This window comes from Myotis lucifugus, unplaced genomic scaffold (genome assembly GCF_000147115.1).
Source record: "Myotis lucifugus unplaced genomic scaffold, Myoluc2.0 scaffold_2, whole genome shotgun sequence".
Classification (NCBI taxonomy): domain Eukaryota; kingdom Metazoa; phylum Chordata; class Mammalia; order Chiroptera; family Vespertilionidae; genus Myotis; species Myotis lucifugus.
In genome coordinates, this window is record NW_005871050.1 from 17,644,048 (window position 1) to 17,712,996 (window position 68,949).

The 68,949-nt window shown below is 42.5% G+C and overlaps 1 protein-coding gene and 1 pseudogene across 1 annotated transcript; both read left to right on the forward strand.

Moving 5' to 3' along the window:
* Positions 1 to 5,374: 5,374 nt before the first annotated feature.
* Positions 5,375 to 5,933, forward strand: LOC102425185 (annotated as a pseudogene).
* A 29,563-nt stretch (positions 5,934 to 35,496) lies between these two features.
* Positions 35,497 to 60,732, forward strand: KIAA1210 (KIAA1210 ortholog). Its single transcript, XM_023757316.1, has 12 exons — positions 35,497 to 35,557; positions 36,516 to 36,569; positions 38,732 to 38,903; positions 42,043 to 42,166; positions 42,482 to 42,613; positions 43,438 to 43,581; positions 47,766 to 47,963; positions 50,339 to 50,435; positions 52,875 to 56,624; positions 57,579 to 57,742; positions 58,678 to 58,783; positions 60,560 to 60,732. Exons 1-12 carry the CDS (start codon positions 35,497 to 35,499, stop codon positions 60,730 to 60,732), a joined length of 5,175 nt encoding a protein of 1,724 aa, XP_023613084.1.
* The last annotated feature ends 8,217 nt before the right edge of the window (positions 60,733 to 68,949 follow it).

Below are 68,949 nucleotides of genomic sequence, written 5' to 3' on the forward strand. Positions count from 1 at the left end.
TCTCAATTTTTCAAAAAAATATTTTTATCGATTTCAGAGGGAAAGGGGGAGAGAGAGAGAGAGAGAGAGAGAGAGAGAGAGAGAGAGATCAATGATAAGAGAGAATCATTGACTGGCTGCCTCCTGCATGCCCCCAGGGGACCAAGCCCGCAACCCTGGCATGTGCCCTTGACAAGAATTGAACCTGGGACCCTTCAGTCCGCAGGCCGACTGACTATCCACCGAGCCAAACCGGCTAGGGCAGTCCTCAAATTTTTATTCCCAAGGATCATTTGAGAGTCTGTTGATTTGCAGTTATCAAAAAATGAGAGACACCTTCCTGGCTTGGGAGACAGAGAGTGCCAAGATAAGCTTATTAGGTAGAACAAAAGCAAATGAAAAAGCTGTGTAGAGTATGATCTGTGTTTTTTTGTTTGGTTGGTTTGTTGTTGGTGGTGGTTTTTGTTGTTGTTGTTTTCGTAAGTAAAAAGAAGCAAAAAGTATTTTTATGCATACAACTTTCTGTTTCCTGGACGGAACCCAAGAAGTAGAGTATGGACTTATTGGGGATGAAGAGTAGAGAAGGGCTTTTATGTATAGTCATTTTATAAGTTTGTGTGAGGTTAGATTTTTTTCAACCCCTTTTTTCTTTCTTTCTTTTTTTGGGAGTTCTTGGAGGCCAGCTGCCCTGGCTACATGCCTTTACTTGTCCCACTGACCAGCCATTCAACTCAGGATGCCAGTGGCCTAAGAGGAAGAACTAGGAACTCCTTCTCCAGGATGTTAAGTAATGAAGGAAATAAAATGACAGCAGGAGGCTGTTTGGGTAGGCCAGTGTGAATCACTGATTCCAGGCCCAGGGGGTCACTTCCCTCTCAGCTGCCTGGACATGGAAGCCAGAACAGTTTTCTGCTTGTCATGGTGGTAAAAACCCCATTTACTGTATCAAGCAAATCTCCCTTCTTCATTGAAGGTGGCATCCCTGACTAGGCCTTTGCTCTCTGGGTTGATGGTTGTGTGAAGAGGGGCATGGAGTCTATGGACAGTGCTACCTGTAGGGGAAGTGCAGTTTGGCAGGGTTTCTCACCCCGGAGATGGCAGCTGTGGGGCCCCAGCTGCCTCACACCTCTAAGGTCTGGGCTAAGTGAAGTGTGAGTAATAAATGTGTGTGCTTTCTCTTTCCTGGTGGTTTTCAGGTTGGAGATAATTATTTTGGCCATGACTGGAGGTGAGGGAAAAGAAAATTGGATTTCTCCTCCTTCCTGAGAACTGTTCCATCCTGAGGACCTTGAGGGCCAGGAAGCTGGGGGAGGGAGGGAGCAAAGGGAATCAGTTTTGGAGTTTTCACGCCGTCAGGGGAAAGGAAATGAATGCATCAGCAAGAAACTGGCAAGGATCTTCCACATCCTTGCACCTTTGCTCTCAACATCATTGACCCCATCTGAGCTCCAGTTTCTACTCAGGAAAGGGAACACCTGAAACAAGGGCAAATTTAGCAGGAGGATGGATGGGTGTGCATTTAGAAGCATTTCAGAATGTCGATTTATAAACTCTTCTCATCTCTGTTCAGTCAGGCGGGTCCCCTAGGACCACACCTGGAGCCAAGTTTGTGTTATTGGATATATAGCCTGAGAGTAATAAAACTACATTCTAAACATTCTATATAAGACAGATTTCTTCCAAATCTGGTTGCTTTCCTCCACCACAAGCACAAGCACCAGCATGCAGTGTGGCAAGTGATGGTGAGTTTCCTGCTGTTTCTTCCCTCCCCTAATCCAAGGTGTCCATTCAGCAGGCGATTCTCAATGGCGCTGAAGACTGCCCGGTGGAGGAGGAGGAGTGGAAAGAGGATTTGAAGGAAAAAATCCTCAGGATGAGCACTACCATTAGCAAGTAAATGCCTTTGTAAGCATCATTATGTAAGCATTCCTCCTTTTCAACCTTCCAATCCCAGGGAGGCACCCTCTCCTCCCCCTCCCCAGCCCCCACTTTAGTATCTTATTGGCTTTCTCTTCCCCATTCCTACCTTAATGTTAATTTGCATCAGACCTGACCTGTTTACAAATGTTGGGGCTGGGAAAGGTCCCTGCGCCATTGTGTGTAGTTTTCAGGTCCAGCTCCCTTAGAGATGGTTCTGGCCCTGTTGGTCTTTAATTTCTGAATCTCACTTGCCCCCAGACTCCCTAGGGTGTTATGAGGGCAGATATTCTGAAGGCTCTCTGAGATGTCTGGATGAATGGCCCCATAGAAGCCATAACTCAGCTTTCTAGGTAATCTTCCTAGGATTTGTGAGATGTCGCTCCATTTGGGATGCTGTGATCAGCAGGGTCACACGGATTTAGACACTAAACTGCTTTGTCTCTCTCATTCCTAACCCCTAAACCCACCGTTTCTTTGCCGGACTTTAGTGGGAATTGGTTCAGTGAGCCTCAGGAGGTAGACAGAGGGGAGAGGGAAAAAGGAAGGAGGGAGACAGAAGCCAAAAGGAAAGGGAGGAGAGACAGGGATTGAGAGGAACCTTCTGGAATGGCTTGCATCTGCTCTAGAGTTTTACCATTCTCCATTTCAGGCTCTAGTGATTAGAGGAATTTTTTTCAAGAGCCATGTGTTTAAAAATCTTGGCAAGGTTTTTGAGTCAGTTCTGAAGGTTTATTCGAATTTACCTTCAATGTTTTATTTTTTAATTTAAATATTATTTATTTATTTATTTGAGAGAGAGGAAGGAAAGGAGAGAGAAACATTATTTTTTGTTATTCCACTTATGCATTTATTGGTTGATTCTTGTATGTGTCCTGACTGGGGAAGGGGAAATATTGAACTCTAAATCCTGGAGATTGCCAAGGCTCTAACTAACTGAGCTACTTGGCCTGGTTCTACCCTGCATGTTTTAGACTCACTGGAATCATAAATTAGAGTCAGGAAGATTGGACTCCCTTCTAAAGCAACAGAGGCATTTATTCAAGAAGTGGGGATCACTTGCAGTGTTTGCACTCTCCCTTTCATTGGGAGGGGCAGCTGTGCCCTGCAACCCTAAAAATCTGCCTTATTGTCCTGGCATCTAAGGAATGCCCAAATTGCTTAGTAGAAGTCATCCCTATCCTGGAAGCCAAGCAATGAAATGTATGCCCTCTTGGCATTTATAAAAGGTAGACACTTTCCCCCAAAAGTCTGGTTGTGCATGAAGGAATCTACCTTCAATTTTAAGAAGTAAAAAAATCTATTCCTTAAATAAATGTTTTATAGTTCTATCTTCTTACCCAGCTCCCACCAGGCTATGCTAACATTATCTTCGATTGGTCTTTAATAAATAATGAATGGCCTTTGGTCACATGATAATTTTCAAGTCTATGCTATAACCAAAGATCCCACAGAATAGTAACCTCAAAGTCAACTCGACAAGGTATTCTATTCACTATCTGTGAATTACAAGGTGTTGTGCCAGATATTATAGTAGGTAAAAGAAAAATGTAAGAAATGTGTCTTGTCCTCTAAAAGCTTAAAGTCCAAGTTAAGGAGACAGGATATTTGCATTTGAAACACCTTGAGAACAATATAAGACAGTAAGTAATCAAATATTAAATAACAATGGTATGATAATAGTAATTCTTATCAGTTAATGAGGCATTCCTAAGGGACAGGAAACATGCTTAAGAGCATTACGTTTATTATCTCATTTAAATCCTCATAACAACCCTGTGGGGATCGGATCTATTAATATCTCCATTTTAGAGACAAAGGAACTCAGATTTGCAAGGAGTAAATAATTTACTACTGCATAGTTGATAAGGCAGATGGAGCTAAGATTTTATTTCCAACTTTTAATTTTGAAAACACTACAAAACTACAGGAAGGTTAAAAGAATAGTATAGCCCTGATCAGTTAGCTCAATTGGTTAGAGCATCACCTAGATATGCCAAGGTTTTGGGTTCAATCCCAGGTCAGGGGACATACAAAAATCAACCAATGAATGCATAAATAAGTGGAACAACACATCAATGTTTTCCTCTCCCCTCTCTTCCTCTCTCTAAAATCAATCAATAAAAATTTTTCAAAAAAGAAAGAATTGCCCTATCAGTGAATAGAGCGCCTGTGGACTAAAGGGTCCCAGTTACAATTCCAGTGAAGGACAGGTACCTCAGTTGCAGGCTAGATCCCTGGCTCTGGTTGGGGCGTGCGTGGGAGGCAACTAATCAATGTGTATCCTTACATTGATGTTTCTCTCTCTGTCTCTCCCTCTACATTCCACTCTCTCTAAAAAAAATCAATGGAAAAATATCCTTGGGTTAGGATTAAAAAGAAAAAAAAAGAAATAATAGTACAATGAAGATCCATATAGGCTTCACCTAGAGTCACCAAATGTTAACATTCTACCACAAGTTTTATTGTTCTCTCTCTCATTTTTCTGACCTATTTGAGCAAAACTTGCAGACATCATTATACTTCACCTCTAAATACTTCAGCATGTATATTGCAAGAACAAAGACATTTTCCCACAAAATCCTAATGCAGTTATCACACCTCTTAAATTTAGGCAGAACCAGGATTTGAACTCAGCTCTGACTTCAGAGCCCTGACCACAAGTGCTATGAGAGTTCAGGAGAAGGAGCCATCAGTATAGTCTGGGAATTGAATGGTAGATTTTCTGTGGAACTTCTACTGCAGATTATTCAGAGCAATGAAATAAAGGAGTAGGCCAAATAAGCACAAAGCATGAATAATTAAAAAACAAAATTCCATGTGTGTTCTATTTGGGTGGAAGATTTGCCTTCCTAATTAATTTCTTCTCTGGCCAATATTAAAATTGGTCTTTCCTGTCCTGTTCTGTGTGGCTCAGTCGATTGGAGCATTGTTGTACATGGGAAGTCATAGGTTTGGTTCCCAGTCAGGGCACATACCCAGGTTGTGGATTCCATCCCTTGTAAGGTCATATGGAAGGCAACTGATCACTGTTTTCTCTCACATAGATTCTCTCTCTCTCTCTCTCTCTCTCTCTCTCTCTCCCTCCCTCCATTCCTCCCCTTCCCCCTTTCCCTCTCCTTTCCTCTCTCTTTAAAATCAATTAAGCTCCTTGTCAGGCCTGGGTTGGGTCAGGCCTGATGGCTGGGGCTGGGGCTGCTCAGAGTGGAGATGAAAAGAGCTGGAGAGATGGAGAGAGACATAGAAACATCAATGATGAGAGAGAATCATTGATCGTCTGTCTCCTACACACCCCTTACTGGGGATTGGGCCTGCAACCCAGGCATATACCCTGACTTGGAATTGAACCATGACCTCCTGGTTCATAGATTGACGCTCAACCACTGAGTCACACCAGGTACATGTGAAGATTTCTTGGCCATGTAGAGTGGAAACCATTGATTGCCATGCCCTCATTTCTACCCGTTCTATGTTGGCAAGAGAGAGTGCCCAAATGAGCAAGATATCGCAGCAGAATGGTACTCCAGGAGTGAACGGAATAAGTGTTATTCATACTTCAGCTCATGCCAGCAGCTAACAGCAGGTTCCTCAGCTGGTGCCCGCTGGCCCTATGGGAGGTGGTAAGGCTGTGCCTCCAAGCAAGCAAAGCAAAAAGAGTTCACCCATAAATGGAAACAGTGATGTGTATACTCAACGCAGAGAGAGGAACAACATGGCTGAGAAAAAGAGCCAGTTGAAAAGCAAGCAGAAAGCCCAGGATACCCTGCAGAGAGTGAATCAGCTTAAAGAAGAGAATGAATTGTTGGAAGCAAAAATTAAATTGTTGACTAAGGAATTAAGTGTACTGAAAGATTTGTTTCTTGAGCATGCGCATAACCTTGCAGACAACGTGCAATCTAGTAGCACTGAAAATATTACAAATTTTGATAATGCAGGACAGTAGACTGCACCCCTTCCCAACTTCACAACTTGTGGCTTGAACATGAAAGGTGTTGACGACTTACACCACTCATATCAATGGCTGAACATTGTCTTGTTCCATTATCCAAAGATTCATTGAAGGTTGTTTCCTAGGATCAGCACTGAAGAGTTGATTAGCTAAAATTGTTAGCCATGTAATTCAAATTTCTGGTTTTAAATGATATTGGGATAAAGAAACAAAATTTTAAGGTATATGGTGAAAAAAAAAAAAAGCCCCAGACCTGGATGTTCTTCATAAATCCCGACTTCCCAAGAAATGCTCTTTTTTTTTTTTTTTGGTTGACAAAAGGACTGAGGAATTGGCAGGTCCTGCAGAAGGTTCTGGATTTTAATGGAAATGGTTAATTTGATTAAGAAAAGTTGAATGCTGTTTGTGATAATCTATTTGTGATTTTATTCTAAATTCTGTATTAAAAATCTTTAGGGCTATAGAAACCAAATAATAATAATAATAATAATAATAATAATAATATAAAATCAATTAAAAATTGGTCTTTTCTAACCACCCTCTGGGGTAGGCACCCCAGAAATTATTCTTTGATTAAAATATAATTGCAAAAACACACTAAATGCGTAAGCCACATATGAATAGAGAAATAACCATACATTCTAGCTAGAAATTTTAGCCACAGGTCAGGATTCAGTATCTACAATATAAACCTAGTCCTTGGCCTACTCATCCAATGAAATTCCAGAAACAAGGTATTTGTTGCCTATTGCCCACTAAAGAAGGAAAGCAGGCCCTCTGCTACAGACCACCCCCTCCCCCTCCCGGAAGAGGCCCCAACCTGGCTTTTTTCCTTTTTATTCAAGGAAGCAAGACTTAGGCCCTCGGATCAAGTCCAGTCCTGAGGTATTTAATGACTGCCCCCTACCCCCTGCCTTCCCTGGAGAAATCTTGAGCTTTTTAAACCCTTGATTTCTCTCAGTAATTAAAAAGAGCCCCAAACCTGCATCTGCATTTGCCTTGCTGTTCACATTCTTACTAATCACTTAAAAAATCACAATGTTGCAAATCTCTGTGTCTCAGATGCTAGGGCAGGGACTGTGGCTGGGAAAGATGCCCTATTGGATCTTCCAGGCAGCCAACATCAGGTCACATTTTGTTCCCTCCTGTTCTTTCAATTTTCTGCAGGCACAATGTGATCAACTATCTTTGAATCCATGCAATGTAAGTGATGTTATAACTGATATACATGATCATTGATGGGGACTTCCATCTTAAGGGAATTCAAATTTTATTCACAGCTTTGACATTCTTGGTGGTTTTTATTTTATTTTTCCCTAAACTTGCTTAGGAAGTAAATTGTTTTCCTTGGATTAAACAAAACAATTTACACGGGTCAAAAATAGTGCTCAGATTGAGGTGGGAATGCCTGCAGCCTAGCTATTTAAATTCCCTTTCGGGCTTTCCCTCCCCCCCACCCCCTTTGTCCCTCCCCCCGCCCCCCCCCCCAAGCCTGCAGAATAAAAAATGCCTGAAAGCGACTAATTTACATTTGCTTCCCAAAGCTGTGGAGTGTCCCTCTTTGCTTGGATAACAGTCTCCACTAACTCTTTTGGGCTTGTCCCCTCCAAACTCCTCCTCACATTCGTTAGCCTGCAGGGATACAGAGATCCTAAGAAAGAGCATCTGGTATTTTGCACTGAGGATACTGTGGTCGCGGGAAGTTGGAGGCAGGGGGAAAAGGGGAGTTAACTGTTCTAACCATGTAAGGAACAAGCCCAGCCCTCTTTGGACCTAGTTCAGAAGACAGAGAGAGGCCTTGGAAAAGAAACTTCATCTGGCTTGTTGCTTCGGCCGGCTGGTTTGGAGCTGCGTGCGTGTGAGCGCTGGGCGTTCAGAGCTCCTCGAGTGTGGCATCCCCATCGGTTCTCCGACAGTGCCGTTTCCTATAAACCCCAGCAGGCCAGGCTCCTGGCGAGCCGCTGACTCCGTCGGAAGCACCATGGCTGGGTTCTATGGGTGTCTGAAGATTCCAGAGTAAGTGGTGGGTGCTGTGAGGGCTCCAACCGGACTCCGCGGAGTGGAGGGTGGCAGAGCGCGGTCGGTGGGTGCGTTGGCCTCTACCTGTCCAAGCGGGGCGCTAGCTGGCAAGAGGGGCAGCTGGGAGCCACCCAGGGCTGGGTGGCAGGCATGGAGGGGATCCTGTCTTCGCACCGCGGGTTGGAGCCGGGACGCTCCAGGAGGGCTGGTACAGGTGTGCATATGCGTGGGAAAGCAGCGGGGCGCGGGCTTCCAGAACTCAGTGGCCAAGGAAGCCTTGCGGGGCGGCTGGACGCCACGCGGTTCCTGACTTTCAGGCTTTCTCCTTCCCGCCGCCCCTGGCCCTACCTGGCTCACCTGTGTCCCAGCAAAAGAGGGACCTGGCTGGGCAGATGGGACAGGCGGGGCGTCTTCCCAAAGTTATTGCGGTTGTTGATTAATTTATTTGCCAAAGCAAGGAGAGAGGCACCAAAGGCAAAATTTAGCTGAGGCTCAGTGGCTGACAGGAAAATACCCAGTTATTCCAGGGGTTTCCTTTCCTGTGCATGGTGTTGTCCGACCTCTTGGTGGAAGGGTACTTTGTGATACCCCTTTGATCTTCCCTGAGTGTGTAAGGAATGACTCAAGGGTCTGAGAAGGGAGAGGTGCACAGAGGAGGAAGATGTTTATCTAACCAGATGGGTTAGGGAAAAGAGACTGGGGCAAAGATATAGGTTCCTAGTGCATGTCGTCTTAAAGTATCCCACAAATCTGGATTTCACAAAGCTAATTTCATTGACTAGTAACAGTATTAAAACAACGTTCTCAGCAATAATTCAGTTAAATGACGTGTTTCAGTTACACCGAAACACTTTGTTATTGCACCAGTCAGCATCCAGTGTGACTGAAAGTAAAGATATAAAGGGTTGGGGGCACTGAGGGCAAGAAATGGGAGAGAGGAGAGCAAGGGGGAGAGAGAGAGATGAAAAGAGGGAGTAGAATTTGAACGAGTGGAGAAAATCACCTTAAATTTTTTGAGTTGTCTTAATTTTATAAGTGTGTTCCGAGCTATACAATGTGCAGTCTCGTTATTTGATGTGGTGTTAGGTCCTCTTCTCTGAGCTTTCTCCAGGGCTCCAGGAGGTAGTGGGAGAGGAAGACCTGAAAGGAAATCTTACTGCTCAGATATTCATTGCTCCCCATACAAGCCCAAAGAGGGATTCCTAGGATCGCAGTGTAGCCAAATCAGGAGGGTTGTACCCTTTTAAGGAAACCCAGTAAGCCTTGAAATTGAATTTGGGTGGAAACACAGGCTAAGGTCACAGTTTCCTCTCCAGATCAGAATTATAATCTAAATGTTACATATAGGTATGTACATTATTATGAGTTGGAGATGTTTGACCAGTGGTGGAAATGGGTCTCCTCCCCTTAACCACAGGGGATATGTCCTAAGACCCCAGTGGATGCCTGAAACTTAGCATAGTACTGAATCCTATATACCCTAGGTTTTTCCCTTTGCATACATACCTATGATAAAGTTTAATTTATAATGGGCCCAGTAAGAAATTAATAACAAAAAATAAAATAGAACAACTGCAACAATATACTGTATTAAAAGTAATGTGGATTGTTTAGGGACCGTTATTAATTAAAATAAGGGTTATTTGAACACAACCATGACAGTCAATCTGATAACCAAGGTGGCTGAGTGACTAATGGGCAGATTGTGTATGCAGCATGGGTATACCAGACAAAGGGATGATTCCCAGGTAGGACAAAGCAGAACAGCACAAGGTTTTATCATGGTACTGAGAATGGCGAGCAATTTAAAACTTATAAATTGTTTATTTCTGGAATTTTCCATTTAATATTTTCAGACCACAGTTGATTGAGGACAAGTAAATCTACAAAAAGCAAAACCACAGGCCTTGGTTGGGTGGCTCAGTTGGTTGGAGCATTGTCCTGTACGCCAAAAGTTTGGAAGTTCAAATCCTGGTCTGGGCACATACCTAGGTTGCGGGTTCAATGCCCAGTCGGGGTGCTTATGGAAAACAACTGATCAATTTTTCTCTCACACATCAACGTTTCTCTCTCTCTCTCTCTCTCTCTCTCTCTCTCTCAGAGTAGGGTAGGGAAAAAGAAAAGCAAAACCATGGATAAGGGGGTACTAATAACATTTGTGGTATTCAGAGCCACACAAATCCTTGACTTTATTCTATTAGCCTCATTGGTACCTTGCTCTAATCAAGTGAGTTGTTAGGGTACCAGTTTTGGTGTTTAAATTCTAAACTGATTATTGTAGATACAGCTCTTGGTTAAGATAACTAGTGATTAAGTTATACTATTTTCATAGACATAGAATGACTGCAGGTGACAGGAGAATTATCATGGGTTCAGTGAATAGACATCAGTAGAAGGGAAAAAATAGTAGTAGTCCTGATTTATGTGATACTATTTTGTGCAAGTATATGAGGAGATGAAGGAAAAGCAAAATAACTTTCTTAACCAGACAAGATCCTGTAATGGTGGGATGGGTGAAAATGTCTTCATTTTAAGGGTGGTGAAACTGGACACCAAAGATGTTAAGTGATTTTCTGTAAGTCACACAGTCAATGATAATTCCAAGATTAGAATCTCAAGTACCCTGCCTTCCAGTGTAGAGCTGTACAATCTGAGATAGAGGAAAGATCATCCTCTGAGCAGAGGATCAAGAGCCTGCATCATAGAATACTGTGGCTGGGACTGCTGCAGACGTGGATTCAGCTCAAGACAAGATAGTGAGCTAGGGCAACTTTGCTTTTGGCCACCTCAAAATCTCCTGTTATAACCCCTTTCCCATTTCAGCACTCTTTCCACTCCAGGTGTTCTGGGCCTGAACCTGACCCTTCTCTCCAAGCCTGTCTTCTCAAGCCTTTGGCATCTTAAGCTATGGACTTCCCCTAGGCTAACACATTGCCATCCTGTGGTCCTATCACTGACCTGTGATGATAGGTTAGTGGGTGTGGATGGATTACTCCTGAAAATATGCATTTCAATAGGACCTGAATGCTTTTGTGTCACTCTGATGCTTAGTGGTCATCTGCGGGAACTTGCTATGTTGCTGGGCCCTTCACATCTGCAGTCAGTTTTTCCCACTCTAAGAATAGGATTCAGGAAGGTGAGGCTGAGCACTTCTGCAACAGGCACCTGACACCTTACCAGGAAAGAATTAATGATGTGTCAGCCTGATCCCCTTGGTTGCAAATCTTCCCTGATGCACCCCCCCAAAAAAATCATTGTGGCCTGCTATTTGAGATTAGAGGCCACAAATACTGACTTTTTATGAGTTACAGTTGCTGGTGCTCAAGGGGCCCATACATTCTTTCTTGGCCCTGGTAAACCCTAGTTCCCAGATGCCGGAGGATCTCCAACGCTGCAGGTCCTTCCAGTAGCTGACAGTCTTATCACCCTATCTGCAACCTGTTCTGAACCTGAGACCTACCTGTACCCAGGGATCAATGATGAACGTGAAGCCTGACCCTATGTGAGCTTGCAGTTATGGAAGGCACATATAGGCTAGCAGAAAGCACCAGAAATATGCAGCTGCATCTACTCAACCTACTAGCTCAGACCCAACTTCCACTCCTCACTGTAATTAAGAGCATTTAATGTGGTCATTAGAGATCCCTATTGCACTTTGCTTCCTTTTCTTCTTCTCATCTTCCATGTTTTTTCCCCTTTTAGTTTTAGAAGAAAGGCTGTTAACTCCAGTTCCCTGGCCAGGGGCCCAGACTAGTTATTGCATTTTGCTAACCTGCATTCACCCTGTGGCATCTGTTCGAAGTAGGTTCCCTTTCATTAGAACGCGCAGGGGAGCGGATGGAGTGGCAGGTGTCCACTAGGGGGCAGCACTACCCAGGTCCCCAGCCTCACCTTTTGCACTGGGTAGGGTAGAAATTTGGGAAGGCCCACCGTTGGGAAAGCTCTTGAATAAACTATTTGCTATGTTTACCAGTTTACCAAAAGTTTGTCTCTGTTGACTATAACATAGTTAAAATATTTAACTCTGTAAAGATCCATTTAGGGGGAGTGGTTTTAAGATCTTTTGGAGGTTTCTCTGAAGATGTAGTTGACAAGTTTCATTTGAAAAAAGTGTGCCTTATGTTTAGTTTCCTTGGGAATATATTAAAATGTGGAAAGGTATATGATTTCATCAGTAACCAAAATTTCAGCATTTTATATAGGAATGTTTCCACTAGTTTCTCCTGAATCCTTTAAAAGCTCTTTTTCTTTTGGATCAACTTTAGCAGTTTTGGGATTCTTTTCCCAATTTCTGAAGTAGCATAATTTTTGTTGTTTGTTATTTCTAGAAATTAGTAGCCAAAATGTAGTATGCAATTTGGTTGCTCTTGTCATTTATTAATTTATTTTCTATGTTAACATTCAATAAACCAATTCATTTGAATCCTTCACAATTTCATAGTTATAGTTAATGGATAGGAAATTTGGGCAGCTAATTGCACAGTATATTAGAGTAATCTTCATTAGCATCTTCACTCTCATTCTGCTGCTTTAAATTTCATTTAATTGATTTTTTTACAGAGAGGAAAGGAGAGAGAGCGAAACATCAATTTGTTGTTCTACTTATTTATACACTCATTGGTTGATTATTGTATGTACCTTGACCTGAGATCACACCTGTAAACTTGGCATATGGGGATAACACTAACCAACTGAGCTACCTAGCCAGGGCCTCATTCTGCTGCTTTATTTTATTTATTTACTTGTTTTTTTCATTTGCTTTTAAAAATGTTATCTTTATTGTTGAGAGTATTACAAATAATCCCCCACTTTTCCCTATTGCCCCTCTCCATCTGGTTCCACTTTCCTCCCCACCCCAGGGAAGAACTAATGATGGGAAAAAGACACACTATTGTCTGTGTCCATGGGCTATGCATATATGCATATACGTTCTTTGGTTAATCTTGCTTTATTTTTTAAATTATTTTTTGACTGCAGAAACTATCATTTTTTTACTTTAAAAATATATATTTTTATTGATTTCAGAGAGGAAGGGAGAGGGAAAGAGAGATAGAAACATCAATGATGAGAGAAAATCATTGATTGGCTGCCTCCTGCACACCCTCTACTGGGGATCGAGCCCACAACCTGGGCATGTGCCCTTGACTGGAATAAAAACTGGGACCATCTATCCACTGAGCCAAACCAACTAGGGTGAAACTATCATTTTTAAAAAAGTTGATTTTAGAGAGAGGAAGGGAGAGAGAGAAACATCAGTCGAACCTGCAACCTGAGTATGTGCCCGTTGCCTTTGGGTGTAGGGGATGACACTCCAGCCAACTGAGTCACACTGGCCAGGGTTCATTCTGCTGCTTTATTTTTTTAAAATATATTTTATTGATTTTTTACAGAGAAGAGGGGAGAGGGATAGAGAGTTAGAAACATGGATCAGCTGCCTCTTGCACGCCCCCTACTGGGGATGTGCCCGCAACCAAGGTACATGCCCTTGACCGGAATCCAACCTGGGACCCTTGAGTCCACAGGCCGACGCTCTATCCGCTGAGCCAAACCGGTTAGGGCATTCTGCTGCTTTAAATGGTTTTTGCTGTTTCATGAAATCTTCAGTAGGTATTAAAACCACCCATTTAATGTAAATTGCTGTAAACTATGATTCACTGGAAGAAATGAAGACCAAGTTTAGGCAGTGAAAAGATTTGCTGTTTGATTACTTCAAATACATAAGCTAAACTTAACCCAGAGGTTTTTAGCAGGGGTGTGGGACTTTTGGTAATGTTTGCAGACATTTTGACATATCACAAAACTAGATGGGAAGTGTGCTACTGACATCTAGTGGGTAGAGGCCAGGGATGCTGCTCAACATGTAGGCTCTTCTTGCAATACACAGGAAGAGCCCTCTGCAACAAAAAATTGTCCAGCCCAATCGTGTCAAGACTGAGAAACTCTGCCTTAAACTAATAACACTTTACCAAAGTAGAAGCCTGAGGAGGACCACCCTTAAGTGTTTAGATCAGCACTATTCAATAGAAGTTTGAGGTGATGGAAGTTTCTGTGGTGTTCTCTATCTGTGCTGTTCAATACAAGAGTCACTTAGCCATGTGTGGCTATTGAACACTTGCAATGTGGCTAGTGTGACTGAGGAGCTGGCTTAAAACATTTTATTTTATCCTCACTCAAGGGTATGTTTCTTGATTTTAGAGATGGAGGGAGGAAGAGAGAGAGAGAGAGAGAGAGAGAGAGAGAGAGAGAGAGAGAGACATTGATTGGTTGCCTCCCATACATGCCCCAACTGGGGATCTAACCTGCAATCTGGGTATGTGCCTTGACTGGGAATTGAACCCACAACCTTTTGGTGTATGGGACAAGGCTCCAACCAATTAAGTGACCCAGCCAGGGCAGGAGCTGGCTTTTCATTTAATTTTAATTAACTTAAAGTTAAATAGCCATATGTGCCTAGTGGCTTCCAATATTGAACTCAACTTTAGAGGCACTGCAGACTAGTAAAACATGGTTCTGGGATCAGACAGTCTTAGGTTTGTGTCTACGGTCTATCAATTCCTAACTTTATGGTCTTGAGTATGTCATATAAGCCTTCTAAGCCTCAGTTTTTTCATCTATAAAATGGGAGTAATAATGGGACCTATTCCTCAGAGGATTATGAATACCCAATTAAATGTTGCATTAGAAATAAAGCATGTAGCAAAGTGGCCAGCACAGTAAGCATTTAAAAGATGGTAGTAATAATTGTCGGAGATTTGTGATTAGCATAGTAATTGTCATCATGTAAATCAGTCTTCAGTAGGGCTCACAAAGGAGATCTCCCATGGGATATTTAAAGGCCATTTCAGAGGTAGAACACTAACTCTCAGCCCTCATGGGGTTACCATAGGCATGTCGCCATGCCTATTGGGGCCTTGGTTTTCTCATCTGTAAAATAGGAGTAATAATAAAAATGATAATCAGAATATTGCAACTTCCCTAAATGTCTATATCACAGACCTGTTGGGAAAATCAAATGGCTGCAGAGGAGCTTTAGAGAGGCCAAATTTCTCTGTAAGTGTAAGGTTTATTTTACAAGTTGGCACACAAGAGTGCATTTTGCATTTATTTAGATTCAGTGCAAAAGTTCTGTCTTAGTAGAATTGTCTTAAATTCTGAATAGGAGTGCCTGAATTGGGAGGTTGTATTAGAGAGCAGCAGGAAGCCAAGAGCTCTTCAATGTCAGGTCCACCTTTGTTCATCATTCAGCCAGTAGTGTGACAGGAGAATCAAGGCACCACTTTAAAGATGCATGGAAGCTTGGCATTTGGGGATGGGAAACCAGAGCCGTGTATGGACCAGCCTGACTCCCAGGCTGCTAATGAAGGAGCAAGGCATTTGGCCCACTGGGAGAGAAGAGGGCCCCTCCCAGGAGCTTATAGTGTGCTATCAAAGGTCATACTGCTCAAGGGCTCAGCCACCCAGCATAGTGTTTGGCCTGAGAGATACACATGTACACATGCTGAAAATATTTGGCACCATGTAATGGAAAGAGAATGGGGCTTTGGAGTCAGACATAGGTTTGAATCCTCCCAATGCTACTTACTAGCTGTGTGGCCCTGGGCAAATGCCTTCATCTTTCTGAGACTTTGTTGTCTCATCTGTTAAATGGAGATAATGATTCCTACCTCAGAAGGTTGTCACAAGGATTAAGTCAAGTAACTGACAGGGACATAGGCTGCTAAATATGAGTTCCTTGCCACCAAATGCTGATAAACAAAGAGCAACTTTTAACCAATTAACTAGTCATAATCCCATTTCTGTTTCTCTGGGATGGAAAAAGTAAATGAAAGTTTCTGATGATGGTATGGGAAAACCATATACTACTAATTCTTTCTTGAGAAGAGAAAAGGGGGAAAAGGATTCTCCTTGCTGTGCCACTATCATATCTAGAAGAGCTGTCTGAACTATTTATGGATAGACTAGGTTGGAAGATAAAGCACAGGGTTCTGAGTTAGTCACAAATACAGTGTTTTTAAAAAAATATATTTTCATTGATTTCAGAGAGGAAGGGAGAGAGAGAGAGAAACATCAGTGATGAGAGAGAATAATTGGTTGCCTCCTGCATGCCCCCCACTGGTGATCGAGCCCACAATCTGGGCATGTGCCCTTGACCAGAATCAAACCTAGGACCCTTCAGTCCACAGGCTGATGCTCCATCCACTGAGCCAAACCAACTAGGGCACAAATACAGTGTTAATGAGGAGCCTGAGCATCCTCACTTGGACTTGGGAGTTTCCCATAAATCACCAGACTCTGTGTGCCCAGAGAAAGGCTTTCTGGAGACAATGAGTTTCCCAGGCATCTGAAATTTAAATTCAAGCCATATGTGTGGCTGGTTGATCCCGTGGCAGCTAAGGAGCAAAGGCCACTGACTGGATCCAATTGACTTTGCCCTTACATAGCCATTGGCCCCAACCCTCATTGAAGATAACCATTTACAAAGCTGCTGGTCACCAGGGATGGCTGGGGAGAGAATGGATAACTGGAGGAAGTCTCATCCCCTACTTTTGAGAAACCTATGAAGAGCAGGGGACATAGTTCATTAACACCAGGGGAGAGTAGTAATGAAAATAGCTGTATGCCAATAGCTTTATATAACTTAGTTCACAAAATTGTGAGAGCAGGGCTCTTCTCTTTTTTGAGCACTATTCTGATCTCTGAGCACATAGCAGGTACTCCACAAATAGCTATTAAGTGAATGAATCTTCACAGTTAGCCTATGTTGGAGGTACTACCCTTAGCCCCACTTAACAGATAAGGAAATTTAGGATTTGAACAATTCAGTGACTTGCCCAAGATCACAGGCTAGTAATTGACAAAAGCCAGGAATTAAACCTAGATTTGTCCAACTCATAGCCTAATCACTTTGTAACTATGCTTCATCCTCAGAAGGTCAAACGGACATGATATTGTGACATTCATACCACCTTCATCCTTGGGAGAAGGGAGGAGGTTCATTTTTTTGTGGATAAGGAAACTAAAGCATAAAGAAATCATATGGCCCTAGTTGGTTTGGCTCAGTGGATAAAGTGTCAGCCTGTGGACTGAAGGGTCCTGGGTTCGATTTCAGTCAAGAGCACATGCCTGGGTTTCGGGCTCAATCCTCAGTGTGGGGCATGCAGAAGGCAGCCAATCAATGATTCTCTCTCATCATTGATGTTTCTACCTCTCCCTCCCTCTCCCTTCCTCTCTGAAATCAATAAAAATATATTTATACTAGAGGCCCGGTGCACAAAAATTTGTGCACTCAGGGGGGTCCCTCAGCCCAGCCTGTGCCTTCTCGCAGTCTGGGACCCCTTGGGGGATGACCACCTGCTGGCTTAGGCCCGCTTCCCGGGGGATTGGGCCTAAGCTGGCAGTCAGACATCCCTCTGGCAGCCCAGGAGCCCTGGGGGGATGTCCACTTGCCAGCAGGGAGCAGGCCTAAGCTGCAGTCGGACATCCTTAGTGCTGCTGAGGAGGCGGGAGAGGCTCCCACCACCACCGCTGTACTGGCAGTTGTCAGCCTGGCTTGTGGCTGAGCAGAGCTCCCCCTGTGGAGCCGCACTGACCACCAGGGGGCAGCTCCTGCATTGAGCATCTGCCCCTGGTGGTCAGTGTGTGTCATAGTGACCAGTCATTCACCAGTTGTTCTGCTGTTAGGGTCAATTTGCATATTCACCTTTTATTATATAGGAATGCCTGGCCAGCCTGGGTGAGGGGCTGAGGGCCGTTTTCAGGCTGGCCACAGCCCTTCAGGGTGGGGGTCCCCCCCTGGGGTGCCTGGCCAGCCTGGGTGAGGGGCTTTTGGCTGTTTGCAGGCTGGCCACAGCCCCTTCAGGGTGGGGGTGGTCCTGCTGGGGTGCTTGGCCAGTCTGGGTGAGTGGATGATGGCAGTTTGCAGGCTGGCCATAGCACCTTCAGTGTGGGGGTCCCCACTGGGGTGCCTGGCCAGCCTGGGTGAGGGGCTGAGGGCCATTTTCAGGCTGGCCACAGCCCCTTCAGGGTGGGGGGGGTCCTGCTGGGGTGCCTGGCCAGTCTGGGTGAGTGGCTGATGGCAGTTTTCAGGCTGGCCAAGCCCCCCAGAGGGGACCCTTACCCCATGAGGGTGTGGCCAGCCTGGGTGAGGGGCTTATGGCTGTTTGCAGGCTGGCCATAGCCCCTTCAGTGTGGGGGTCCCCACTGGGTTGCCTGGCCAGTCTGGATGAGGAGCTGATGGCTGTTTGCAGGCTGGCCACAGCCCCTTCAGTGTGGGGGTCCCCACTGGGGTGCCTGGCCATGCTGGGTGAGGGGCTGAGGGCCTTTTGCAGGCTTGCCACAGCCCCTTCAGGGTGGGGGGTCCTGCTGGAGTGCCTGGCCAGTCTGGGTGAGTGGCTGATGGCTGTTTGCAAGCTGGCCAAGCCCCCCAGCAGGGACCCTCACCCCATGAGGGTGTGGCCATCCTGGGTGAGGGGCTGATGGCTGTTTGAAGGCTGGCCATGGCCCCCAGCCAACCAAGCTCCCAGTGGAGGCTGGCTGGAAGCAGGTATCTGGGATTTATTTGTCTTCTATAATTGAAACTTTGTTGCCATGAACGGAGGCCACAGCTGGCTCAGGGTAGGCGGAAAGCTTGGCTTCCTCCATCGCCCTGGCAACCAAGCCTCCTGCTTACTCCAGCTCTGTGGCTGCCGGCCACCATCTTGGTTGGGTTAATTTGCATATAGTTGCTCGGATTGGCTGGTGGGTGTAGCTTGGGGTGTAGCGAAGGTACGGTCAATTAGCATCTTTGTCTTTTTATTAGTGTAGATATAAAAAAGAAATCATATGACTTGTCCAAGGTCGCACAGCTTGTGATGATCTTCATTAGTTAGATGTTCTAGTCTTCAGAAGACTCAGAGCCTGTTAGGGAGAGGAAGACTTTCATCTATTGGCTCCTATGCTAAATGATAAAAATTTAACAAAAGGCCCCATATTGTTAAAATGACTTCCTTGAATTTCTTTGATAGTAGAAACAAACTATTTTACTCATCTAACCTGAACATTTGGAACTGTATTCCTTGTTACAAACACAACAAATTATAACAACATAATTCAATTATTTACTATAGTACATAAGGGAGATATTCAAAATGAGGAATGGAAAAAAAAGAGAAGAAAAAGAAAAGATACAAATATGGAAAAGTCTAGATATAGATTTTTTAAAAAGTAACAAATGTAGATACTGCTATTTCAGAAAAGATTGCTACTAAAAACTGGTAAAGTCATTTTGTACTTTTGTATCAACAAGGTCATTACATCCTATTTCTCGTTCTGGGAACCTCATGGGCTAAAGACCAGCCCATCTGATAAGCTGTGGATTATGTTACTAACCTTTCCATATTGCATTTAGATCTCCCCTTTCCATAAGTCCAACTGTCCTGGAAAAATGAATAGGAATTTAAGCCAAAGGGAGACTTCTGAAACCCCTAGGGGTTGAAGAAAGGAAAAGGCCCTGGAAGCCCAGGCACATCTGCCTGCCCACATTCTGAGCAGAGCCCAGTAGATAAGGCAGGAAAAGTCGACTTTCCCAAATATGCAGAAAGCATGTGGATAGAGATGTCTACATTAGTTCACTATTCACTTGTGATAGTTGAACAGGGGTTTCAGAAGTCCTTTAAGGGAAGGAGTTGTGAAAAATATCCCCACTAAACCTCCATCACCTATTTTTGAAGGACATAATTTTACTTTTACATGTGAGGAATGTTTATTTCTTCTGTGCTTGTGGTTTCAGAGGCCAAATATCAGTGATCCAAAAGACTTACTTGATGAAGAAATGCTTGTTTGCTTACTCAGAGTTAGAGGAGGGAGGAAAATCTCTGGGATGAGGTAATTTAGTTTTCTGATAGAGATAAACTCCTGATTTGAAGAATTTTTTTAAAAATTGTTTTTGAAAGGGAAGAGAAAATGAGTGGGGAATTTTAAGTCAAATCTCCTGAAATCCTGTGCATTTCTTAAGTGGGAAAAAATAGCTTAGGTTTCTAAACCATCTGAAAATAGAAGAGTTTTCTAAAAATACTGGCAGGTTTCTGAAGGGCTGCTCTGAAAATTGGTCCCCTGTTGGCCAACTCAAGCAGGGCTTCTAGTAGGCCTCTGAAAAGTCTGCCTTTGCAAAGTCTGGCCTCTCTGGGAATGAACTGAGAACTTTCAAAGATTGCCTCAGTGACTCACAGAATCCTAGAATGTCTGCACTAAATGGAACCTTGGGCTCCGAGTATAGTTCAATCCCTTAGTTCTTAGGTTAGGAAACTGAGGCTTAAAGAAAGGACTTGGCGTGTCTGAGGCCTCACAACTAATTAATAGCACAACAGGGGTGTCAAGTCTCCAAAAGTTGAATTGGTCCCGTTGAAGGCTGAAGTCTGAGATGTTTATTAAAAAAACCCCAAAACATCTTCTTTTGTGATCACAATCCTCTCTAGATATCAGTTGTTCCTTTTTCTTCACCACCCTTGCCCTGTCATCCACTTTTTAATTTCCCCAACACTTTCTTATGAAAAATTTGAAATATATAGAAAAGTTTAAAGAATTGCATATTATACAATGTTGTTGTACAATTGTACATTAAACACTCCCAACCACTATTTATTTATTTAATTTTAATATATTTTTTATTGATTTCAGAGAGGAAGGGAGAGGGAGAGAGAGAGATAGAAACATCAACAATGAGAGAGAATCATTGATTGGCTGCCTCCTGCACACCTCCTACTGGGGATCTAGCCCAGGCATGTGCCCTTGACTTGAATCGAACCCAAGACCCTTCAGTCCACAGGCCAATGCTCTATCCACTGAGCCAAACCAGCTAGGGCATAACCCACCATTTAATTTCAACAATTCAAATATAGTTTCAGACACTTAAATGCTTCACATACATATAAACTGAAATTTAATATTTTTTCATTTTTCAATTACAGTTCACGTCTAATATTATTTTGTACTAGAGGCCCGGTGCAAGAAATTTGTGCATGGGTAGGGTCCTTCCACCTGGCCGGCAATTAGGGCCAATCAGGGCCATCTCGCCCAGTCCCGATCGGCTGGACCCCGGCAGCAAGCTAACCTACCGGTCGGAGCATCTGCCTCCTGGTGGTCAGTGCACATCATAGTGACCAGTTGGTTGACCTCTCAATCAGACACTTAGCATATTAGGCTTTTATATATATAGATTGTAACTCACGGTGCGGAATGCTTGGCACACACTTTCCTTCCAGCCCCTGGTCTTGGAGATCTCATGTCCTTCCAAGGCTCTGCTCACCCTCTTCAGCTGCCACACGAAGTAAATTGTATCGTGTGTGTGGAAACCCTTTGCAGGCTCCATGGGTGTGTCTTTACTTCGCTGCAGTTCCAATTACCCCAACATAAGGAGAGACACCCTCATTATCAGGTAACTCCATCGTGGTAAGACCCCTGCTCAGCCAACTGCAGCGGTTTTAAATAGGCCATGGTTTGCCCTAGATGGTTTGGCTCAGTGGATAGAGCCACAGCCTGTGGACTGAAGGGTCCTGGGTTCGATTCTGGTCAAGGGCACATTCCTGGATTGTGGCCTCAATCCCCAGTAGGGGGCGTGTGGGAGGCAGCAGATCAATTCTCTCTCATCATTGATGTTTCTATCTCTCTCCCTCTGCCTTCTGCTCTGAAATCAATAAAAATATATTAACAAAAATAAAAATAAATAAGCCACGAATCAAACATCGCTGCTCTCTATCCATCCAGTCCCCTCACACCCTGTTATGTCTTGCCCCCTCCCCCCAACACACACTCTGCTGGGGTCTGTAAAATAGGTTCAGGATTTCTACTTCAACCAATGGCGATGTTTCCGCATGGTCCTCCTTCCCCGCCCATCTCTGTCCCCACTCCTGTGGGGTCTCTCCCTCCCTCCCCTCCATCTAACTTGGTGGGCCCTGCTCTGCCCCCTCCTCCTGCAACCCCCTGTCTGCAGCCTCCTGCTTTCTCCTCCAGGGGTGGAGCTCCCCAAAGGCTGTGTGGGGCGGGGCAGGGCTGTGCGAGGGTGAGCCCAAGGGGGGCCTTGGAGGAGAGCTGGGTTGACAAGTCATGGGGAGGAGGAGGAAGGGACATGGAGCCTGACCCATGGGGGTTCCTTGGCTGCCCCCACCCAGCAGCTTTTCTAGGCCCCTGCGCAGCTGTCACCCTCCACCCCTCCCTGCCTCTGGCTTGCTTTCAAATTTTGGACTCAGTTTCTCCCGACTCAGCCCCACCCCCCTCTCTGCTGCATCCCCAGTCCCCAGGAGCCCTAGGCCGCTCCTTGGCCTCAGGCAGGTGTGCCTGGCCCGTCCCCCCTCCCCCCCCCCCGCCCCCAATGGTGCTACCCACTCTCCTGGAGTAGTTAGTGAAACTTAACAAATAAAAAGAAGCAGCTCTGAAGATTATAAATTGTGCACTGAGAATGCCACAGGCTGCAGAGGCCTGCTTAGTTCATGGCTCTCGGATCACGTGTAGCAGCCTCCCGAACCACCTGTTCCCTCCTGGCTCCCGCCCCCGCCCACCTCTCCCCGGGTTGGGCCAAACCCTGGGAACTTCCTGAGCTCTCACCTCACACCTCACTTTCCAGTCCAGCCCACCAGCGCCTGCAGCAAGCTAACCTATCTGTTGGAGCGTCTGCCTCCTTGTGGTCAGTGTGTGTCATAGCAACTGGTCGAACAGTTGAACTCCCAGTGGAATTCTGGTCAAGGGGACAATCTGCATATAAGGCTTTTATTATATAGGACTAGAAGCCTGGTACATGAATTTGTGCACTGGTGGGGTCCCAATCAGGGCCAGGCCAGAGAGGAGGTGATGGTCGCCAGGCCGGGCATGGAAGGAATGGATGCTGGATGTGGATGCCGCCATCATCAGTGCCCCGCCACCACACAGTTCCCTGCCTCTCCTCTGCCTCCTTCCCTTGCCTCCATGCCGCCACCGCAGTGGGCGGGTGGCAGGCCAATCGTGGCCCACCAGCCTGGGGTAGGGATGGGGGGCACGGGAGGTTGGCCGCTGGCCCCGAGAAGGGAGCTGGCCTTCGGCTCCCCTGGGAAAAGGGCTGTGTCCACCACCATCCACCTCAGTTCCCTGTCCCAGCCTGGGGTTGAAGGCCCCAGCAGGGTGGGGAGAGGAGGCAATGGTCACCAGACCAGGCACGGAAGGAATGGACACAGGATGCCAATGCTGCCATCGTCGATGCTCTGCCACCACATGGTTCCCCACCTCCACCCCTCCTCCTTCTCTCGCCGTCATGCCATCACCAGGGCAGGTGGGCAGTGGGCTGATTGGGCCTGCCGGCCAGGGGAGGGGCGGGGCAGAGGAGGTTGGCCACCGGCCTCGAGGAGGGATCCAGCCCTCAGGCCCCCTGGGAAAGGGGCCGTGCCCACTACCACCCATCCCTTGTTCCCCATCCTAACCTGGGGATTGCCCCAATCAGGTGATTGGGGCCTGCTGGCCAATGGGAGGAACCACAGGAGGCTGGTTGTGGGAGCGCACTGACCACCAGGGGGCAGCTCCTGCATTGAGCATCCGCCCCCTGGTGGTCAGTGTGCTTCATAGTGACCAGTTGTTCTGGTCATTCCTGTCTCTTAGGCTTTTACATATGTAGATTGGTTTCAGGTGAACAGCATAGTGGTTAAATAATCATAAACTTTCCAAATTTTCCCCCCTGATATTTCCAGTATCTACCAAACCACCAGTCTGCTGTTCACTGTATCTGTGAGTCTTTTTCTGTTTTGTCAGTTCATTTATTTTGTTCTTTAGATTCCACACATAAGTGAAATCATATGGTATTTGTCTTTCTCTGACTGACTTATTTCACTGAGCATAATACCCTCTAGGTCCATCCATGCTGTCATTGTGGTAAGATTTCATTCATTTTTTTAAGCTAAATATGTTTTTTTAATTGATTTTAGAGAGGAACGGAGAGGAAGAATGAGATAGAAACATCAATGATGAGAATCTTTGATCAGCTGCCTCATGCACGCCCCCTACTGGGGAGATTATATATATGTAATCTCCCCAGCGCTTTTTTATCCACTTGTCTTAATGGGCATTTGGGTTGCTTCCTGCCATACATTTCTTATGGCTTCCCATTTCAGCTTTAATGTTCCAGCCATGCCCAATACCCAACATTACTTACAACAGGGTTTCCTTAAAGCAGGATGTCTGGACTCTACCTCAGAATTACCTGGAGGCTTATGAAACATGCAGATCTCTGGGCCCACCCCCCAATGAAGAATCAGAATCCCTGGGGGTGAAGGCAGGATGTTGATTTACAGCCTTCCTTCTCACCCATTTCTCATGCCATTGTCCATATCTGTAGCAGTCGTTGAAAAGGAAACAAACTTATTATTGCCCAGTCAGCATCGCTCAGTGGTTGGGTGTCGGCCTATGAACCAGGAGGTCACAATTCAATTCTCGGCCGGGGCACATGTCTGGTTGCAGGCTTGATCCCCAGTAGGGGCCACACAGGAGGCAGCCGATAAATGACTCTCTCTCTTCATTAATATTTCTACCAGTATCTCTCCCTCTCCCTTCCTCTCTGAAATGAATAAAAACATATTTTTTAAAAAACCCTATTATTTATTGAGCACTTAGTTTGTATCAGGCACTTTGCTATTTTTCATGCTTATCTCACTTATTCCTCAGATGCCGGCTGTGTGCTTCCTTCTCACACTTAAATGGACAACAGAGCAATGTCCTGCCAGGGTAAGGGGCCAGTCACTTCCCACCCTCAGTTAAGTTCTACTCCTGCATTCTACTCCCAGGATGGCATTTTCTTTCCCTAGGCCATTCTGACTTGAGATTCTTGTGCCTTAAAGTTTAAGGAAGTCTAATAGATTTCTACTCTCCTGGTTCTCACTGCCACTTTTCTTTTCAAACCCTTGAGGTGCTGACTCTAGTGGGAAGAGTTTTGCATATGTCATTTACTCCTTCAAAGGGACAATCCTGTTTCTCTTCCTGCATAGGAATGACGTAGTTTGAATGAGGATGAGTGTGAGAATGCTCTGAGCACTGTGTGTTGTGATCCTTTCCGCTTCTAGGCCTGAAGTGAACACGGGAGGATGGTACCTGCCCTTGGCCACCGGGGCCTTTCTCCCCCTCACCCCCATTAGCTGTCTTCCAGCCTCATTCAGTTCCAGGTCCTCCTCTTTCTCTATCCTTTTGCTGTCCTGTCTAACCCCAGGCCATGGGGCACTCCATTTTCCAAGACATTGCTATGTGGTATCCCTTGCTTTGCAGCCTCCTTCTCATGTCCTTCTCCAGAAGCTTCTTTTCTAGGCAGTGGACCAAAGAGGAATAAGAGTCAGGTGGGAGAGAAGACTTGACTTTGGGCAAAAGGGATGTAAGTGAGTCAGGTGCCAGTCATGCCTCATTGCCCCAAGAACATCATTAAAGGTCAGAGTCCTCAGGCTCTTCCTGGGCACCCAGGGTCTGTGGCTATCATCTGCCCTCTCTGCCTCATCCTCAACTCACCTATGCTGATTCTCGGTGCCTCAGTCCTCAAGCTGTCAACAAACTTTCCTACCTATCAAATGGCTCATCTTAAGGTGGGCTTCCTCTACCAGGCCTGTCATTATTACTTTACACCAAGTAGTTCCTTTTGCTGCTTTAAATGAGGCCACCTAAAAAAGCACTCTCTAGGACCTCCTATGGCTAGACTATCTCCTATCCCCCAATTCTCCCAGCTGCTGTTCCTTTCCACTCTCACCTTCCCTTGTTCTTTGACCTCATTTACATCTAGGTCTCAGCTTTATAGCCTTGCTTTACCACTCCTTGACCAACTTGGCATTGCAATGTATTTTGTTTTTGCAATGTATTTTGGACACACTTCTCTGGCTTACTTTTGCCCTCTGCCTCATTTCTGCCCTCTGGCCCCCTGTACCAGCAACACACTCCAGCTTCCTGTTCTATAAGCCTTGTGGCCTATAGGCCCCACCCATATGCAATTTTCGTGTGTATTATTATTAATTTTGTCATTAAGGAGTGGGTGATTTTAGTGTAACATTTATGGGCTCTGGAGTCAAATTGCCTTGCTTCAAATCCTGTCTTCACCATGTACTTCTGTGTGACCCTGGGCAGTTATTTAGTTTTGCACTTTTCTCATCTACAAAATGGGGGGCAGTAATAACAAGACTCTTCAGTGTTGAAACGACCAAGGAATCTTTGCAAATATGTTAGAGGCTGATAATGACCTAGCAAGTTATCCTATTTTTAGGTCATATAATATAGTACAGTGTGTGAGATTCTTTGTGTCAGGAAAGGGTGGGAATTTAATACTTGCCAGATTTTGCCAAGTTAGGAGGGTAAAGAGTGTAATGGTAGAATCATGAACTCTAAAATCCTTCAAAACTGGATTTGAGTCCTATTATTTGTATGACCTTGCATCGATTACCCAATTTCAGTGAGTCTCAGTTTCCTCATCTGGGAAATGGGAATAAAAATAATAAAATAACAATGCTTACCTTTATAGGGCTTTTGGGAGGATTCAATGAAACAATGACTATAAACCCATTTTTTTCACAGTTCCTGCCTGTCACAGAATAAGGACTGAGCAATTTCATTCATTTTATTAATTATATAATATTAATTGCCTCTGACTACAAGAAGAGATCTTTTAATCATAGGGTATGTGGTTTGACAAGACAGAATAGGACTCCTCATCAGCTAGGCTTTGAGGCTGCTAGAGAGATGGCCAAGTTCTCTGCATTTTTTAAAAAACATATTTTATTGATTTTTTTACAGAGAGGAAGGGAGAGGGATAGAGAGTTAGAAACATCGATGAGCGAGAAACATCGATCGGCTGCCTCCTGCACACCCCCTACTGGGGATGTGCCCACAGCCAAGGTACATGCCCTTGACCGGAATCGAACCTGGGACCCTTGAGTCTGCAGGCTGACGCGCTATCCACTGAGCCAAACCGGCTAGGTCAGTTCTCTGCATTTTTTTTTAGTTCTCTGCATTTTTAACCCTGTCCAGGATCTAAGGTGTTAGGGGTGGCATGAGTTGGGTCTTTCTGAGCTTCTACTGGTTTACTCTGGGGGTGAGGTACAATGGGGAGAAAGGGAAAGCAGAACTGGAGGCAAAGCTAAAGACTATTTATTTATTTAAAATCTTATTATTGGAAATATTACATATGTCCCCCTTTTTCCCTCATCGACCCCCTCCAGGCCACTCCTGCCCCTTGCCCCAGGCCCTCGCTGTCCCACTGTCTGTGTCCTTGGGTTATGCATATATGCATATAAGGTCTTTGGTTAATTACCTTCCACCCACCCACCCTCCCCAGCCTTCCCTCAAAGATTCCACACTTTGTTCCATACTTCCATGTTTCTGGATCCACTTCGTTCATTAGTTTATTTTGCTAATTAGATTCCACATACGAGTGAGATCATGGAGGAAAAGACACAAAGAAGAAAAAGGAAGAAAGAAGAAGAGGAGGAAGAGGAGAATTGACAGCTAGTATGGCTATTGCAGCTGCTTCTCTAAGATAAGGAATAGATCTTTTCCTGACCAGGAATTGAACCATGACCTCCTAGTTTGTAGGTCAAGACTGAGCCACACCGGCTGGGCTCAGCTTGATAGTTTTGGTGGTCAAATGCCCATTGGCGAAGGTATGGAATGTAGAGAAGTGACCCTTTATCCCATGTATGCCTTCTTACTGAGACCCATGGGCATTTTGAGGATTGGCTCTGCATAGGTTGCTGAAGATGTTTTTTTCAAACACTGTCCCACAAAATCCATGTTACAGTTACTGCTTTGGGCATATATCCATCAGGGCTCAAGGAGCTAGTATGAATGATCATCAAGATTGGTCTCTTCTATCTAGGATCCCATGAGGGGACATTCACATCTGTTCCTAGGAACATAAGAACACAGAAGTTCTAGAGCTAACTAGTTGGTCTTGAGCCTGCTGCTGCTCTTGGACCCTGCTGGAAAAATGCCAGTTATGCTGACTAACCTGGAAAGCCCTGATTTTTGCATGGCACAGGTTGTATCATGAGTGGAACATGGTATCAAACCCCTACCACCCCAAATGAACTCTGCCATTCAGTGGGTGGGGTGATTGTATACATCAGAGCCACTCTGATTAATGGTGGCTCATGGTGTGGGACTTCTGGAGCTCACCGTGTGATTCCAAGAGCTGGTTGAACCTCTGGTGCCTTCCTGCCAACTTCATGCAAGGAAAAGATGAAGGGGGACTGGTGACTCTTCTGCACTGGAGGTTAGCTTATTTTACGATTAATAAGGGGAATGGGAGCCCTTTCTGGTATTTTAATTTCTGGGAGAAGCTCAAGTTCCTCAATGAGTTGACTTATGGCAGCAGACCTTTCCTCTAGAACTGGCTGGGTGGTTTCAAGGAGGAAGATATTTGCCATCATTCTCTCACCCCCGCTGTGTCTCAGAATGATCAACTCCAGGACTCTTCATCCACTGATTGGCTAAGACACACACTACTATAGCAATATTTGAAAGGGGTTGGAGACATTCTTGTGCAGGTAGGGAAAGCCATCTCTAACACGGTGAGCCTTCAGGAGGCTTTTGCATGTTCAAACATTTTGGCAGAGCCTAACCTGCTCAGCTGTCAACTCACTTGAAAGAATGGCAACTTAAGTTCTTCAAAAGAAGTGTTTGTGGTGGGGTGGGGTGGGGGAAGGGAGCCAACAATACCCTCATTGGCTTTTCAGTGAGTTCTGTTTTGCAGCTTACATGGTTCCAAACCTACCCCACTTTTGGCTTCTTGCTCAATTAGAGCTAGGGCCTGGAGGACTTGTATCTGTTTTCCATTGCTGTGCAACAAGTACAAAAATTTTTAGTGTCTTACAACAATGCAAATTATCTCTCAGTTTCCATGAGTCAAGAGTCCAGGCACGGTACAGCCAAGTCCTCTTCTTAAAGCCTCACAAGGCTGAAATCAGTGTATCAGCGAGAAATAAGGGCTTATCTGAGATTCTAGGTTTTCTTCCAAACAGGTTGTTGTCAGAATTCAATTTTTTGAGGTTGTAGGGTTGAGATCTCTGTTTTTTTGATAGCTGCAACTAAGGGTTGCCCTTAGCTACTAGAGGCCACCTGCCATTCCTTGCCACATGGTCCTCTCTGCAACCTAGCAGTTCCTTTAAGGCCAACAGGAAAGTATCTGCTATAGCTTCAAATCTCTCTAACTTGTATATCTGAACTCTAGATACTCTTTTAAAAGAGCTCACCTGATTAGGCCAGGCCCACCCACACCCAAGGGCCAGGGATTTATAGGGCATGCACACTGGGGGTGGGGCAACAATCTTGGGAGCCATCTTAGAATTCTGACTATCATAGATTTTTTAAAAATGAGACCAGCTGTTTTCTTTTTTTTAAATATATTTTATTGATTTTTTACAGAGAGGAAGGGAGAGGGATAGAGAGTTAGAAACATCGATGAGAGCGAAACATCGATCAGCTGCCTCCTGCACATCCCCCACTGGGGATGTGCCCGCAACCGAGGTACATGCCCTTGACCGGAATCAAACTCGGGACCCTTGAGTCTGCAGGCCGACGCTCTATCCACTGAGCCAAACCGGTCAGGGCGAGAGACCAGCTGTTTTCCATTAGCATTCTCCATTCTGGGAAGTCAGCAAAGTTGTCAAGCAGTCTTCTGAATCCTTGAACCTGAACCAGACTGTGCTTAAAATTTTTCAACAACCTTGGAAGACAGGCCTTTCTCTCTCTCTCTCTCTCTCTCTCTCTCTCTCTCTCTCTCCACTAGAACTCTTGTTGAGCCCTCAAGTCAGACAATCTGGGAAGGAAAAAAGCAACTCTGGGTCTTAAGCATCTGGGGTTGACTGACAGTGAGCGAGCAAGCATTTAAATAATGACTGATAATGCAGCTTTATGTATCTGCTAGGCCAGACTTCCTGATGACCATTATTATATGACTTTATACTCTTTGGAAGTGGTTCTGAAGGCCTCTCATCATTTACTGGATAAAAACCTACATTATTTCCTCTTTCCTTGCTCAGCTTGCCAGCTTTTTCATGGTGCTTAATGCAGAGGGATCTTTTACTAAAGTGTGTATCAAATTGTTTTTAAAAAGGGACTACTTTCCCAACTGATCCCTATTCATCACTTCACCCCTCTTGCCCACCCCTGCATTCATCCATCTATAAAAACACCTAGAGAGCACCTTCTGCATGTCCGGTATCCAGGATAGGTCCTGATGATATCTAGATAAGCAAAATGTGGTCCCTGTCTCCAAGGTGATAATAGTTATGACAGAGACATGTGAAAAGAGCTGAAAGCATGGAGCATGGGCGGTAACTTTTTATCTTGGTCTTAAAGAATGTCTAGGATTTCAAGGATGTGGGGATTAAGGGGTGGTATTACAGGTGAAGTGGACAGCCTGTTGAGAGACCAAAGAATGCGAAAGAACATGGTGTGTTTAGGGAATGACTGGTGAGTCTGGGAGATCAGAACATGAGGGTGGGAGTGGGGGTGGACTGCTGGTAGAATGTAGGAGGGCAGGAAGCACCAGATTGCAGAGGGCCTTGAGTGTTAAGAACTTGGCTTTCATCCTGCAGGCAGTTGGTGAACTAGTTTAAGCATGGAAGCTCATGGTCAGATTGATATTTTGGAGAGAACATTGCAACATTTTTTTTTGAGATACCAGTGAGGTGACAGTAATTTTTGCTGAATATCATAAATAAAAGTGCAACCCAAAAGCTATTTTTAAAGAGCCCTGGTACAGTGAAAAAGCAAACTAACTTTGAACTTTTATTAGCCACAGTGAGACACATGAAAGAAATATAGTGGTGCCTCTATGAGGAGATACTTGGGAAGCAAAGCTCTGGTTGATAAAGTCAGCTTGTGGGCAAACAGAAAGAGGTTGTGCCAGTGATGGTGGCTGTAAAGTAAGAAGGTCAGGGTGTCTGTTCCTGAAACCTCCTCCATAAGAGTCAGAGCCTAGCCCACCTGAGTGGGGCTCCACACCAAGAGGGTCTCATGGCTAGGACACCTGCGAATGGACTCTATGCACCAAGGACAAGAGAGCCCCAAGTATACTTGGTTCTGCACAAGTGAATAATCTTGGGACAGGGCCCACCTTGCTGGGAGAGAAGACAGGTCCTGCTAAGTTGGGAAACAAGGAGGTTCCTTTTCCAGGACAAGTCTTCCTCTGCCTCCCATAGCATGCCTCTACTTCTAAGAAATTGCTGACCATAAAGATGGCTCTTCTATTACTTCCCCTTCCTTTATTGAATTTGGGCATTCATTCAATAAATATTTATTAAGTGCTTGCTATGTTCCAAGTACCATTCTAGGTGCTAGGAGATCCAGTGATGAACAAAATACGCAAGGTCCCTGCTTTTATGGAGTTTACATTCTGGTAGAGGAGACAGACAAGAAACCAGTAATGAAATTAGTAAAGAACATACTTTTAGGTAGTGGTGAGTGCTGTGAAGATGTTAATAAAGGATGATGTGATGAGAGACTAGATGGCAGTTCAAACATGGCAAGAAATAGTCGCATTTCAGAAATATAACGAAGGAAGAGTCACGGGATTTACTGTTGGATTAGATGTAGCATGGGAAGGAAATAGAGGAATCAATGCTGCTAGGCTTTAGTCTGAGGATCTGGCTAGTGGCATTTCCTGAGATAAGGAAAATGTGGGGAAGACAGTGTGAGGGGAAACAAGAAGTTGATATGCACTGTGAGGTGGAGATGGTGGCTAGGCATTTGGTTATAGGAATATGGAGTTCAGGGAAGAGGTCTAGTCTCAACAGAGAGATTTTGGAGTCCAGAATGTAGGTAGTATTTAAAGCCTGAATGAGATAATCTAGGACAATGATTGGCAAACTGCGGCTCACGAGCCACATGTGGCTCGTTGGCCCCTTGAGTGTGGCTCTTCCACAAAATACTGACTTCTGCGCATGGGCCACGAAGTTTCAATCGCACTGTACATGTGCGCCTGCACGTGGTATTTTGTGGAAGAGCCACACTCAAGGGGCCAAAGAGCCGCATGTCGCTCGCCAGCCACAGTTTGCCAACCACTGATCTAGGATATGGTAGCCACTGCCACATGTGTCTATTGAGCACTTGAAATGTGGCTAGCCCAAATTGAAACGTACTATATGTTTAAAATACAACCCAGATTTCAAAGACTTAGTAAGAAAAGAATGTAAAACATTTCACTTATATTATTTTTATAATGATTACATGCTGAAATGACAATAATTTGGTTCTATTGAGTTAAATAAAATATTAAAAGTAACATCACCTGCTTCTTTTTGCTATTAGAAAATTTAAAATTACAAATTATGTGGCTCATAGTAATATTTTCATATAATGACATGGGTCTAGGAAGTGGTTGTAGATACATTAGCAGGAAGGCCCAGGTTAGAACGCTCAGGCGCTACAACATTTCAAATTTAGTGGAGGAAAAAGAGCCAGCAAAGGAGATTAAGAAGGAACAGCCAATGAGGAAAACTAGAGGAGTGCTGTTCATGATAAAGGCAAGTGATACAATTATTCAAAAGGAGGGCGTGTCCTGCTGCTATTATGTCAAATAAGTGTCGGTTGAATTTAACAAGGGCAGTTTTGGTGAGGTGGTTTGGAAGCCATTCCGTTTGGAGAGAGTGCAGGAGAATAAGTGAAGACATAAATATAGTAAGTATAGATAATTCTTGAATTTTGCTTTAAAGAGATGCAGAGAAATGGGGTGGTAACAGGAAGAGGATTTCCCATCGAGGGGAGCTCTGTGTGTTTTGTTGTAGTTGTTGGTTTGTTTGTTTAGAAGGGGAGATAGCTCAGCTGATGGTGGTGCTGTCTTCGGGGCCCCAGGAGTCCGTTGGGGAAATAAGGCAAGTGTGCAAAAAAAAAAAAAAATTGAGACAGTCTAAACTCAAGAGCTAGTTAAATGGAATGATAGTTAAATTGAATTATTCTATTAGTGCTTAGGGATTCAGATGCTGCCAAGATGCCCCCTTTCTTTGTTCTCCCTTTAGTCTTCCATACAGGGTGGGGCAAAAGTAGGTTTTTGGTTGTGAGTACGAGAAACAGTTTATTCTTGTATAAGTAATCATTAATTATTGCATTATTTTCCATATGAATAACTGCAAACCTACTTTCCCCCCACCCTATATATTTTCTCTTTGGTTGTTTTTTCCCTTTCTTTTACTCCTGACAGTGGTGGATCAAGGACAATGTTAGTCTGCTGTGGCCCAGTATTTTGGAAAACAGGCTCCTTTTTCATGTACTTCTCTAAAGCTCAGAGATAGTTTATTTCCCCAGTGTCTGAAAAGCCTTCCTTAACTCTTAACATTTGCAACAGCATGGATGAGTCTGGAGAGTATTATGCTAAGTGAAATAAGCCATTCAGAGAAAGATAACTATCATATGATCTCACTTATATGTGGAATCTAATGAACAAAATGAACTGATGAATTAAATAGATCCAGAGACACAGAATCATGGAACAGCTTAATAACTGTTAGAGGCAAGATGGGGGTGGAGGGGTGAGGGGGAGAGATTATCCAGGGAATGTATATGCATGTATGCATAACCCATGGACACAGAAAATAGTGTGCTGAAGGCCTGGGAGGGGCAGGGGCGGGGTGGAGGGGGTCAATGGGAAAAAACAAAGGGGACATCTGTAATATTTTCAACAATAAAAATAAAACATAGTTCTGAAAAAATGAAAATAAAAAGCCTTCCTTAGGGCAGGAGTGGGGTGCTGCTATATTTATTAAGATGGTACAGAAACTCACCAGTGATGGTCCAAGCAACTTTTCTGTTCTTCTTCTGAATTTCTGAGGGTGTTTCTGAATTGCCCGACGACCCCTTTGCTTCTTCCAGATGTCCAGATGGAATGTGTGTGTATGTGTGTGTATGTGTGTGTAAACTAGTGAGCACTATATAGGCCTGGGGCTTAGTCATCTTCAGGCAGAATTGTGATATTGGCTGATAGAGTTTGAGTGACTTGAACAACATCTTTCAACCAAAGTGTCAACATCTTTCAGCCAAAGCCCACCAGGAACTCACCTGTTGTTGAACAAGTTGGGTTTATTATTCATTGCAGCGAGAAATAATTCACACCATAAGACTTTTCAGTGAGAGAGTCTGAAGCCATCCTGACACCAGAGCCTCAGTCATTCTCACTGGGTGACCTTTCAAGTTCACCTTAACCTCAGAGCCTGTGATCACCTCTCTCTACTTCCAGAGGTGTATAAGGGGCTTATGGCTATAAACAGCAGCACAGATGGGTCTGGAGCCCATCCATTAAGCTGCAAGGACAGCCTGGGAGCAGAGAAGATCTGGAGAGGTGGCACTCCAGAACCTACTTAACCCCACTTGATGGCACTTGCCTCTCTACAAGCCCTCTTGTTGTGTGTATGAATACAGCACCCTTTCTCTGTTATGGTGCCCATCATATCCCCCCAAAAATCTCCCATAAAAATGTCAGCATTGATTTGTAAAAGTTTGAATATCAACTGACATGCTTCCCTAGACCTATCATTCTTAGCTTTTGCTAGAAGGCTAGATTGAGTTGAAAATTTACAATTGACTCTCAATTGTATATCTGCACTAATGGAAAAGAGCTTAAGGAAAGATAATTCTCCCACAACATGGAATCAGTAAAGGTGAAATTTTTCTTTTGATGATCACTCTGTTTCCCACTTTTGGTTGTATAAAACAATGCTGTGATAAGCATTCTTGCATGTATATTTTTGTATACAAGTGTTAGTATATTCACAGGGTAAAGTACTAGCAGTGATGATACTGAACCAAACGGTATATGGATTGAACCTGCAACCCAGGTATGTGCCTTTGACTAGGAATAGAACCCGAGATCCTGTGGTTCACAGGCCTATGCTCTAACCATTGAGCCACCGGCCAGGGCTAGATCAAATTTTTTACATTTGTCTTTTTTGGGGGGTGGGTAACAGCTTTATTGAGATATAATTCACATACTACACAATTAATCCATTTAAGGTATAAAATCAATGCATTTTAATATATTCAAAGATTTGTGTAACCATTATGACAATTAATTTTAGGACAATTTCACCACCACAAAAAGAAGCCCTGTTTGCCCTGGTTGGGTAGCTCAGTTGTATATTATACATTTTGCTGATCTGACAAAAAAATAGGTATAATTTTAACTGATTTACAACAAAATAATAATCTACCTTTTTTTTTTTTGCTACAAAGTGGCTTTAAAAAAATAAGGTACCTATACTTGTATATAAGGATTTCTGGTACCAAGAATTAACCAATCAGACCCAACCCTATTATGTGACGTGACCAATAATATGCAACTCTATTATATGACCTATATATTTATAATTCAAGACAGGGCATTCACACCGGACAGTTATTGTTGTGATTACTGCTGTAATTTTTAATTTGACAATCCAAGGGAAAAGAGGTCAGTGTCCCTGACTAGTCAGGTATAGCATGTTTTTAAAATTCTTGTGGTACACTGGTTAAAAATCGCTGCTCTAACTGAAGGATAAGGAGTAAGGTAAAATGATTATATTATGTTCTGAATATCAAATGATGATTTTTTGTGAGAAAATGCCTTTTTTTATTGTCTAAAGTTTTCAAATGATGATCTTTTGCTTTTTTACTCTTTATTTTACTTTAGTGATGATCCTACTATGGCTGCATCACTAAGGGAAGCTTCTGCCAATCTGGAAGTTATGGAGGCCAGTGATGAGGGTAAGTAACTCAATAAAATCTTGATAACTAGAACTAGATTTATTTACTATGTTTAACAACCCTAGGAAAGAAAATCAAGTCGCAAGCAAACAAGTTCATATCAAATTTCTTACATTAGGCTCAGTCCACATTTACTTTTTAGTCTTCTAACCTCTTCACTTTCATTTCCAATCTGATACTCAAAAAGTTTGCCTGAGGCCCTGCAATCTTATTTGGGGATTGTTAATAGGTTCTACTTACTAAGGCAGGGGAAGTGTTTCTGTTTAATCAGGAAAAAAATCAGAACAGCCCATGATCAGAGAGATTCAACTGAGGTTTTACTGTAGCTAGTAATCCAGATTTAACCAAGAGTAAAGGGGAGATAGAAACAAAAGATGCCACCATAGGCTTCTGTTAAATAGGATTCAATTAAAACATTTTCTTGTTGCAAAACTTAGATGTTTATCATTGCCTAAATTATGGTGCCAACTATGAGTGATGGGTGTCCATGAGTGATAGAAAGGGAGGCAAAAGTTACTAAAAAATAATAAGCTTTATTGACACTAAAAAAAGGAAAAAGAGGAATCTAATATATGAAATGAGATATTGAACTTAAAGACAAAACTGGCTTTAATAACTCAGAGTTGTTCTCAATTTTTTCTGCACTTTCTTAGTAGTATATGGTGTAGAAAGACTTGGTATGGAAGGATAGAGAGAGGGTAATCTTTTTGGGGCTTCCTGGAGGCCAGACTTCACTGATGATGTGGGGTGGAGGATACTGAGCATGGTACATGGATCTTTGAGGAGAGAGTTTGGGTATTCATCTCTGTGTCACCATTGTTTAGTATTGGGCCTCAGAGAGAGTGATTAGACACTCAAAATTTATAAAGAATGAATTAAATAAATGAATGATAGGCCTCCTCACCTAAGCAGCCTCAAACACTAAACCAACTAACCTATCTTTTTGTATATGAACTAGACATAGCCCTACAAAAGAAGATGACAATGCAATGCAGCTTGGTGAAGAATGAAGGTAAGGAAATGCCTTTTCCCTATTCCCAAGATTTTTTGCTGTTAATCCTCACCTGAGGATGTCCTTCCATTGATTTTTAGAGAGAGTGGAAGGGAGAGGGAGAGACAGAAAGAAATATCAATATGAGAGAGAGACATCGGTTGGTTGATTCCTGCATGCATTCCCACCAGGGCGAGGGATCGAGCTTGCAACCGAGGTACATGCCCTTTACCTGATTCAAACCTGAGACCCTTCAGTCTGAGTGCCGACACTCTGTCCACAGAGCCAAATCAGCCAGGGCCCTAAGATTTTTTTAAAAGACTAAACATTTGGGTAAATTTTTAGTATTAGTCATTGCTAGCCAGAGAATAAGGTGGTTATTGGGAGGTTGAAGGGAAGAAAGGCTAGTTAGAAATGTTTTCTTTCCAAGCAGCAGTGCAAGAGAACAAGGTCACCATTATGTGATGCATTTTTAAAGCTAAGTTCAACTTAGACGAGCTGCTTGTGTGCATGGTGGATAAGCAAATATACAACTCAGCAGCAATGATTCCATCATTGGATTTAATGGTGTTTTCTTCTCTGGGGGAAAACCTGCCTGCCATGGGCCATTTTCTGGCATGTGACACACTGCAGGCCCTCATTGGATGAGGATGTTGAAAGCTACTGCCTGTTTGAGAATACATAGTCCTTAGACTTGGATAGGGAAATGAATGGCTTGGTTATAGAAGTCCAGACAGCTGTCAGCTCTCAGTTGTCAGCTCACTGACCACCACTGCTGTACCTTATGGGGCATAAAGTACCCAGTGTATAGGTGACCTACATAAACATTACTGGATACAAGTGTGGGTTTTGACCCAAATCTGCTATATAGGTCTATCTACCCTTACACTTTTAGCAAATCTTGAAACCAACCCTCACAGGACTCAGCTGCTGGCAATTTAAAGGCACCCCTTTACAAAGAAAGCTTGAAAGACCAATTTATACACTGAATACATGGCAACTGTCTCGGATTCCATTAAGGGTTCAAAAGTAACAGCATTTGGACAGTTCCCAGCTTTGTAGCTCACACCCAGGGTTGGTCTCCATACATGGAGTCTGATGTGGTTCATGATGGGGAGGTCTCCTAATCCAGAGTAGGCTTAAGACTTGGCATCTTGCAGCTTGCCTTGCACTGTGCTACTTGTTAAAGGGATTTTAAAGAGGGCCTGCCTACAACCTTGATGAGGGGACAGTAGCTAAGACTTAGAACTATATCTTATTCCTTTCACATGATACACAAAATGTAGTAAGTGCTTGATCTTAATAAATATTTGTTGAATAGATGAATGAACTAATTAATGTGCAGACTAGAGAACATTCAGATACAAATGCTCTTTTGGTGCTAACACTCAAGTTTTAAGTATGCAGAGAGAAGCGTGAACTTGAGAAAAATGTGAATGCCTAGTGCAGTGGTTCTCAACCTGTGGGTCGCAACTCCGTTGGGGATTGAGCGACCCTTTCACAGGGGTCGCCTAAGACCATCGGAAAATACATATATAATTACATATTGTTTTTGTGATTAATCACTATGCTTTAATTATGTTCAATTTGTAACAATGAAAATACATCCTGCATATCAGATATTTACATTACGATTCATAACAGTAGCAAAATTACAGTTATGAAGTAGCAACAAAAATAATTTTATGGTTGGGGGTCACCACTACATGAGGAACTGTATTAAAGGGTCACGGCATTAGGAAGGTTGAGAACCACTGGCCTAGTGAGTGAGACCTAAACAGAGGCTGCCCAAACACCACACGGAAGCTGGAGCCTGAGCTTCTGCACTTACCAGCAATTCAGATACTTTGTCACACCAAAAAGTTTCCAGGTTGATTCCAGGTCAGAGCACATGCCCGAGTTTCAGGCTCAATCCCCAATAGGGGGTGTGCAGGAAGCAGGAAGCAGCCTATCAATGTTTCTCTCTCTCCCTCTCCCTTCCTCTCTCTAAAATCAATAAAAAACATATCTTTTTAAAAAAAAGAACAAACCAAATGAATGGTGCTATGGTCCCTGATAGCAAGAACCAAGATCTGCAGGGCACCTGGAATCATAGTCCTTCTTCATATCACAGAGACCCTGTTTCCTCTCTTGTCTTCCCTCCCACCATCACACTATGTATCACTTTCATTCCTAACTTCTAGGAAAGAAGAAATCTAAATTTAAAGCCTTTAAGAATTTTTTTGGCAAGAAGAAGAGAAAAGAGCCTGAAGGTATCCAGAGAAGCAGCAGCAGCTTGAAACCAAGCTCATCCAACAGCAGCATCAACAACTCTTCCCTGAATCTGGTTCAGGAAGATCAACAACCTACATTTAGGTAAGCTCTCAGGGGCTGATGTGAGGGGGTTAGAGGGGGATGGGGACAGGATAAGGGGCAGATTGCTAGACCCAGGTCCCCCTTTTGTAGCCAATCACTGGTGGGCCTTCGGTTCCAGGGACTTTTGGCCTCCATGCCTGTGGAGGCTGGGTTGGTGGCCATTGTCAATGCAGCCATTTCTCAGTGTCCTTTCTCTGTGCTCATGTGTAGACTTGTCTGGGCCGCACAGCTCAATGGGTTGGAACATGGTAAATGCACAACCCATTCCCCAAGAGCTCTCGGTGGAGGGCACAATAGATCAAGGAAACCTTCCCCTGTCATAGCTACAAGAACTTGAGAAACGGGGTCTACCACTAGAGCTGCAGGCCTCTGTTTTATAAGGTAATAATAGCCTACATTATTCAGGAAGCTTGGTCTGGTTTGCTTGCCTGGCCCTCAGACTGCAGCTCTGTGATTACTGGGTGAGGGGAGCTAGATCTCAGAATACGTGAATAAAGTATCAGTGAAGCCATCTAGCTGAATTGGAGGTATAAGTGTGAAGTCACTGTATTAATGTAAAAATGAACAAATAAATAAGCACGAAAACAAAGAACCCAAATCCATTTCTCCCTCTGTCCCAAGAGACTAGGGGAAATGTTACAACTGTTCACAGAAAGGATGGGGAAGATTGTTTCTGCCCCTGCCACCCCTATTCAAAGTTTCATCTGTGATGCCCCATTTTCTATATCTTATTGTGGAAAATCTGAACACCCAGTACCACCAGCTGTTTCTAGCTCAATTGGATCCCCCTCTATGGAGTTCCACTTGGGCCTGTTCTCCTGACCTTAAATTCTAGACTTATCTGAACTCCCCACACAGCTCACATGTGCTTCTCCTCATTCTCTCAAGGCTTTGCTTAGTGGTGATGGTACAGTTAGCAAACATGTTATACTGCCCCCTAACAGTTAGCAAATAAGTGTCCTTAAGGAGGACCTTAATGAGTGCAATAAATATGAGGAATTTCAGATAGCTTTGCTAGTGGGAAAGACGGTTTTGGACAGGGGCTTGTTTCATACCTCACAAATCATACCATTATAGACCATGGTCTTATAGCTCCAAATAAGGCTAAGACAAGCCCTGTTAAAAACAGAAGGGTGGGGTGGGGAAGGGCATTTGGGTTGACTCCATGCTGTCTCTACAAATTGGCAAGGGCTGTCTCTACTAAAATTGTGTATTTCCCCTTCTTACTTGCCCCTCCCCCTCCAAGATGGTCTATTTAGTTTGCCACATTCTCCACAAAGAAGGTGTGTGTGCAGGTGCATCTCTCTGAGATGGGTGGGGAAAGGAGGGAAGGAGAGAGAATGAGAATGAGAGGGAAAGGGAGTGCATATAAGTGCATGAGCGAGCTCATGTATGAGTAAGGGTGCTTTTCTAAGGAACTGAGATAGGTCTTTATTTTGCAAGGAGCATAAATTAATTGAGTATAACGTGGGAGGTCTGAGGATTACTCCTGACCCCAGTTTCTTGCTTAATGTTATGTGAATTTTACCTCAACTATGTATAGTCTACATATTGAAATCCAAGAGTCACTTGCTTGTAAACAATGTTGGGCGAATGATTAATATGTGATTACACAGCATCTCCAGCAGTAATTGGTTCTGTTGTCGCGTGATGTGACTTTCTGCAGCAGTTTTAATGCGTGCAGATGTTCCACAGATGCTAAGCCACGCTCCAGCCATGTGCATTTGCTAATCGCAGTGACTGGTGAATGCACACATTTACTAGGCTTATTCAGTATAAATTTAAAATGACAGTAATACATATAGAAAACTTTTCTGTGAAATTAAACTTTTCATACATTCATAATTTTAATTACACAAACATATCTACTTAAGAAAAACAGGTAAACTAATTTTTCAATTTTTAACATACGCATTTGTAAAATCTAACTTTATTATATAACGGACTTTCTGCTTTAACGGACATCCTTTTGCTTGAATTAGTCCGTTATATTGAGGTTTTACTGTATTTAATTTTTATGAAATCCATTTATCTATTTTTTTTCTTTTGTCGCTTAAGCTTTTTGTGTCATATCTAATACGTTGCCAAATCCAGGTAATGAACATATACCCCTATGTTTTCTTCTAAGAGTTTAAGCTCTCATATTTAGGTTTTTGACCAATATTGAGTTAGTTTTTATATAAAGGCTGTCCCAAAAATGTATATACATTTTGAATGATTATAAAGTCAGTGTTTATGAACATATAGTTCATTTAAAATTTTTAAAACAATCTATAAAAATGAATGATTTCTTTTGTCAATGCCTGTTTTCAAACTGATGACTGTTCTGGTCCAGGCACTACTGATAACAAAGCAATGGAATCTCAAACATCAAGAATCATTTTGTTCAGTATTTGTGTGCCCTCAATTCATTGACTGTTGCCAGTTTTATACTGTAAACTGTATTTTTTATGAAGCCCTATTAAAAAAGTCTAGTGGCACTTTAGGATGAATTTTCTTTGTTCAAAACTTAGTCTGGCTTTACCCATTATTTAAAATCAGTTAAACCTGAAAAAGAGCGAAAATTAAGTGAGTTATCAGCTATTAAAGTGTGTATACATTTTGGGGGGATACCCTATACATTGTGAGATAAGAGTCCAACTTTATTCTTTGCATGTGGCTATCCAGTTGTCCCAGCACTGTTTGTTGAAAAAACTATTCTTTCCCCCACTGAATGGTCTTAGCACCCTTGTTATAAGTCAGTTAACCAGAGGTGAGTGAGTTTATTTCTGGATTCTCAGTTCTATTCCATTGATCTATGTCTGCTCTTAGGCCAGTGCCAAACTGTAGCTTTGTAGTCAGTTTTGACAGTGGCAAATATGAGTCCTTCAAATTTCTTTCTTTTCAAGATTGTTTGGCTATTTTTGTTCTCTTGCATTTCACTGTGAATTTTAAGATCAGCTTGTCTATTTATGCAAAAAAAGTTTAAAGGCAGCTGGAATTTCATTTAATATCTCATGAACAACTTTTTGTCTCAGCATTTATTCATCTCTACCCTCCTTCCGTGATGTCTTTCATAGGCCATATTATAGATATACATGTGTCTTTGGTTCCTATGGCCCTTGGGCTGCTTTTACAAGACTGTTTCCTTCTTTTCTAGGGTCAGGAGAAGCATGAACAAATCCCTGTCCCATGAAAGCATCTTCAGGTCGAAGTCTGAGCTTAAAAGCCCAGAACGTAAAATATACCCCTCTCCAGAGCCCCAGAGTGGCAGATCTCTGAAGGTAACACTGAACTTGAATATCAGTGCCTATTTGGACTACTCTTCCTCCATTCCCTATTCCTACCCCACCAAAAAAGGAGGGAGGAATTTGGCCTTACTTCTCTGCTGATTCTACCTCCACAGGGCTCTTGTAAACATTGAATGAGAGAATGTACTTTAAATATATGATGTGCTTACCTAGTGCTTGTCACATAGTGTTGACTAGTGTTACCATATTCACTTTATTTGACACACACAAGAATTTAAGTATTATTACAGTGACATCCCACTGTTAATGTGCAAGTATTCCAACCTCCATGTTTTTTTTCTTCCACAGAGAGCTCATATTTCCAGAACTCTGTCTGTCACTAGTAGTGTGCATAGACCTGTTTCTGGAACTCTGCTTGGAGTTATACCCCATTACGTGCACAGAAGTGGAATCTGGATTGGAGGCTCCAAGATCACTGAGGTAATAGAGTAGAATTGTTCAAAGTATGGCATCTGAGTCAAACAGACAGACCTATGCTTGAATTCTTGATCTGCTACCTATTGGCTCTATAACCTTGGACTGATTGCTTAACCTCCATGAGCCTTCCTTTCCTCATTTACACTGGGTATAATATTAATATCTACCTCAAAGAGTTGCTTGTTAGGATTGATAAAGACTCATAGAGGTTTAAGAAATTGCTCAGGATCTCCCAGATAGTAAGTGATAGACTTGGAAATCTGACCCAGTTGTGTTGACTTTAAAACACGTGGTCTTTCCATTAGCACAGTCTCTAAGATGCTCAACTTCTTTATACTTGCTTCAACAGGGAGAATGGCACACATTTAGTCTCCACAAAATGTAGCATGTGAGTTCAATCCCCAGTAAAGGTACATAGAATAATCAAATAATGAAATAAGTGGAACAACAAATCCATGTCTCTCCCTCCCTCCATCTCTGGGAAGGCCACACAGGGAAGAGACCCTTCTTCAATGGAGAGCTGATTATTCCGTATTTGGCAAAAGGTTACTTGGGTTTATTTTTTATTGATTGATTGATTGGGGAGAGGGAGGGAGGGAGAGACAGAGAGAGAGAGAAAAGGCTATTGGTGTGTGAGCTAAGGCTATCGGTCTTTGGTTTGAATAGGTACTAGAAGTGAAAACAGGGAGGTAGAAGATTCTTTCTTTGGCATGTTTTTTAACTTTGATTTCTTAGTCCTTTAACCATTAAGCAACAAGAAAACATGCATAATTTGGAGGAAAGTACCCAAGTTTTAACTTTTTTCCTTTTATACTCCTCCTTAACAGATTCCACCACTGCGCTCATGCCAGTCCATCAACCCAACCCTGATACGATCTGACACAATCCCTAAGGACTTTGAAGAAATCTCTGCTGCTGCTGAGTCACCTAAGACCCCACAAAAGGCTTTTCCACCGATGTTGACAATGAAGGTTAGCCCCATCAAAAGTGGCAGGTTGTGTGGGGGTAGTGATAGGTGGATCACAAGTCAGAGGCATAGTTTCTTCTTGAGTTTTATTTTCTCCTGTTGTAGCTCAATATTAGGAAGATTAGTGGGGAAGGAGAGTCGATTCTTGGTTATTTATTTACATGGTGATTTACATTTTCTATCCAATTCTAAAAGCCAAATAATTAGTCTTCAAGTTATAAGCAATAGAAGGCCGTATCTGAACAAAAAAAGTTTCCAGATGTTTTCAGTTATTTCAGGAAGAAAACAATGGAGATTTTGATGGAAGGAAAGCCTCTACAGATTTAATGCCAAAATCTTAAGGTTAGGGCATGTAGTATTATTTGAGAGACACATATCCATATGAAAAAAATCATTTGACATATGAGAGGGCATGCATGTGTATTTCATATATCTAAGTTTGTCAACCAAATAATATTCATCAACAATTGGAATATGAATAGATTGTGCCCATATGAACATTTCCATTCTCAAACTAATGTGTAGTTAATTTGTTTGTTTTTGAACTTGAGAGGGCTTTTAAAGTGAAGTAGAATTTTGAACAATTAGCATTGGGAACTAAAAAGTAAACAGAAAGGTAATTTATAATGAAGATAATTGGCCAGTCAGCAAAAAACTATGTTTTGATGTTAAAAGATTCTATAGAGAGAAGTAACCTTCAGTTAAATATGTCAACCAAAAAAAAAAAAAAAGCCAAAACAAAACAAAACACCAATTAGGTTAGGACCAAAGGTAAAGCACAGGCTGGCGATAGGGAGATGGATGCTCACTGATTTATGGATTTAGGCTATGATTATGAGTTTTTTTTTCCTGCAGAATATCACAAAATCAGATGACGGGACATTCAGTCTGAATTGGTGGAAGGATTGAATTAGATAATTTTATTGAAGTAAAATTCACATAACATGTAATTTCTCATATTAAAGTGTATGATCCAGTGGCTTTAAGTATATTCACAACATTGTGCAACCATCAACACTATCTAGTTCCAAAATAGTTTGTTTCCCCCAAAAGGAAGCCCCATACCTATTAAGCAGTCACTCATCATTCCTCCCTCCTCTCTGGATTTGTCAATTCTGCACACTTCATATAAATGTAATCATACAGTATGTGGTCTTTTGAGTCTGGCTTGTTTCACTTAGCATAATGTTTTTAAGGTTCATTCATGTTATAGCACATATCAATACTTAAGTCATTTTTATGGCTGAGTAATATTCCATTGTATGAATATACCATGTTTTGTTTAGCTATTCATCTATATCTGTATATTGGTTATTATAAATATTGCTGCTGTGAACATTCATGTATAAGTTTTTGTTTAAACACCTGTTTTCAATTATTTTGGGTATATACCTCAGAGTGGAATTGCTGGGTCATATGGTAAGTCTATGTTTAACTTTTTGAGGAGCCATTAAACTGTTTTTCCCTAGCAGCTACCCCACCTTACGTTCCAATATATCCACATGTTGGCCAACTCTTTTCATTTCCTTTTCTAAAAAAAATAGTCATTCTACTGGGTATGAAGTGGTATCTCATTGTGATTTTGATTTACATTTCCATAGTGACTAATAATGTTAAGTGTTTTTTGATGTGCTTATTGACCATTTGCATATCTTCTTTAGAGAAATGCCTATTCAAGTTCTTTGCCCATTTTTAAATTGTTTTTGTTATTGTTGTTGTGGGTGAGTTGTAAGAGTTCTTTATATATTCTGGAGACTAGACCCTTACCAGATATATGATTTGCAAGTATTTCCTCCTATTCTGTGAGTTGTCTTTAAACTCTATTCAAGAGAACAAAATTGGTCAAAATTTTAAACATTTTGTAAGGTTTAATTTATACTTTTTTTCTTTTGATACTTATGCTTTTGAGTCATATCTAAGAAACCATTGTCAAATATAATATCATGAAGGTTTACCTCATTTTCTTCTAAGAGTCTTAGCTCTTATATTTAGGTCTCTAGTCCATTTTGAGTTATTTATATATGGTGTGAGATATGGTCTACATAACTTCATTCTTTTGCATATGGCTGCCCAGTTATCCCAGCACCATTTGTTGAAAAGACTATTCTTCCCTCCACTTAATGGTCTTGGCACCCTTGGTGCAAATAAATAGATGAATGGGTTTATTTCTGGACTCTCAGTTCTGTTCCATTCCTTATGCCAGTACTGCGCTGTTCTACTTATTGTAGCTTTGTAGTAAGTTTTAAAATTTATTTTATTTTTAATTTAAAATTTTTATTGATGAGAGAGATGGAGAGAGAGAGAGAGTTGTTGTTGTACTTATTTATGCATTCATTGGTTGATTCTTGTATGTGCCCTAACTGGGGAACCCATAACTTTGTATCAGGATGATGCGCTATCCAACTGAGCTATCTGGCCAGGGCCAGGTGTATTGTTGACTGAACTATATTTTACTGGGTCTAGATTAGAAACATGACAGAAGGGGGAAAATACTAAAATGTGTTTTATTTTTCCAAAGAGCAGCCTTACCCCAATTAACAACAAAGGAGTGTCCAGAACCCCTATCAACCAGTGCTACGGACCCCTTCCCCTGGCCTAAGGCCTAATCCTGATTCCTCCCCCAGAAAGATTCAAGGTTAGTAGGCGCCAGGCCTGGTACATCTCACAGATGTTGAGGTGAAAGGACCTTATTTAACTCCAGCTGTTAACCAGAAGTTGTCTGTGCCAACCTCCCTCGAAAACACAGGAGAAAGAACGAAAACATTTGACATTGGGCACATAGAGGGTGTTTTGGTTCTCAGCATGCAGGGAGGAAGGAGTGGGTTGCAGGAGGGGTGCGGGAGGAAAAGTAGAGAAAGGAATCCCATTTCCTTCCCTCAATTTTCTTTCAGAAACCTGCCAGAAAAGGATTCCGTTTGCTTTTCCTGAATAGCTCATAAAATCCTATGGTTGGCTCCTGTGGTAACTTTTCTAGGTTTCTCCTAACCAATATGGCTAAGGGAAAAGGTAGGGCCTTAGAAAGAGCCCTGCTTCCCAAAGGGGTTTCAGATATTTCTGGTTTCTGTTTTAAGGGAACTGAGAGTTAATCACTTGGCCTTCAAAGGGGCTTCTGCTAACACAAATATCTGGAGATTCTTAGGAATGAGAGGTGCTCTGGGGTGCATCTTTGAGGTGTGAAAAATGCTATGTCAGGAATCCCAGAGGTACTTTTTTGAATCCCCTACAGAGGAACCCAACTAGGAGCTCCAGGATCAGATAGTTTGCAGAGGTGGAAGCTAGCCATAATGAGGACAAGGTGACATGCTCCATAAACACACCACTGGGGGTGGGAACACTCAGTTCCTCAGGGTGCTCCCATCAGCTTTGTATCCATTAACAGTAATATAAGTGAAGGTAGTGTGTTGTTTATGTAAACTTAGCTTATAGGCAAGGCCTCTTCCAACCTGATTTTCTGCCCTCCACTGAGCCCGCTTATAGAGAAATACCAGAATGCTGATGGGTTTTACTGACACCAATTGTGCCTTCATCCCAATCAGCTCCTCCTGTTAATAAAACAGGGGTACAGCCTGACCGGTTTGGCTCAGTGGGTAGATCGTCGGCCTGCTGACTGAAAGGTCCCAGGTTCGATTCCAGTCAAGAGCATGTACCTTGGTTGCGGGCATATCCCCAGTGGGGGGTGTGCAGGAGGCAGCTGATTCATGTTTCTCTCTCATCGATGTTTCTGGCTCTCTATCCCTCTCCCTTTCTCTCTGTAATAAAACCAAACCAATAAAATATATTAAAATATATTAAAATAAATAAATAAATAAATAAATAAATAAATAAATAAATAAATAAAAACAGGGGTACAAGGCAAGAGAACATGCACATCCTGTCACCTTGTTAACTCCATTAAGTGGTTGGGCTCCTGTCCCAAGGGCAAAGGGGAGCTCCTGAATACTTTCTAAGCAGAGGAGCAACCTGAACTTCTTGTTTCTTGTTTTCACCTGCCAGGGAACAATCAGAAATTGTTCCCCTTGCCACTAATGAGCCTATTGACCTGAAGTGTCAATATTCCTGTAGTAAAAAGGGACAATTGTTCATGAAGGATTTCTGCTTTAGGAATTCTTCAGCCAGAGGGATGTCCAACTTTGGAGACCAGTGATAGTGTATGGAGTTGACTCATTTCTTTTCTTCCACTTTCTTCAGAGCTCCTTTGAGCCCTCATCTATACCCATGCGTGCACAGTCCTTGACAACATTTGCCACGCTCACCTCTCCCAGCAGTCCCCAGCTATCCGTTAGTTTCAGCACCCCACCTACCACCCAGGGCTGTTTGGATTCTTCAGCTGCTCGACACAAGATGGCTTTAAACCCCCGAAAACAAAAGAAGTACCTTCAAGCTACTGTAAGTCCTTCAAGAGGCCTGGGAATAAACTCCTATGTGACTAAGGATGACTTCCAAGCTTTGCAAACTGCACCTAGGGAAGTGGTATGATTTGGAGGATTCATAGCCTAAGTAGAGGTGGTAAAGTCAAGGATACTGTCCCAGGATTTACACCCCCAGGGAGGTGACCAAACTTAAATTTAGTGATTGGGATGTCCTATGCATGTGGAACTTACATAAAAGAGACTGAAGAAAATAGAAACAGTAATCTAAATTCCTAGAAACTGCTTATTGTATTAGCATCAGGAATTCACTCAACCTTTTTTGTAGAGGATATTTAACCATAGCCCCAAATTAGGATTCTTTTAATTATTAATCAAGTAAGACCCATGTGTTACAAATTGCAGCACTGTTACACTCATTTGGGATAACTCAAAGCATTCAAAACTCAGCTATTAACACCCCCCCCCAAAGGATCTCTCAGTATCACATTGATGTCACAAATTACTGTTTACGACTTTCAAGCAGGTAGAGCTACACTTAGTGAGCCAATTCTGTTAAAAACATGGCCACAGATCAGATTCCGAGATCTGACAGCAAGGAAAAGTAACAGTTGATAGCAGAGAGGGGCCATTCATTTAGTACAGGGATCAAGAACCTTGCCCACCTTTCTAAGTCCCTCAGGGCCACACTGTATCATAATCCAATGTAATAGGTCATGTTCATTATTTGCCCGAGTCATCAAGAAAAGTTAAACTATGTTCCCTGATCTCTGTTTAGGAAGGTAGGAAAATAATGTCTTTGGCAAAGATTTTTACTAAAAGCTAAGAATTAAATATGTTAATGTTTATAAGGATGTGTCAGTTAGCTGGAAGATTGATTCACTTTGGTCAAACACTAATTTCTCAGTGACAGTGAGCTATAAGTAAAGGGCTTTAAATCAAAGCTGAAAGAGTCTAAATGATTTCATAGTTTTAATATTTTACAGGAATGAAATTAAAGCACAAATAGTTGCCCAAGGTCAAACACCCTATTGGTGATAGAGCTAAGGCCAGAACCCAGTCTTCTGACTTCCAATCCAGTACTCTTTTCACTCCGCCATGTTGCTCCTTGATTAGACATCTCAATTTAGCTTTAGAAAAAGAACAAATACAACTTGAAAGAACAGTAGGCAGGGCAGCAGGCCCAGGGGGCCTCTGGTGGACCTGAGAGAATTTCCTTGGTTCAGTGTCAAGCAGAGGATCACCAATTACTACGCACTAAACCCTGTATATGCATTATCATCTTGACCCGTCACAAACCTGGGAGATGGGGAATGTTGGTTAAGGGAAACTTAGTGTGACCCTTCTGACTTCCTTCTGCATCACCTAATTGAGGAAAGACCTGGGTATCACTCTTTAAAAAGGCTGGAACATCTACTTCTTCCTTCTGACTCTCTACCTGACACTCAAATGAATATAAATGGGTACAGGATCATATATGACACAGAAGCTGCTGCCACCTGCTCCCTGCTTTAGAATTTCTTAGGTCTTCAAGTCCCATAGGAGGTTTCCTTTATCTCTAATTTATAGATATGGACATGGAGATTTAGAGAATAACTTGCCCAGGGATCCACAGAGAGTAAATGATGGAGCAGAGATTTGAACCCAGGTCTCTGACCACATTTACTCAGAAGTAATTTTGAGCTGAGCCTGAACAGGCATGTCAAGTGGGGACATGAAGAGTTGTATTTTTGTCTTTAGATGCATGTCATAAAGGCTTATGTTAAGCAAATTCTGGACACTGTTCAATACAGTGCTACTCTGACATGTCTAAAGCTGCACTGTAATTATCTGAAAACCTTGTTTATTCTAAACCAATTTTAACCCCTTCAGTATAAATGCTGAACCCTTCATCTTTTCCTCTCTTCCTTCCTAACAAAAACCCTGATGCACTTTCTTCTTTTGAGCTGGAAAGACATAATTCATGTTCTCACTAAATTCCCTGGGGATGAAAAAGCCAAACAGGATTTGAATTTGGCTCCCAGGTGTGATGAAGCAAATTTAATAATTCCAATGTTGCCAAGAATACAAGAATATGATTGTTGTCAGGCCCAATACCCCATTTTCAGATTTATTGGCCAGCAGTGTGTTTCAGTGGTTTTAGAGAGTTCTCTGCAGCATATCTCTAAGAGGTTAGACACTTCAAATGTAGGTGAACCACTTCGAATAGGTAAAATGATCACCAGGTGATGAATGCTATTGGAAATAATTTTCATTGTTAATGGTATTGTTATGTTCCCAGCAGAGCCATTTGGATATCAGAGATGTTTTTTCCTGATTTTTCCTCCCTTTGGCAACCATATAGGGATGGGTGAGCACCTTAGTCTTATTCAAGCTCTTTCTTCTCTCTTTTAGATGAAGCCAAAGCAGGAGGAGCCAGGCCTCCCACTGGTTTCTGAAGAGAAAACCAAACCAAAAGCAGTTACCCAAAAGAAGCTCAAAGACAGTGCAGGTTGGCACACTTCACCCTCACCCAGAAGCATGTACCTCAAGCTTAATTGCACGGTGCTATGTGATAGGAGTTACCCAGGCCAGCTGTCCTTGGTACTCAGAGAGCTTTCAATTTAAGATGCATACTAATGTGGTCCAGGCTTCTCCATCTAAACTGCTTAATTAATACAATTGCCACTTGCAGGGGGCTCATACTGGATCCCTCTTTTGTCTAAATCCGTGGTTGGCAAACTGCGGCTCGCGAGCCACATGCGGCTCTTTGGCCCCTTGAGTGTGGCTCTTCCTAAGCCTTAGGAGTACCCTAATTAAGTTAATAACAATGTACCTACCTATATAGTTTAAGTTTAAAAAATTTGGCTCTCAAAAGAAATTTCAATCGTTGTACTGTTGATATTTGGCTCTGTTGACTAATGAGTTTGCTGACCACTGGTCTAAATGAATTTAAAACCAGAGGTGGTTTGTGTTTGTGAGTTTCTTCAATCCCCTCTAACTCTACTGTACATGCTGAGTTCCTCAGTGAGCTCAGATATTTGAGGGCAGCCAATAATTTCCCTTCAGCATTCCCCCTCAGCAACAGAACCAGATAATAATTACAGAATTGGCCCCAAACTAGTTTTTTAAAAAAGATTTTTATAGATTTCAGAGAGGCAAGGAGAAGGGAGAGAGAGATAGAAACATCAATGATGACAGAGAATCATTGATCGGCTGCCTTATGCATGCAGCACAGTGGAGATCGAACCTGCAACCCGGGCATGTGCCCTTACTGGGAATCAAACTATGACCTCCTGGTCTACCACTGAGCTATGTCAGCCAGGCCCAATACTAGTTTTTTAAAGTTGCTTTTCTCTTCCTGTAGAGAAGTGGTTCCCAACGTGGGGCACATGATTTTTAAGGGGGGCACTTTGATTTTTAAGGAGGGCAATTTGAGAATGAGTTATTAACAGTGAACTTTTTGCATTTCTTATGGTTCTAGGGGCCTAATATACAGTATATAAATATATATTGTGACATATTTATGCATTTCAGTTCTCTGTTGTATGTTTTGAAACTTTATTTGCTATTTTTTCAAGTCACTACATATTATTATATTTTTAAAACAATTTCTTAGTGATTTCTTCCTTAGTACTTCAACTGTCCTTTTTTAAAATTTTTCTCTTTCATGGATGCCATATTCCTTGGAAGCTTGTTTAGACCAAGTTAAGTTTCTTATAGGCTTCCTCCACATTAATAGGAGTTGACTTTTTGAATAATAAGAATTATATGTCACCGGGGGGGGGGGGGATCAGGATTTTAGAGATGTTTAGGTGGGGCATGGCCCAAAAAAGGTTGGGAACCACTGCTGTAGAGAGAAAAGGTCTTGCATTAACAGTGAGACCAATTCCCATATCCATGGGCAAAGAGGGCTAGGGCAGCTGCAGACAGATGTCTTTTCTAGTTGACACCCGCCAAATACCCAAATAATACCATGGGAGTGAAAATCTCTCTGTGTGTGTATAGGTGGATGTTGGCTCCAGCTGATGGCAACCTCATTTCAAGCAATACTTGATAAAACAAAATCCCAGTTCCATAAATTTAGTCAAACAATTATTTCATATTTTTCCACAAAGGAGTTCAAAGATAGGATATTCCTAAACAAATTTTTTCATGGAAACTAACAAAACTGTTCTGCAGAGAGAGAAAAACAGAGAAAGAAATGAGTAATTCCTTTTTACTTTCTTTTTATTGTTTTTTTATATTTACTTTTAATATTTGTCCTTTTATGCACAGAGGATAGAACTGATTCAGTGTCGATGGGGGCAGATACTGATTGGATTTGCACATAATGGGAATAGTTTGGAGTGAACCCAGCTATGCTCAGTGCTGTATGCTGGATATAAAGCCACCAGATGGAGCTAGGGATGCAATGGATGATGGGGGAGCGAAGGCAGTGAGGGTTTTCCCACCTGGGCATCAAGCTGAATTCCTTAGTAAAAAATATAGCAAGGAGCTCAGCTGGTGTAGTTCAATGGTTAAGCATTAACCCAGGAACCAAGAGGTCACGGGTTCGATTCCCAGTCAGGGCATATTATATGAAAATTAAGTAGAATTAAGTAGAAAATACAAATACTAATTAGAAAGTAAAATTTCCCCTTGCCCTGCCCCAGTTGGTTTCCTAAAAGATAATCATTGCTGCAAGTTCAAAAATTGTCTTTTGATGTGTCTCACTCTTAATGGTGGGCAATAATGATATAATGATAATGAGTCAACCTTAGAATCAGTTCATAAAACTGGGATTTTACTTCACTTTTAGTGACCAGTTGCTCTAGCTTCTGAATAGCTACTTCTTCATGCTAGAAAATTCAATACCAAATAGGTACCCATTAGGCCAAGGCAAATTGTTCTTATTTTAGGAAGTCAAAAGCACACATATTTTTCCATTTCTTATTTCTATCTGGTACAGGTCCCTCAAGTCAGGAACAGAGCATCAAAACTGAGATTTATAACACAACAGACCAGGCTGCAAATGCAGATGCTGTTGAGAGTCTGGGCTACTCATGGCCAGCAGCATATGGAAGACGGTGTGGAAAAAAAGAATCAAGTGCTTCAGAAAAGAATGAGTGTGGATCCAAAGAATGGAGCTTTATACAACCTAGTCGAGGGTCTGGCTTAGGTAATAGAGCTGGGTACTCATCTGCTGACAAGATTGCCAGGAATAACCCTTTCTGGCGCTTTTCCTTGGAGAGAAAAGTCATGAAGCAGCACAGAGCTCCACAAGTAGAAACCACTACTCCTCACGAGTTGCTTTCAGATGAAAATGACATGAGAAGGAGAATGGCTAGTTTAGATTTTAAAACAAGAAAAGCATCGTTATCATATCTCAGACCTAAAGACATGAAAGAGTCCATGGCTATTGGTCCATCACAATACCACGAAGATGGAACTAAGAAGTCAGAAGCCATAACTTCTCTTTCATCAGTGGTGGAAAACCCTTATTCAAGCCAAGAAGTTATCATGTTTTCAGTGACAGAGAAGGCTCAGGTGCATATGGATCCTTCTCATATTCAGTCAGAAGAGGATGCTTCCAGCTTTGATTCAAAAAATGACCAATTTGAAATGAAGTCAGCTCAAGATAACTCAACTATCTGCAAAGAAACACCTTCTGGAAATGTCATCCAGGCCTTTCCAGCAAGTGTTTTGGATATGGCAAGTGCTTTTCCAGAGGGAGGAATTTCTGTAAAGAGGCTGCCTCCCAGAAGCCTTTCCCAATCTTTGGGGAAGCCGGAAGCTGAAGGAGTCTCCTCAGATTCAGACGCTATTTCAGGGGTGGAAAGTGGTTCTGATCAGCAGCTGGCTCCTGGATATGTTTTCCAGTCTTCAAGGAAGCCCAAAGATGAAGAATTAGTCTCAGATTCAGAGAGTGCTTCTTCAGAGGAGGGCAATGGTTCTGAACAGAAGCTGGATCCCGAATATTCTTTCCAGTCCATGATGAAGTCCAAAGATGATCAAGAAACCTTCCCAGATTTTAACAGTTTTCTTGGGAACTTATGCAGTTCTCATGAGCAGCTGGCTCCCAGATGTGCTTCCCAGGCTTTGGAGGAGCCTGAAGACAAAGTGCCCACAAAATCAAATAGGAATTCTGAAAAATACAGTAATCCTAATGATTGGAGCAGTTCTGAGGAAAATATGCCTCCCAGACATCCTTCCCCAGCCTTGGGGACACCCACAGCCCAACAGGAAATCTCAGTTTCAAAGAATACACTTGAGGAGTTGGTTGTATCTGTGGAGCAGACTCCTCCCAGACACCTTCCTCAGCCCTCTGTAAAGCCATCTGTTCAGCAGCAACTCTCCTCAGGTTCAGCAAATGCTTTTTCAGAATGGGTGTCAACGCCTCCCATGAACTTTTTCCATCCCTGGCTGAGCCCTAAATCTGAGGAAGAAGCCTCTGCAGGTCAAGAAAATATTGCTCCTGAGTGGGGCATTTTTATGGAGCCGCTGCCTCCCCGAGTGCATTCAAGGCGCCTGATGAAGCGTAAAGTTGAGCAACCAATCTCCCCAGGGTCAGAAATTGCTACTATTGAAGGGATCATGTCTACAGAGCTGAAGCCTTCAAGAAATAATTCTCAGCCCCCAGTGAAACCAATTGCTGAACAAGAAATCTCTGCAGGTCCAGAGAGCACAGCTGTTAAGGGGAGCATTTCTATGGAGCCCCCTTCTCCTAACGTTTTTGCCCAGCCCATGATGAACCCAAAAGTTGAACAAAATGTGTTCTTAGGTTCAGAGGGTGCTGATAAGGTCCTTTTAGTGGAGATAACACTCCCTGAATGCTCAACAAATCCTCAAGACCAGCATGTCTTCTCAGAGAACACTGCTGGTAATAAGGACATGTTTGTGGAACCCCTGCCTCCAGACTACCCTGTCCAGACATTGGCGAAGCTTAACTTCCAGCCACAGACTATTTCCAGCGACCCAGGGAGTGCTTTCACAGAATGGAGCTATCCTGTGGAGCTGATGCCTCCCAGACACACAATGGGCTCCTGGGTGAGCACCAGCTTTGAACAACCCTCTGCAAGTCCAGAGAGCACTGCTGTGGAGTGGGGAAACCCTACAGAGCCACTGCTTCCCAAAATGCCTTCTCAGTCCCTAAGGAGACCAGTTGCTGAGCAAGAAGTCTTCTCAGGTTCGATGAGCGCTTCTGAAGAATGGAGTGATCTTGTGCAGCTGACGTCTTCTCTATACACTTTACAGCACTGGGTGAGCCCTAAATTTGAGCAACAAACCTATGCAGGTCCAGAGCCTTCACAGTGTTGCATGAAATCAGTAGGTCCAAAGAGTGTTGCCATTGAGGGGGACACTTCTACAGAGATGCTGCCTCCCAGACATTGGTCCATTGTGAGACATAAAATCCAGAAAATGATGCCAACTTCTGAGAATGCTGCTGTTGGGTGCATTTCTGAGAGCCCACTGCCTATCGAATATCCCACCCACTTCTCAACGCCTAGCATTCAAGAAATATCCTTACATCCAGAGAACACTGCTGTTGAAGGAGGCATGTCTAAGAAATCGCTACATCCCAAGTGTCCTCAGTCATTTGTGAAATTTATGGCACATCATGTCTTTTCAGAGAGCCCTAATATGGAGGATCAGGTTTATGTGGATCCTCTGTCTTCTAATCAACCTTCCAAATATTTGTTGAAGCCTACAGTTGAGCACCAAGTTTTCTCAGGTTGTGAGTGTGCTGATATCGAGGGAGGCATTTCTTCAAAGCTGGTGCCTACAAAATGCCCTTTACAGTCTTTGGGGAGGCTTGAAGACCCACAAGGAGTTTTCTCATATTCAGAAAATGCTCCTGTTAAGTGTAGCTATCCCCAAGAGCAGCTGCTTCCTGGATACCTTTCCCAGGCATGGGGGAAGCTTAAGTATGAGCAAGAAGTCTCCACAGTTTCTGAGAGCTCTTTTAAAGAATGGGAGAGTTCTGAAGAGCAGTTGCCTTCCAGATGCCCTATCCAAGCTGAGGATGGGGCTGAATTCCAGCCACAGGTGTCCTCATCAGGCTCAGTCAGTGTACCTGTAGAGAGGAGCAGTGCTGAGAATCAGCTGCCTCCCAGACACCCTTTTCAGGCTTTTGCAGACCCTCAATATAAGCAACAAGTTTATTCAAGTTCCATGAGTACTGCTGCCAAGGGAATCATTTTTGAGAGCAATCCTAGCAGCCAGGCCCTCCCAAGAGGTCCGGCTTCTCCAAGCAAAACTAGGGAACACAGCCAAGACTCTGAAGACCTCTTTAAGAACATTTCGACTCCTGCTACCAAATCTGTGAAGTTCGCCCTTGCTCCTGCCTGGCCACTATCCACTTCTGGGGATACTTACACTCAGGAGGATGTTCTTGAGAGTAGTGATCAAAATAACGACTATTCAAATTTATCCACCAGTGAGGCTGATGTTGAAAACCTCTTTGGAGTTCGACTGAAGAGAATCCCTTCCTCAGAGAAGTACAAGATTGAGGAACAAAACCATTCTACCAAGCTTCCTTCACTCTCCTTAGGCCCAGTTTCATCTTACACAGACAGAGAACCACAAATCATAAGTGCTTCCCAGGGGCTCCTGGGCATCTCCAAGAACCTTACCACAACATCTGACATTGCAGAGAAGCAACAGAGCAAGCCCAAATCTGCCAGCATGCTCAAGAAGAAACCTGATTACAAGATCCCAGGTGAGACTATCTTTCCAGATGGCAGTTAGGTACCAAGTGGAGGGAAGAACTGTAAATCAGTCTTGAATGGAAAGAAGTCTGTTCTAGCCTTGCCTGCTGAGTTTTTCCTTTGATAGGGCTGGCTTGTTGATTTAGGGGCAGGATAGTGCCCCATTCTAGATTAAGGGATTCTTTAATGGATACATGACCATCTTCCCATTCCCTCTCTCCCACCCTCTGTATGCTTTACATTTGGATAAAATGTTATGATTTTCTCAAAACACTTTTACATGTATTATGCCCCCCTCACACACACACCATGTGGATTTTTAAAGACAGCTCATTAATAGAGCACTATGTTCAGACTCTCAGCTTGAAATCTTAATTTACTGTAAGTGGTTGTACTTCCAGAGCTTCTTCCCTCACCTGAAATGTCTAAGAATCCAGATCTAGGTAATCTTTTGAGCACTAATCTCTCACAAAGTCTTTGCATCTTCCAACTCACCATCACATAGTCATGTATATGCCTATAACCACACCCATGTACCTACACACTTGCATAAGGATCTATGAAGTAACAAATACTGTAAGCATTTCCTTGGAGTTAGAGGATTGGCATTAATGGTCAATGACCTGAACCTCTGGCCTCCTAGGAATTTTTCCAACCCACCTGGCAACCATTGTCCTATCATGATTTGGAGATAGGAAGAGGGATAGACAAGGAAGGGAAAGGTACCAGTAAGAGAACAGTATGTAAACTTTGAAGTACAGCTTCTTATCTACCCAAAGAACTCCTTCCTTACTAGATTTTGGGGAGGGTACAAAAGAAGGGGGCTCTTCTCTATGTGAGATCTATTTATTTTCACTGGGCAATTCACAAGGATCCCATTGGGACATTATTATGGGTAGGCCCCAGCCAGCCTCAAGACACTGCCTGCCTTGCTTCAGTTCTAACTCCTTTAATTCCTTTCTCAGGAAAGGCTCCTGGTAAACTATCAGGTTATGCCACCTTAGACCCATCTTGGATAACCATGGTCAAGCAGAAGCAGAAGAATTCCCCAACCCAGGTTCCTACGAAAGAGCTGAAAACCAAGAATAGAGATGGAGCAAAGGTTGGCACTAAGGTGCCTAGATATGAGGTAGGATCTGGGGAAACCCACAAAACACTCCCACAGGTTGCACTGGAAACTTTTCCAGGCATACATCTCCCCACTTCTTTGGTTGCATTAATCAAGACAGGAGGACTCTTCAAGGGAAAAGACTTGCTTTGTACTCAAACAAATGTGCCCCGCTTTGTGCTCTTAGTGTGTGAAAGTAATGAATGTGAAAAGATTCTATAAATCAAATCCTGTCCTAAACATTCTAAAGCAGATTCCATGAAATTGGTTGAGAAATAAGGAGTAAGTCATAAAAAATCCCAAAAGAATTTTTATGACTGGAGTGAAAGTTTTTTATGACTGGGGTGAAAGTTGAAGAACTATTCTTACAGATATTTTAGACACACACACACACACACACACACACACACACACACACACACACATTTAGATCAGTATGGAGAGGTTAATTTGAAAAGCTTACACTAGACAATTTTGAAAAGACCTATAATTATATTATTTTCTAATGCAAGGAGTGCAAGTCAGATGACAACAAGTTTTGCTCAATAGAAATCCTATGGAACTCACTTCAGTTAATTGATAAAAGTTGTTTGTAACCACCACATTCTGTTAGTTTGCTGTTAAGTGCTAGGGAAAAGGTTGTTCTCAAGATAAAAAATTCTCATGTCAACCTGTTTACACTATTTGTATGATTAGACAACCTTTTTTCCAGATCTGAAAAGTGGTAAACTTGAACCAGCTTAGGGTTTGTGAACCTAAATTCTGAACCAAGGGGGCTCTCACTGCTATGTCTTTCCTTATCTTTTTCTATCTCTATCACTCCATATCTTTCCTTTTTATTAATTTTGGCCTCATAATACCCAGGACAGGGCTTATACCTGTGATCATATGAATAAGTAATTGGCTGTTTTCATGTTAGGCCTTACAAGCTTCCTGTTTTCATTTTTGTATTAAAGGGAGATGACCTTGCAAAACAAAGCCAACAAAGAGAGATTTCCACTTCCGATGTCAATAGACAGGAGAAGAAGGCACAGATGAAGCTACCTGACTCTACCAAAGCAGGTAAAAACACTCACCTAACCCCCTCCCCCAAACAGCCCTGGAAGAATGCTGTGAAACTCTTGCATTTTCAAGCTCTGACAATATATATCTTCCCACCTCCAACTCCAAATCAGCTTCATGAGTCTCTCATGGCTCTTCCATTAGGTACAGATATTTACTTGTTTTAGGAAAATCCAATCACTATGGCTGTTATAAGTCCAGTGTATAACTTTCAGAGTAGCTTCCATTTTTTTTACCCTATTGAGGAAATTGCGTAGGTACAAAATTATGATCATGTACTAAAATGTTTCTGAGGCTAGTATTCAAGAGGAAAGAACCAAGTTACTTTTCAGTTCATAGCAAAGCAGTGTGTTCTCATCTTCTCTATTTTCAATGAAACTATTAAGAATAATCCACTCTAAAGACCAAATGATATTGAATTGTTTTTTTAAAACTATTTAAAAGGCTTGTTTTAGCCCCTCTATATTCTAAGCAGAGGTGTGAGAGGTGGGGAAATGTTGAAAGTGGAAAAAACATTATGCTGGAATAGAACAGAGTGTGATTTCATCAGCAGAGTTATATGCCAGAGAGTTGTTGTTGTTGTTTTCAGCAAGAACAAGGGCCCAGTACGATGGATTTATATTGAATTATCTTTGTCCTTTCCTTTAGTCCCCCTCATGAAAAATTAGACTAGGAATTTGGTAACCCATTGTCTGGCCATAAAATAGTAGCACCTGACCTGCTCATAGTTATTAATAATCTCATGGACACTATATTCCTGCCAAGTGGTTCTCAAGTCACTGTTTTAGAAAGCTCACTGGTAAGCTTTTAAGGGTAGGGGGTGCTGGGGGAAGGTCAAGGTGGGGAAAAAAAGGAGACAAATGTACTACTCTTTGTGATATTTTAAGCAATTAAAAAAAATTAAAAAAATTACAGATGGTCCTGGCTCCATTGCTAGAAATCCTAATTCAGTTAGTTCAGGAAATGACATAAGCTTTGGTATTTTTGTTTATTTATTTTTAAAGAATAGTTTATTGATTTTTAGGGAGAGAGAGAGAAACATCAATGTGAGAATGCAGCATCGATCAGCTGCCTCCTGCATGCCCCCACCAGGGATTGAGCCAGCAACCTAAACATGTGCCCTGACTGGGAATTGAACTGGCAACCCTTTGGTGCACTGAACGATGCCCAACCAACTGAGCCATGCTGGCCAGGGCTGGGCCTTTGTATATTTAAAAAACTCTAGGAAATTCTAATGTGTAGCCAGGGTTGAGAAGCACTGATTGAGTCTAAGCCACTAAGTTAATCAACCATAAAACAGGATGAGGAAAGGAGTGGAATTGGGGAATAGGGAGGTAAGTCTGCTTGATCAGAGTAGTTGGTACAGTGTTATTTAGCACAGACTTTTACCGGGTTGAGCTACTTTATCATCATTTATGTCACACAACATCATAGATTAGCGAAAGAAAAATAATATTGGAAATTTAAAAAATTGAAGATATCATATAATATGATTTTTCTCTGATCTCAATTCAAAAGTATAAGCCAATCCGGTAATAACCACCCAAACATTGGCAGTTACAGCTGTAAGCATTTTTCTCTCAGACCTTCCCTTGTCCACATCCCTGTGACATAGCCATATTGATTTTACCCCTTTGCCATACTACCCATTGCATTTTCCATGCATTAAGTTTTAGAAAACAGAATAAACATGAAAGAAGGAAAATTTTATTGTATTATTTAAACATAGCTCAGTACCTCTAGGGCTTCTTACTGCTTGTGTGTTATTTGCTGTAGTTCCAGTAGGATATGGAAATGAGAAGATAATTCAAGTGCTCGCCATGAAAAAAGAAACCAGAAAACCTTCAGCTCACCCAGCCATGTTCCAAGAGCCAGATGAGCCAATCTGGTTCTCCATGGCCAAGAAGAAAGCCAAAGCATGGAGCCATATAACAGAAACCATGCAATAAATAGCTCCTGGGTGGAGCATCAGCATTTCAAATGATAATTGCCAAGAGCTTTATTAATGCTATGCACTGAATTATTTAGATATGTAACCATTTTCTAATAAGCAAAAAAGCCTTAAAATGGGAATTAAAGCTAATAATTATGTGAGTGAGACAAATGCCACAAATGCCTAATGTTTAGTTCAGTCACTGCCAGCATCTGAAAACCCAGCATTTCCTCTATAAAAACTATGTAAAATGTTTGCAGTACTATAGAATTTTGAAATCTTTAACGTTGGACAATGTGTTTTAGAAGGACAAAAGCAAAAACATTTTGTTGGAGCAACTAAGATAGGGGTCATTTCCCTTAATCAAATAAATTAATTCTAGTGGAAATGTCCAGATCATTTGGCCCAAGGATTGGCTTTTAGGTTTATGAGCCTAGTTAAGTGCTTTAGTTTTTGGTTGCTGCTCCAAGCTTTACCAAGGCCCCTAGAAGAGGTGGTGGAAATGAAAATCCTGGGTCTCCAAGAAAAATTTTGCACAGTCCATCCCTCAGTCAGCCCATTGCACTTTAAAACACCTTCTTTGTATACCTGGGAAATCTCAATGCCTGCAATTTATTCAGAGCTCTCTCTTTACACATTCACTATATCAATCTGTCACAGGTCTGGCAGCAGTGAGTACCTTCCTGTGAGGCAGAATATTTCTTGGAGATTATCATGCTCCTCTGGAGGGTTAGTTCACCAGTCTTTGACTGCTTTCCCCAATGCCACTGCGACCCTCTCCAGTTGCTCAGAAGTGTACTAGATATCATATATATCCTGTTTGTTGTTGTTAATCCTCAACCAAAGATATTTTCCATTGATTTTTTTAGAGAACGTGAAAGGGGTGGGGGAGAAAGAGAGAAACATCAATCTGAGAGAGACACATTGGCAGTTGCCTCCTGCATACGCCCCTACCAGACCAGGGATGGAGCCTGCAACCGAGGTACATGCCCTTGACTGGAATCCAGTCTGAGACCCTTCATTCCATGGGCAGACACTCTATCCTCTAGGCCAAACTGGCTAGGGCCATATCCTATTTTATAAGCACTGAAGACCCTGTTGAAATTCAAAATTCTGTAGATGCCAAAACATATACTTTTAGTCAAAATACCTTCCATGAAGGAAGTCTGAGGCCACTGGAGAGATGCCTTACCCCCTGGCTCCAGATTTAAGGTGAAGACCCCTGCATAGCCTAGTTTCTTTTCCCTTTCCCTCAGAAAACTCTGTTTCACAAGATTTTAGCCCAAAGCAAGACTGCCATAGAACAGTTAAATTTCTGGTAACTGGAAGCCTTGAGTGATTAAATCAGCCTCTTCCTGCCCTCTTTCCTGAAGACACACACCTCAGAAGTTTGACAGCCCTCACCTCCTCAGTGAGTGACTCACCCTTCCCTCCTATTCCATTCTCCAAATACACCAAACACTAAGTGGGGGGGCTCCATTTGGATGCCTGCACAGCATCTAGCTCATTTTCTTAGGAGACCCAGAAGTGTCTTATTATAACTTTCACTGTGTCTGCCTCTACCACCTCGGGGCTACTTTGTTTAAACAGAAATGCAGGGATAGATACACCTGCACCTTTAAGTTCTGAGTGGGATGTTGCTTCATGGAAAAGAAATTCAGATGGGCAGTGAGATGCTAGAGCTAATTTAAATGCTTTCAGTGCTTGGTTTTGCTGATGGTATAGTGTGACATTGTATAATCATATGCTGGATTTTGCATTTTCTCTATAAAACTATTTTTCCTGGTATTGTATCTTTACCCTTTTGATACTGTTAGGTTTTTGATTGATTTGGTTTGATTTCCTTTGTATTCCCATAGTGAATAGTTCATTAAAATAGATACACTTTACCCAGGTAATCATGTAGATAAATTGCTATACCTCCCTTCCCCCTTTTCTCAGGGTGGACCACTATTAGGTTATTCTCACTCTAAGAACACTCCATTAACAATTTCTTTTCCACAGGTAATAACAAAACTCTGTTTTAAAGTAGATGTTAAGTTTTTTTAATGCCTGTAGGCACATTTTGACAAGTTTTCAGTTTTTAGCATTCTTGATTTTGGCTATATGCAAAGCAAATAAAAATAAATAAAGCTTGTTCTGTAGTTGTCTCTGCCTGTCACATGGGGAGGGAAATCAAGTAGAATATTGACTGTTCAGACCAGAGGGTTATCAGAGAAGCAGAATTATCTTAAGAAGTTGTGTATGGCATAACCAAGTTGTGCCTGACCAAGCTGATGGCCTCCAGTTGGGTATTTGTACAGGGGAGGGTGGTATTGAAGAAGAGGTGCTCATCTGTGTAAACACCTGGGGAGCAAAGAGACCAGTAGGAGAAAGAATACTGATGGGGATGAGTGTGTATGTGGGGGAGGGGGCAAGATGGTGGTACTCCAGCCTGCCCAAGGGACTGGGTCCAAGTCCTAAAGTAATATGGGCTATTGGAACAAGCCACTATCAAAAGGAAAGGGCCCTGCTGTGCTTAGGTAACAACTTGTAACATGGAGTAATCAAGGGAAAGGGGTGATAGAGCAGATATTTAACCTGGCCCTTCTGGAGCATTTGTAAAATTTTGGGGGTTCAGAAAAAGAGTTCAATTAGGGATCCACATATCCATATGTATGAAAATATTTAAAATAACAAGTAAACCATTAAGTAAAGTAAGTTGTATCTTCTTTATGACAGATGTACCTTCATAACCCCTGAAAAGCCAGGCTGGGATTTAGAATTCTGACTCCTGTAAGTCCTGCTCCAATGGTGTAGGAAGAGCTGCCCCCCTTCCCAATCACCTAGACCAGACCCATCCCCAGTTCTGGGCATATACGACCACCCCCTAGGCCTGGGAGCACAGATCCCAGCAATGTAGTCAGCCCTTCCAAGGACAGCCCCAAGAGAAGCACACAGGCCCTGGCAGCAGACTTGGGACTGTAAAGGGGTGTCAGGTACCTGAAACATGGGCTAGCAGGGGCACACCCCTTGTTCCAGGGGCTGGGCTCCTGGCCCTGTAGGGAGGGGCATGGTTGGAAGAGGGCGAAAGTGGGGACTCTAAAGCACGGAGCTCAGGACAGAAATTCCTCTTGCCTGGGTCTATTCCTCTTGCCATGGTATTATGTTTGTATCCTTCATGGTATTATGTTTGTATCCTTCTGGAACCAGCTTTCCCCCCTTATGCATTTTTTTGCTGCCAAGACTATACTACCAGCTTACTAGTATACAATGTAAGCACTGAAAAATCAAAAACAATTTGAAGGTGCTCAAATCACACTACATGGAAAAAATGTCTACTGGCCTGCCCTTTCATTTTAGGTAATGATGACAAGGAGCCTGTGCCTCTCTGTTTCACCATGTGGTTCCAGCCATAAGGAATACATAATACATTTTTAAACATCGACACACACAAAAAGTAATTGTGGGCATGTGAAGTTTGCTTCGCTTTAACAGGCATTAGTAGAACACCTACTAAGTAAAAAGCTCAGTAGCCTTTGGAAAAGAAAGATAACCCCTTTTATAGTCCCAACCATTCAGAAGTTCACAGTCCAGGTGATTAGGGGTTGGGGGGTAGGGGAAGTAGACACACACACACACACACACACACACACACAATGCACAAATAAATACTAGGACATGAATGTTCGTATTGGCACTATTCGTAATAGCCAAAAGTAGAAACAGCACAAATGACATCAACAGAAGAATGGATAAACAGATTGAGGTACATGCATAAAATAGAATATTATTAAGCTGTAAAAAGGAATGAAGTACAAACACATGCTACAATGTGGATGAATCTTGAAAACATTATGCTAAGTGAAAGAAGCCAGACACAAAAGGTCGGCTATATGATTTTATTTATATAATATGTCCAATAATAGGTAAATTCATGGAGGTGGAAAACAGATTGATGGTTGCCAGGGGCTGGGGGGCTGGGGAGATGGAGAATGACTAATGGGAACAGGGTTTTGGAGTGATGAAAATATTTTGGAACTAAAGAGTTGATGGATGCACAAAATTGTGATTGTCACTGAATTGCTCACTTTTAAATGGTTAGTTTTATGTAAATTTCACCTCAATTAAAGAATGACAATATAAGCTAGAATATGAGATGTGCTACCATAGAATATAAGAGAAGGTATCAGTGCAATCAAGAAAGCACTTAGGAAACCTTAACTAAATGCCAAAATGAGGCTGTCTAGTTTCAACCTCAAGAGCCCTGCCCCTCCTCTGATGCTTTGGTCAAATAGGACTCCACCTTTTCCCCCTTTAGACAGAGTCCACAGATTAAACACATTCTCTCCCTTCCCTCTTTTTATTTTGCTCATTTTTATTAGGAAATATCTCAGACTTACCCAAAGATATAGGGAATAATACTATCAACATCTATGTATGTACCACCAGCTTTAGATATGTAACATTACATTTCTTAAGTTGAAGCCCACTGTTGAAGCCTCCTCAATAAGATCCCCTTCCCTTTCTTTCTCCAAGACATAACCATCATCCTAAATGAAGTGTTTTATCTTTCCCACACATGCTGTTGCACTTGCCACATTGGTACACAGCTCCCATGAGCATGCTTTTTACTCCAGATACTTGTATCCACAATCAATGTATGGTGATCAGTTTGCATGTTTTTAGACTTCATGTACATGGTATTATGTTTGTATCCTTCTGGAACCAGCTTTCCCCCCTTATGCATTTTTCTGCTGCCACCACCCACTCTCAGCCCCCCTATCTCTCAGCCCCTGTGAATTCTGGTCTCCACAGTCCAGCCCTTGCCATCCTGTTCAGTTTACCTGCAACAGTTCCAAGCCAGTGAGTTAAGGCTGGTCCTACCTTGGGTGAGTCTCAGCCTCTTCCCCTGTGGCTTTAATAGTGCTTCTCATACCTTTAAACGACTGCTTCTCAAGCCTGCACTGCATCAGAATCCCCTGCAGAGCCTGCTAAACACAGGCTGCTGGGCTACCCTTGGAGTTTCTGATTGAGTAGGTGTTGGGTGGAGCCCCAGAATTCCTGGGTGATGCTCATGGTGCTGTTTTGGGGATCGAACTATGAGAACCACTGTTCCAAATCAATGTCTGGGCCCAGGCTCAGCAGCACCATCTGGCCTCCAGGCATGCTGGGCCATCTATGAGGTTTCCTTCGAAACTGTTCTAGAGCCCCTCTGTCTAGCAGACATATAATGCAAGTCACATGTGTAATTTTAACTTTTCTAGTAGCTGCATCAAAAAAGAAACAGGCAAAATTCATTTTAATAGTATATTTTAATTCAATATGTTATCATTCAAACAGGTAATCAGTATACAGTTTATTAGTGAGAGCAGTGACACCTTTTATAGTTAAGCACATCTCAAATCAGACAGAGCAGCTCTAAAGCCTCGACATCAAAAATTGTTTCCAACTCGACATTTTAATTTATTTTGGGCTGCCATAAAATAATTTAAAGCAGGCTTACAAAATGGTGGAAAGTGATACCTTTCAAAACAAGAGGTAAGAGAGATATGAGTTGGGATTATTTATCTAACTAAACTCTGCCTGCATTTCAGTTTATTAACTGAAACAAACTTATTTTTAACTAAAACAAATGCTGTCAAATATAGCTATAAGAAATAAAAGATATCATTGGATAGCACTTTTTGGGTGATGAAGTTTGGAATGATATGAGTGTTTAATACAATTAACATGGATTTATGAAAATGAAAAACTTAAGAAGAGTGAACAACAAATTCTTTCTTCTTTATCTTCTTTCTAGTTCTCCAAACTGCAGGATGAAATGAGAGAAAATTAACACTTACAAGGCATTAACCAGCTCCGATGACTTTCTAAATCTAAGAAAATAGCCCTGTGTGTACCTGCTGCATTTGTGCGCTATATCCCAAGGAGGAGAGAACAACACGCTTCCCGCTTGTAACCTGCCTTGCAGATCATTTGCTTCTGTCCAAGAGATCTATTGTGACGTTTGGTCCACACTAAAATGCCTTGAGATTTGGTTCTGTCCAGAATGCCCATGCTTAGGAAACATCCTGGGTTCAAAAAGCCCATAATGTTTACATACACTTCTGATTTATAGGATTAATACATAAAAATATAAAGTTTTATTGGCCCAATAATTGTATTCTGGCCTTATTGCCAATAGTAACCTTTCTTGCCTCAGTAGCCTAGCTTGTAATGGCACATGGGGTTAGGTAGACAGCTCAGGGCTCCAATCTTGCAGAAAAGCAGAATTTAAATATCAAGGACCTTTTGGCATAGACCAAATGTCTCTGTGGACTTTTGGACAGGACCACATATCTGCTCATTGTGACCTGCACCTTTGGGTATAGGATGCTCCTATAACCCATGGCTTTAATTGTGATCATACCAACTTGTCTCCCTCTTGCCTAACACCATAAATGCCTTTTCTTTCCCTTGAGAGGCCACACTGGTATTTAAATAAATCTCTCCACCTTAAAAGCCTGTGCTCATTCTATAAGTGACACTCCCAGACCCTCAGTTTCCATATCACCCAGATAAGAGGCTATTATAAAACCTGCAGCTATGAAAGTGCCATAAAAGAGAGAAAAATTTATTCATTTAAATATAGTCGAAGATAAACCTTGAGATTTAATTACCAATTCAGTGATTAGCAATAATCATACTATGACTAAGTTTCTTTTCTTTTGGCTGTCACATAAAATACAAAAATCTACAACCAAAAGTTTAGGTATTAATCATTCAATGTGGTCCTACTTGAAATTGTTCTTTTTTGCTATTTGTAAGTCGTCCTTGTCTCCTAGTTCTTATAGGAAACTAATTTTTTTTAAACTTTATTTTTGTTGTTGACATGATTACAGATGCCCCCATTTACCACCCCCCTTTGCCCACCTCCACCCAGTCCCTGCCCCCACTTCCCTCTGGCCATCACCACCTGTTTGCTGTGTCTATGGGTTAGGCATATATGTTCTTTGGCTAAGCCCTTCACCCTCTTTCATCTAGTCCTTTCCACCCCCCTCCTGTCCGACAGCTGTCAATCTGTTCCATGTATCCATGCCTCTACTTCTATTTTGTCAGTTTATTTTGTTTATTAGATTCCACATGTGAGATCATATGGTATTTGTCTTTCTCTAACTGGCTTATTTCACTTAGTATAATAATCAGACTGCATTTCTATGGCCAAGCAATGAAGGCCCAACCACGCAGCCCAGCTACTTGAGCTGCTGCATCTAGTAACTGTTTTCTAAACAAATATTGGCCTTAGGTACTGATTTCCTTAGTCTTTACAGATAGAAGACAGAAGACCTCATGAGAACAAATGAGTAGCCATGAAGTATAGTTCAGTACATAATGTGTTTTATATTACTAGGTGTATGCGTAGTCTATTAACATTCTAAGTAGATAAAACTGAATTTCAAAACTAATTTTAAACAACATTTTTAAAATTAATTTACTGGGAGAATTAAAAAAAAATAAAGCTGTCAGTAACAGGTAAATGCCAGGAATGGTTGGGTGATATTCAAAGCGACACACAGATACCTGCATTTGCTGGATCTGCTCTCTGCTGGATCCACAACCATTTCAGGTCCTTCCTGTTTTTTGTTCAACTCCTCGTTGTCTTCCTTACTTTCAGCACCCTGGGCCCCTTCTTCAGTTGTTTCTTTAGTGAAGAATAAGACAGACTTTGGGATCAGACATTCCCAGAAGAAAATCCCAGTTCATAATGAACGGGTTCACACATAAACCCTCAGGAGAAGCAGGAGGATGGAAGTAACTAGGAGAAGACGAGCTGGGCACCTTCCTACTAGTGGAGGCAACACCCCCGTGGCCCTCACATTTCTGCTGCTCGATTGTTTGCACGGTGACATTACTTCCCTTTTTCTCGTAAACCTGTGCTGCTGCTGACTTCTGGCCTTGCGGAGCAGAAGGGATCAGAATAGCCAGGGTATTCTGTATGTTCTAGTCAGAACTGTCTTGGGGAAATAGTTTTGCCTCAGCGACAAATTCTGTGTGAAGCTCATTAGCCCCTCAACCCCCTGAATCTTTCATTTTTAGAAAGTCCTCGGGATCAGTTCTCTAAGTTTGGGGATCAAGTGTATAAGAATGTTGACACCTTCAGAAGCCAAGAGCCAACACCAGGCATGCCCTTTGCTTGTGCTTTTCCTTTGGTTCCCCTCCCCTTCCTCCCGGCTCCCTCCTGAGCCCCCGCCCCTGGGAAGGACCTGGGTCT

Coding starts and splice junctions, on each gene's coding strand:
- KIAA1210 (XM_023757316.1), top strand. CDS start 35,497: ATGGCTGCATCACTAAGGGAAGCTTCTGCCAATCTGGAAGTTATGGAG. Junction 38,904..42,042: donor GATCAACAACCTACATTTAG/GTAAGCTCTCAG, acceptor CTTCTTTTCTAG/GGTCAGGAGAAGCATGAACA. Junction 42,167..42,481: donor AGAGTGGCAGATCTCTGAAG/GTAACACTGAAC, acceptor TTTCTTCCACAG/AGAGCTCATATTTCCAGAAC.